Below are 72,089 nucleotides of genomic sequence, written 5' to 3'. Positions count from 1 at the left end.
ATTTCAACATGTTCTTTCCTAATATTCAGTTTTATGTTTTCATTTTTTAAGCTTTATTTTGTTCATCTGAATTGTTTGTAAAATTATGATCTACTTAGGAAAAGGGGGGAAACACCAAGTGCACACAACTGAATATTTATCAAATAAGAAGTTAAATAATACTTTAAAAATAGGTTCTGTAGGTTTTATAAGGACAAAACCTCCTGAAAATGCAAAAGAACTTACCCAGATGGCATCTTTCTTTGAAAGTGTGGAGATATTAAACCAATCTATCATCAGCCAAATGCCAACTGCTGAGTAAAGACTTTAAAAATATATACATGTAAATATTTTCTAGTGTTCAATATAACAAATTGTTTAAATATGTACAGCACATATAAATATATATTATTTATACATACATTCACAGCATATACTCATACAATACTACAAAAGTATTGGAAAACAGTGCGTATCGTAGAAGAGACTCAAAGTAGAAGGCATGGCATGTTTTCTGAATACTGTAAAGTAGCAGCAGAACAGGCATTTTCCTTGGTGTGCTGTATTATGGGGAAACAGGCTGTTTAAGTAAGCCATGAAGAGGGATGGCTGTTATGCTTGTTCCTTTGGTACAATGCTAACACTGAATAGCATGCCTGGCATAAGAGGTTTTGAAAAGAAAAATTGGGCGGTGGAAAATGACAGCCCCTGAGCAATCACCCTGCATTGCAGGGAACCCTCTCCTGTTGTGAAATATAAAATTGTGTCCCTTGTTCTTCATATAGCCTTGGAGTAACAAAAATGTTTATGGTTGGAAACATCTTCATTTAAATATGTTCCTTTGAGAAATAGTAACAAACACATTTTAGCAAAGCATGGTGCTTTTCAGTACCATTGAAATTGGCATCCACAATTTTGACATAAAAACTCTCCCAGATATTTGTGTATTACAGGATTTTTGGTTGTTATTATATTACAGTATAATTTGGAACCACTCCCTCTTTAACATCCAGAAATTGTAAACCTGTAACTTTACTTGTGCTAAAAATGCTTGTTTTAATAGCACACTATTCACCTTTTTGTTCTTTTACTGATATCATGTAAACCTTTACAGAAATTATTACAGCATGATAAACTCTGATTTTGTGTGAACTTTTAAGTCCTTAAAAAGTCTTAGAAATTAAGTACAGGAATGTTGTCCAGTTCAGTTCTTGTTCAGTTGAGATGCTGGTATCTTATTGAACAAGCAAACTGCTGTTATCAAGTATCCAAGGCATTTACCTTCCATCAAAGGACCTGGGTAATTTTTATACATGTCCATGTCTCGTACAGAAGATGTTTTAATTTGAACAAATTTAGGAATTTTTCTATAATGCATATTATATACATTTTGTTATATATATTTTTACAACATTACATTATGTAATATACATAACATAATGAACAATCCAGTTTAGGACCTTAATCTGCATGTATGGGACAGCCTTGTCCAGAACAGAGGAAGATTACACTAAACTCGAGATTCTCTCTTCTATTCATTCATCCATCTGTCTAGCCACATGTTGCTGGTAAGGGCTGTGGCAATGTGGAGCCTGTCCAGGAAGGATAGGGCACAAGGCAGCATGGCCTGGGATTAAAACAGGAAACCAGACCACCTGGAAACATCACACTTACATGACGACAATGTGCAAGCTCCACTCACACTCAAACCCAGAACCCAGGAACTGCAAAGGCACCTGTACAAATCTCCATACTGTTATAACATTTCCTTCTGACCTTGAAGAGTTTAGTTCTTAGTAATCATTAATATTTATGTTATTGTCTCCTCATACTTTTGCAGAAATACATACATTGTACTGATGTCCTTTGTTAAAAGAAAAATGGAACCAAGATGACACTCATTTGGCCTATTCAGCAAACTCAAAACAGATATGTTGGCTTGTTGTTTGTTTCAGACAAGTGCTAAAGCTTATGGCTACAGTTGTATGACCTTGTTTTTCAAAGGCGTATACAGTATTTTATTATTTCCACCCCAACTGCTGTAATTTCAGATCATGTTATCTCCAATGACTCTTTCTGTCCATACACTCCTTTCAGCCCTTATAACAGATATTACAGTTATTAATGCCAGATGTATGGTGTCTGATTTGCTTGACTTTGCCTGGTACTACCAACAGCCTTCTCAGTAGGGGTCAGTGTTACGAGCTCAGCCAAATCCAACTCAGCCAATTTTCCTTTTCTAGACCATGTGAAGCCCAAGGCCATTGCAGATCTTTTCATGGATCCTTTGCCAAGATCTTTGCTTACATTTATCTTTCTTGGCCATTTGTCATCTAAATGCAGCAATAAATATTTTGCATTGCAGTTTAAGAGACGAAAACTCTGAGCTTATCCCAATGTAAAAAATAAATGCAAACAGTTTTGCCTTTCCTTTTCGTAGAAAATATTTTAATATATATATATTAAAATATAACAAATATATTTAACCACATTCAAAATATGTTCATGAAAAAATATAATTGTATTTTAAAGTAGTTTAAGAAATAATATAATAATAAAGTAACACGTACAGTATGGCCACCACAACCATAATTTCTGTTTATCTATTTTGAAAGACCAAATTAATAATCCTCAAAAATGACTAGATTTGTGAAACCAATTAGTGTGTTACCCCGAGGGACAATCTGAAAAGCAAAGAGTTAAAGTAGACCTACATGAGTGTTGGAATGATAATCTATTTTGTGTAAATATATTTTGAATTATTTTAAATGTATTATTTGCAATAGAATGTCATCCCTTTACTATGTACTCCAACCATTAAACAGCAGCTCACGGTTCAAATGAATATATGATGATAATAATAAAAAAGAAGATTAAATTACAATGGCAGCTGTTTGTCTAATATAATTCCAACTCCTCTATCGGTATTTTGACTATTCCTTACTCCCGCATAGGGAATCCCAGTCTCACTCATTAAATATCATGATGCAGGCTCAGACGTGCACCAACTGGTTCAGAAATCACAACATCCGTTCCATGGCATTTAAACGTGTTGTTTGCACACCTCACCTTTGTAGGTTTGAATACTTTCTTTTTAATGCTGCTTTCTTGTTTTTGTTTTACCGTAATTTTAAGAAGAAGCGAAATTCACAAGTTGAACAATTGACATTGCCGTTATGTTGTTTCTTTGTTTTCCTTTCCACTTGTTTAACATGACTGGGTAATGTATTGAATATATTAGAAAAAAGGAAGTGTAAATGGTAGCACACAGTACATGTACATTTCCATTGCTTATTTTCTGTAAAAACAGAATTTTTCACACACTTCTCACTGCATTTTATATGCAGGTAAATTCTGGTTTCCTTATAGTATTGTCATTACTAAACGGTTGTCCACTATTCCAAGCATTCATATCTATGCTGCTAGATGTCTTTAATGAGATTACATACTGACATATTGAATGTTGTCTACAATAATACCCTGTCCTCATTAACAGGTGCTGTAAACTTCCTAGCGTCCAAATTCCTAAACAGGAAGAAGTTGTCTCCTACTGTACACAGCAGTTTAATAAGAGCACTCCACTTAAGCCTTGAGCTGTTGTTAAAATGGTTTTAACTAATACCTATATAAAATAGACAATGGCTAGGTGGACTAAGCAAATCCAAGTAAAAACAATTCTTTATCCAAAGTATAAATGGCATCTGTCTAGACAGGACTGGAACTGGGAGAGTGTGCAGTGTGCACACTGTATGAAGGCATGAAACTCAATAAATGTACTTGTGACAAAAACTGTGGCCTGTCACTCAACATCTGAGGGTTCTCAAGGTGTTATCTTCATGAAGGAAGATAGTGGAGTGTTGTGTTAGACAGGGGTGTCATTCTCTGCAGTTAGCGCAGAACATGTGTGTGAAGTGCCTACTAACTTACATGGCTCAATTAACAACCTCAAAGTTTCTCCCTACACGACAAATGTACTGTAGGGCAAAGCCTTGTTGTGTACAAACTAGGAACTTAATTATACCAAAGGTTGATTTAACCCACAACCTAGAATTGCAGTCCAGGATCTGCAACTGAGTTGACATTTGCAACTGGTCTCCACAAATAAATCTAATTGCTTTAATAAGAATGTTCTGAAATAGAGGTTTTGTAGGTCTCCCACCTCTAAGTCCATTCCACAGTAGGACTGCACTAAAAGGCAAGTTTTCTTCAAACAGTAAATGAGTGAAAAGTATTGTGCTATATACAGTGCCAAGTATTTTCAAATCTTTCATTTTTAAGCAATGGAGGCAGGACTACTTTGTACATGACTAAAATAAATGTGTTCTTGAAGGAGTCAACATTAGTTGTCATTATTTTGATGAAGATATTAGATGGTGAAGCCAATTTTCTCCTTCCTTTTTGTTTCATGACTACCACTTCAGGAAAACCTAGAACACTCTCCCTTCATAGAGGATTACTAATCCTGTGAAGGCACTGTGTAAGAAAATCTTAGAAAAATGTTTCAAAAGAAAAGTTAGAACAAGAAAATGCGCACAAACGGCTGTGTCATGAAATGTTACGATACTTTTTTTTGGGGGGGGATCTCTTACACATTAATTAACAATTAAGGTCCTACTACAGCCATACTTTATGGAAAATATTTATGAGATGTGTTGAACTCTTGCCAGATTGCTGTTCTATTACATTCTGTGTGTTGGATCAGTTTCTGAGTCACCACAGCATAATAAAATGAAAGAAAAACAATTAGAGAACCTAAAAAATATATTTTGTTACTGCTTGCCGTTACGCTAAAACGTATTATTCAAAAAGTTGGTGAATACAGAATTCCAAAGCAAAGATGCCCAGGTGGCATCTTCTTTTGAGTAAGCTTTCCAAGGCCAAGCCTTCAGACCCAATGTGTGTCCTGTAGGGAAAGGGTAGCCCAGAGGTTTTTCCTAGAAACTCTGCCCTATAGGCTGTGGTCACAGAGTCAGTACAGGAGAAGGTAACACTGGAGCCAAGGTGGAGTGAGAAAGGAAGGGAGGAGACGAGAGAAAAACCATGAAAAATGAAAAGCATGAAAATGTCTCCCTTGGTTTATGGTAACATAGTGGACTCTCCAAAAGAAACAGATCTTTAACTTCAACTTCAGAGCCTTTTTCTTCCAACTGGCAAGGTCCCTTCATATAAACAGGCCAATTCATTTGGCTACTGCAAACACCTAAAAAAATCAATAAAGTCACTCTATCACAATCATCAAGAGTAACTGTATAAGGATTTCACTGTTCAGCATGTAAGTCTCACATTTCCTTACGTGTGCGAGAAACATTGGGAGATCAAAGCAAGCTTGAAGCAGGCAACTTAATATTTATGAGAAAAAAACTATTTTTCATGGCACAACTCATTGATGGAAAAGTCAGGTACTGTATTTTGAATCTGGGAAGGGAGAGCACAGACTGATGGAAGACTGCTTTTAAAGGTAGGAATCAAAGACTTGAAAGTTATTTTGTAGACCTACATTTCCCTGAGTGTGTGGGAGGGAGATTTGAAAATCCCTGGCAATTTTACTAGGATTAAAAAAATACTGAACATGGAAGAGATCCAAGTTTTATCAAAGCCAGCAATCACACATTACAAAACTATCTGATGGTAGATTTCAGTTGGACATAGTGAAACTCTTGGAAACAAAAAGCTTCCATCATGTATTGGGTTAATAATTGATTGGCAGGAAGGATGACTTTTCAATTAACTCTTTAATGTATTTACATCACTTCGGTGTTTTGCCTTTGTACATTGCTCATTTGTACAATAAAGGATGCAGATTTGTCAGACACCTGAATGAGAAAACAACAGGGAAAAAATAATTAAATGAATTCAAATGAATGAAAATATAAGCTTTCAGAAATGTGATTTATTTCTCTTTTTTATGGAAAGCATTAAATTCAGGAGGAGACTGTTCTTCTGAAACATCTCTGCAACAATAATCAGGATTATATATTGTAGGTCTACACATGTGCACATTTGCTGTATTTTAGGGTAGCGTGAGTGTTATCGGTGTTATGTTCACAGTTGGTTTTAGGATAGTGTGTGGAGCAGAATTTTGGCTTTCACTAAAGTTCCAAAAATCATAACATTTAGGCTGTAGTTTTCACATGCTTGCCTATCCTTTGATGACATGTGGTTCAGTTAGAAGTGGAATATGCCCAATGCTTCCCATGTCATAATTACAGCAGGAGTTATTTCAGGCATCCAAGTCAAATCGTGTTTTTGTGAGCAGTAAATGGCTTTTCCAAACAAGGAGAAGCAAATGTAATGGTGGGAATGGAAACAAAAAGAGTGAAATTAATTGTATGATGATTTGATGCTTAAATAGCCGTAAAACAAAAAGAAAGTTGATAAGGCTTTGATCTATACAATAAATTTGTCAGTGGAAGTCACAATGTAGAGTGCAACCTGAGAGGACTGCCTTACTAATTGGTTAAACAGAGACCTCCCAGTAACACACTTAATTCATTAAAGAAGCCTTCTGAGTGGTGTGCCTCAAGTTAAAACCTCCATTTGTAATATGTGAAGCCAATATATCAAAATGTCAAAATCATAGAACAAGGTCAGAGTTAAAACATCTGGACAAATGGTGAAATACAATTACATGTACTTATATGTTTCTCTGCACATACTCTATGACTATACATGCATACATACTACACAGTATATACCGTTTGAATCAATTGCTTAAATAGCTGTTAAACAGTAAGGTATTTGATAAGGCTTTCTTTGGTTTGGAAATGGGTAAATACAGTATGATAGTGTTTATTCTAAGAATGTGGGCCCTGATGTAATTTATTTGTAATGAATATTTGTAATTTGTTGTTGTAATGTCTTGACAAGCAATTTGAATGTATGATGTATACTGTATATAAATATAGTGAAAGGTTCTTACAAAGAGTTTCTTCAAAAGGTACTGTATACAGTACACTAGTAAGTTAATCTTTTCTTTCCCTACACAGTGTTTTCATTGGACAAACATAGAGTATTAGTGCTCCCCGGTTCAGCATAGCTCTTTGGAATCAACTATTTATTTTAATATATATATTGCCAATTATTTGAAATTCAGTTTACAGCTACACATCCTGTTTTAGGTGGGGAAATAGAAGACCACAGAAATGCTTCTCTTACAGGTCCATCTGCAAGCTTCATAGTGCCCTTCAGGATAATTAGCACTGACTGGAGAAGTCATCTCTCACAGATTTCACTGCAACAAGCAACACATACTGTAGCTGTTTCAACAATCCCAAATAAGACCTTAGCTGACTAATGGCCACCATACTTTGCCGGCACTGCTACTTTAGTGCTGCTACATGATGACAAGACCTGCACTCAAACTAGCGACGTCTGTACCACTGAGCTCAACTTTGTGCTCTGGAGCCCCAGTTCTGTGAACTATTTTGAGCCAACTACCACTGGTTAGATGAAATCAGCCTATTTAGTTTGTCACTTAACTACAAGATAAGAGAGTCATATTCTTTAAATTTTTAACCTCATCTTATTACACATAATTGGGTAATCTGGCTCATGTATCTCAGTGAACTTCACTATGCTGCCACACACCCTTGGTTCCCTCGCTCCTAATCTGCAACTACATTTCTCCAAATATCTGTAACCAAATGACATAGGCTCTGAGGCTGTTGAAATGCTTCTATATCTAACAGAATCCATTGAAATCTAAAGTAATACTATTAGAAGATAGTCTTAATTATTTGCATTTAGTTTTCACTAGTGCAATAAGTGTTTTAAATTAAAGCAGGCAAAAAAAAAACTTTCATGAATTGCATTTCTCATATCAATGCATTCATTTCCTACTAATACATGACTATTAGTTGCTATGCATAGCAACACTATCACATTCTAGCCTGATCTCATCAGATACCAAAAGCTAAAATAGGATGGAAATGGTCAGTACTGGCCATTTTGAGGTCTAAACCTCTAGGAAAATTAATTTAAGTGTTTAAGGTTTAATTAATGTAAGTGGAAATTAATGTAAGTGGTGTAGGTGGACCAGTATGTGGCGCTGTTCCCTGTGAGCCAGACAGATCTGAACCAGCACTGAGATCTCACGGCACTGTTTGTAAGAGCAGGAGTGTTACCCTGGAGTCCTGGCTCAATCAAACAGCGTAACAAAAGTTAACATTTAGTTCAAAGGATAAACCAGTTTCTCTCTCACAATGACTCCCGTGTATCACTTGTGAGTGGGTGCTGCACTTCAGTGGTGGTTAACATGGTCTCCCATTATATCACATTGGAAGGGACAATGCAATATAAATTCACGTAATTATAATTATCAGGTTCATGGTGATGTATTGTTTAGGCATTCTTCCCAGCTGGAACAACTACAGAGGTAAGCTACTGTATCTGAGTTTCCTAGACCAAAATCAACTTAAAGGTTTGTATATTTGCAAATAATGCAGAAGAATTTTACAAAACAAGAAAATCACCAAATGTTTCCATTTACCATTTGTTAAAATTTAGATTACAAGTGCATTTTGCATTAGAGATGTAATTTATTATTTTGGGCTTGGGAGTCTATAAACCTGAGCTTGCTTTTGTTTTCTTTTGTTGTATTAAATTAATCCAGTCCAAAATCCAGACCCAACTCATGCAGTTAAGGGCTCCAGATGTTATAAATACACTCACCTTTCATATCTCCTGAATCACGATGCTCCTTCTTTCATGCAGACAAATGTAATCTGTCATTCCTTTGTTAAAGGTTTTGAATTTATAGACTCTCCCAAACTGCTATTTCTTAGTATGGTTCAAACACACACTTTGTGTAATTACATTACACAATTTTTCAATGCAATGTTATCCAAACTTTTTTCTTTAACTTTGTTGAAGCAACAGGTTATGCACTTGTTTACACTTCCTCCCACCAAAACAGAAGAGTGGACCGATGATTTTTCAATTTTGTACAAAAGATCATCTTAGTAGAATAATACAGCTTGGCTTGTGTCCATCACACAAAGGTTACCACTCATAAACTTCTGCCAATCACATTCATCAATAAACATCACAAAATAAAAAAAACAACCTGCAAAAGAACTACAGAACTGTCTTCAGCTTAAAAAATACATTTAATTTTGCACTAAGCACAACATGTAAAAAATAAAAGATAAAACAGCACATGAGACCTTTGAAATATGGAACATACTGGTAACTTATTGAGACATTTTGTATTAAAAACATATATAATATATATATATACTGTATTTGTATATACAGTATATAAAAAAAAACTCAGCACACAAAATATTTTCTCCTTGGAAAATGTTTTCTCCCATCTGAGGGAATAAGTTCTTAAAATCTAGTTTCAAGTGTCTTGAACATTCAGTAGTCTTCAGCTGAGAATTTAGAATGTTTCCATTTTTTTATTTTATTTCCTTAGTTCACGAAAGGGACACAAACACATTTCATTGGTGTAATATGCCTGACATTAATTACAGTCCAGATGGCCTTTCTCCTGTCCTGATCATAACAGGTCCTAGGACAGTTCACAAATCAAAAAATTCTTGTATTATGTTAAGAATTCAAATTGTTACTATAATGTTGTAGAACTACAATAGAGCCGTAAAGTTTATCCCCACATAGTTACAGTAATTTATATCCACATTTGGAAACCTCAAACACAGCGGCAAATTGTATAACAATTTAATGGCAACTATGTAAAAAATAAAGACAGAGAGCTATTAGAATAATTTGGAACAGAAGGACCCAAAAGCTTACAGTGATTGAACTGAATACCTCACAGCCAATTGTCAGTAACTTATTGTCCTACAAAACAGAAATGTCACTGATAGACCCAGCATAGCCAGTTGCTCTGGAGCATACCTATCGCCTGTTCTACAACTCTACCAGCCTTCAAAATTGCCACTCAAAAGGCTCATTTGTCATTCTCATAGTATCATTCGTACAGTATGTTAGGAAGCACAGGGATGAGTGGGTACCTGTACTGTTCATTTTTCTTTTCTTAAAGAAAAACTCCCTACAATTAGGTTCTCAAATTCTGATCTAGGCATGTGATATTTACCATATCTTCTTAACCAGGGTTTGTAAAGAAATTAAGAGGTTAACAGAAGAAAGGTTACAACACTGCAATTAGCAGTACAACCTTGTTAAAACATGTGTGCTGAAGGCTGCAACACCCTCTGAAGTAGGTAATTGCACATTGGTACTGAAATGTTACAATACCTAGAAAAGTATGAGACTAAGTGCAAGCCACACACAAAAATAAAAAAATACTAGTTTCAGTGTGGGCCTACGCCTTACATATTTCAGGTATTGCAGTAGGAGGTGATTTGACAGCTCTTACAGTGAATAAATCAAATGATACAGTATATGTGTTATCTGAATCAGAGTCCACACGAAATGTGTACTGTTTCACTCCATTTTCAAAAAAAGAACCCAAACTGACATCAAGTAATTGAGTCTTCTTACGTATAATAAAATAGTTTAATAAGTACATTATAGAGTCTTTTTAAGGATAATAAATAATAAAATCATTTGAAACTGTATCTGGTTTACATGAAATGTACTGTAATACAACATGCAGTATAATAAAGTAATTTATCCTTGTCTATGTTAAAGGTTTCCTTTTTAATCAGTGTAATTTACTTCTTGAGGTACACACAAATTATATTATTATTTTAATGTTTGCTGGAAGTTGTATAATACTGTATATTTAAAAAAGGTTTATTTATTATGAGTCGGTTTTGTTTTATTTGAAGATAATTTATTTTAATGCATATGCACAGAGATTTAAGAATTTCTAACATTCATTGCCCACTTATTTTAACAGAATATTACATCTGAAACATTGTAATTTAAAACTGACCCTGGTCATGGGGTCAGATGTAATGTCTCACACCTTGCATTTGTGCCTCTCTTATCCCAGTAGTATCGGCTTCTAAAACAGCGGGATTAGTATACGACAGATGGAAGTTGTTTTTTGTCAAAATATCGCAGTCCTTGCTCAAATATCTTTTGCACAACGTAGGAAATTGTTGAAAAGAAATGTTATAGTTGTTCCCGATCTCCTATAAATGGCTTGGAAAGGACTATATGCTTACATGTCCTCGGGGACTATGCTCAATTAAGTGTCCACTCCAGTCAAATAAAAATAAAATTAAAATATCAGATCTTTAACTCCAATAATCTGATTCTCGTAGAAAGAGGAATTCCACTGTCAAAGATTTGACACAAAAAATAATGCACTCAAACTCAAATATACTTCGTCTTCGGATTTGCTTTTATAACTTAAAAAGTAAATCAGCAGGTTAAGGAGAAAAAATATAAAGTGAAATTCAAGATGTGAGCTCACTCGGAAAATCATACATCTCGTGAGGTTGTCCCTCTTTCCGGATAAGAAAAAAAACAGCAGACTTCGGGAGAGTTGAGCAAATGCCTGGTGGTCTTTGGAGAAGCCACTATAAAATAAATGTTTTTTTTTTAAGAAAACTACTTTAATGGCTTTATTATTTATTGATTATACTGATATTGTACAGGTATTTATCGCTTATGTTTTGTTCTCTGCATCTAACGCAGCCACACGAAATATTCCTCTCTGAGACAAGAGACACTGCGCTTAAAATGGGTTCGTCTTGTTCTACAGGTGTCCCGAAAGTTAAGACAGACAGCTTTTATCACAATGTCATAATGTTTATGGTAAACATTGAAATTATTTCGGTGTTTAAACTATTCGTGCACGAATGGTGACACTGATATATTCAAATTTGTAATAAAATGGGGACGGCACAATACAAGCTTTGAAATAAACAAGTAGCAAGGTTTAACGTGTGTATTAAGAAAATATTATCTGGGTGTTGTATTTCCCTGACTAACCTCGTAAAAACATGATCATGTGCTTCGTGTAAGGCAGTGTAGGGGAGTGACAAAAATAGCAGACATACTGTACAGTATCAACAGCAATTAGGTGGATGCTGCGCATTTGTGGTGGTGGAGGGGAGTCCCCATTACCTGTAAAGCGCTTTGAGTGAAGTGTCCAGAATAGCGCTATATACAGTACAGTAAGTGTAAGCAATTATAATTACAAATTGGGATCAATTGGAAATAAATTCGGTCACTTTGGTTAATTTTCGAAGCTTTTCCAGTGAAAGCAGAATGGGTTAAACATACAGAAAAACGAAAAGAAAAATATGTACGTCTATACGAATACACAACCTTTGGATCACACTAAAACAGATTATGAACAGGATATTTATAATTATGACATCTTAAAGTTTAAAAATGCACTGGTGGCCATTAGTGCATAAACTAGGTTGGAAAAAATGTTTTGAGTTAAAATTCACAACACAAAATATTTTGTTTATGTCTGTGTTAAAAAATTGTTAAACAATAGGTAATTATTACAGATTTTTTAGCCCCTTCCAACGTTTTTTTTTTTTTTGGGGGGGGAGGTAAAAACTTGTAATGTTCGAAATTGTTTTAAATTGTGTGTGTAAAATACAAGAAGTTATTATATTTAATCCCTAAAAAGAAAATCCTTAATAACAGATATCACATTGGAATTAACCCTCCCCCTACCCCCAGTGTAATAGGAGCAGAGAGGATCTTTATAACTCATTCCTTAAAGGAGAGAACCATTAGTGGACCTTACAGTTTTATAGGTAACCTGTAAAATATGATGCATCTCACAGACACTGATTGATTTTACAGTCAGTTGTAAGAAGGGAAAACAAAGTTTAACAAAGTTTAACAGCCGCAAGATGTTTTGACATTAACAAATCAATGAGCGCTATTGTGTCGTTTTCTTAATTGGTAGTCTTCGTATTAATTATGAAAACTTCATATGTAAAATCATTTTCCGTCTAACTGAAATAAAAAGGAATATCAACTTTAATTCATAACTAAAATAATTTTCTTATTCATGCTTAAAACTCATGCTTAAAAGTCAATTACATATACCGGCTGCAAAATAATTACGATTAAGCTATCAGATACCTTCATTACTTAACGTGCAGAAGGCTAATACATATTCCGGTATCCTGTGCAAGCAAAAGTGTTGCTGCTTTCATGTTTTTACAAATCTTTCAGGAACGCGCGTACAACGTTCTTGAAATCTAGGCTTTAAATTCTCCTACTGTACTACTACTCCTTTAATAATAATTCTGCAATTAATTCAGGAAAATATTATAAATGAACGATTGCCGGGTTAGACTCCGGCTCCCCCGCGATCTTGTACTGAAAAAAGCGTTTAGAAAATGAATAGATGGAATAAATTCTAAAATAGGGGGAAATGTGGAAATTAAATTATTTATAGTTGCCTCTTAAACGCAGCATACACGAGCAAAAAATGTCTAAACGTTGTAAACCTTTTTTATTGTTGTACGACTTTATGGAGCAAAGCAACCGAGTAAATAATTTGAGGGTTTTGTTTCCTTTACACACGCCTGCTGTATAAATAGACTGTCTTGGGCGAGTAAAGGTATGAAGCAGAGTGTTAACGGGGATTATCAACAAGAAAAGTTTATTTAGTTTGTGGCATTTCTGTAATCAATTAAAGGTCCTCGTTATCAAAACAGCACATTTAGTACCAAATTTTATTGCCTGTCCAGTGGATTAAGGGAGAGGCATTAGTGTTCCATAAATGGAGTGACTTCTGATTCCTACATCTGAGTCTGGATTCATAAAATATACTCATCCATTACGTTGCTGATATCTGGAGCCAGAAAATATACACAGACTATAAATTTCTCAGCCCTGCACTCTGCTTGCTTTAAGACGTACGATTTCAAACTGCTAACATTCTTTAGAGAAAAGGCTAAAAGAGATTACATTAGAATGCTTATGAAAGGGTCTGGGGAGCCAAGAGATGTCCAAGTTGTCATTTATCAACTCCTTATGACTTCGATATTCAACAAATGGGTTATGTAAAGTAGCAAGACCTGACAAGGTGGCATCGTTATCCTGTCTAAATGATGCATAATATTAGTATTACGCTTAGATCATCGCGTGCTTTTAAAAATCATCAGCACTAACTATACGCAGACGCATCGCCTTTGCAAACTACTTTTTTTTTAATGAAGCGCTATTTCCAGTTCAAGAATGTAGCACAATATGCATTGGAAATTATTCTCACTGAATTATAACGCGAGTGAAATACTAAGGATGTATAATTATTCCTACTACGAATATTTGTGTACTTTAAACAAATATATTCTTATTATGAATGTTTAAGGTTTAAAATAATTTATACCCGTATAAAATGTATTTTTTAATGTAGTTTTATTGATATGAAATACTTCTGATCGGTATGTGACGTCGCCCTTACCCCATTGTGTATCCTTACATCCTAACAATAAAGATGTTTGCAAATTTATTATTTTTTTGTTTCTGTATATAGCATTTGCGCGCGCGTGTCAGTGGAAGTGGAGTGCATGTAGAACAGACGTTGTAATAACGTCTCCAAAGTCTTTTTGAAGTTTAAAAGTTCCAAACATTTGTTTCTGGAATTTAATTTGGGAATTTCGGTGGAGTAGGCTACAAAACGGCTCATCAAAATTCAATGAGAGGCAATCCGATGTCCAACAAATACAGGAAAACATGACTGAGCGTGCGATGTAAATAACGAACGTAAGAGGAGAAAAGGCACAAGAAAACTAATCGAGCACTTTCCTTCAGTTTACCACACATTACCAAAAAAGAGACAATTCCAACGTTTTACAAATATATGACTTAAGTATCTTTTAGTTTGAGATAGGTAATCAAGTAAGAGTTGTAAATAACAGCTATGATCAACGTGTCTTACTGTATGTACTGTAACTCATCACAGTACATGATTGCGAATAAATACATCGTCCTGTACACATATGCGAGCAAGCGAGAATTCATCACGGATCCCACCGCAGTAAAACCGAATGTGTTCAGTTTTTCTTTTTCTACTTTCGTTTATTAACTTATGAGTCTACACTGGACAACACTTTTAAATTCTAGCTGCTTCAGAAAGTTCAGAAGTCTCTTCGGCTTTGCTTCGGGGAAATAACTCACTGATAAAGCAATGCACACATTTTGAAAACAAAAAATACCTTCGTCTATCGCTACAAAATCCTCAGTGTCCTAAGACCTCAATTTAGCTCATACTCTTTGACACCAATTAGTTAAGGCTAAGCCCCCTAATGATGTCGCTTGACTTTTCTTCTACAAACCAGGTGGTTCAAATCATTTGCACTTCTGCAAGCTCGTTCTTTTATTTGGACCTCACAGAACATACAAAGGTTAGTAACTAATGGACTTCTTTAGGGACAGGAGGTTTGGCTAAACTTCGTGGACACTTGGAGAACAGCAAAACAACTGCAATGATTAGAAGCGCAGCCATTCCCAAATATTTAAAGTTTGTTGCTTTCTCATTAAAACGTGTGATAAAGTCTCATTGTCAATTCAACTTCAATATGAAAATTGGTGATTGATTATAACTGTTATCTACAGACAGTATTATGGAATTGGCCATACAGTGATGCAGGTCACAGTTTACAATAATAACGTTGCAATGCATCGTGTATGTACTGTATATTATAATACAATTAATAATAGCACACGCAGTAAGTTTAATTAGAGGCATTAAAAAACAACAACAAATTGTTCCGGTACACATTTGTTGCGTTTCTTAAAGACATTTACTATAAATATACTAATACATTGTACACTTTATTTACACACTTTTTAAAATATAGTGCGTAGAAGAGAACCATAAACTGTTCTGTATGTAATTCAGATAATTATCATGCCATACTAGCAAAGAAATATAAAAATGGAGATACTTCAACTTAAAAGGCACAGTCCCGAAAGATATTGAAATGCACCCCTACTTAAGCCCTCAAACACGTGTTTTTAAAATACTGTAAGTTTGAAGTACATTTTATCCTTCAGTTCAATAAATATTGACATTATCAATAGCGTAATTGACGTTACACCTGTATATCCTCAATGCACGTGGGCGTTGGAGGGCTTGCATGATATACAAAACAGCACTTAATGTCAAGGAAATCTCTTGGGTATCCCCCAGACATAATTATAGGCAATGGTATTTAGATAACAAGTGTTTGGGCTTCTTATCAGTTGGAGAAATGCCAGACTTCGACTATTGATCAATTGACGAAACCAGTTAACTGCTATCGGATTTTAATTGGATTAGACACCAGTTCTTCACTCCCAAACCACACACCAAGTAAATTTTTAGATTTATGCTTTCAGAAAATATTAATACGCACAGCACTTGTATACTGAAAAAAAGCCAACCTTCCAGAAATATTTTCTATTGATTTTTGTTTTAAAAATTATAATCATGTTTCTGGTTAGAGACGGCCGAAACTTACGTCGTCATTATGATGGTGTCCGTTAAGAAATTTCCATTGATTTACTGAATATACATCATTGAATACATATATATTGATTTTTTATTAGCATTATTCATAATATTATTGTGATTACATTTATCTCGTTTTGAAATTTTGGACACCATGATATCCATGTAAGAAATCTTGGTTTGAAATATTTTGTCTACCCTTTTTTTTTACTTCCAAAAGCTAAAATACTACATTGTGTTTTTAAATAGGCAGTTCTTAGGTCTTCAAGACTACTTGAAAAGATCATGGAAGAATAGTGACAGGTTTTAAATCAATATATTAGTGCATTTTGAGTTTCATGCACAATTTGTAGCTCGAAAAGCATTCCGGCCAATTAAAATACCAGCTTTGATTAGCAGTAGGTTACAGTATGTGTGAACCAGACTTCTTAATCTACAGGCAAACTATACAAAGCTAAATCTTTGCACGACACAGTTCCCCACCCCCTTTGAATTTTCATAAAACACTGTACGAACAGTAAAAATATAACATTGCTCACATTGGCCTGTTTCGCTCACCAATTGTGTTCGAATGTTTGTTTTTAATTCATGCATTACGTGTGCATTTTTGGATGATCTATCTTTTAAAAAGTGTGTAAATTGACACAGAACTATGCCAATATAAGTAGTTAAATTTACTCGTGTTATATTAGAAAGCGTATTTAACGATGTGCTATTTATAATGATATTTAAGGTGTGAATTACTAAAAAAAAACATTTGTTGCGAAATACGCTCTACATTCCAAAGTGAACTGCGTACTTAAACCCATCAGATATTAAGACCCTAGAGAAAATTGTCACCTACTAATCTAGTCTATACTGTGCGGCCCTAAGGTACGATTATCCCTTTGATTGAACAATTACTGAAAAAAAAACTAACAGTGGAACATAACGTTGTTACCAGTTAAAGAGAGGACAGATTGATGGTTAGCTGGGGCATATTTGTATCTCTTTTAGCTTCACGACCATTTACGCAATTTAGCGGAGACACAAATATTCGTATTCCAGGATCCGATATTTAGTTGTTAAAAAAAGCAAACGAAATAAAACGATGTCTTAAGTCAAAATTTTCCCCGCCTTCCCGAATGACAATACGCAGGACATCCACAGGTTGAAAAGTGTCCAGTGGTTAGTATTCTGATATTCTGATTATTTGCCGCTTAATCTTATTATTTCTTATCAAAGCTTTATACAAAGGCTTCAAAGTTCCTAAGATCTACCTGTATACTCCTCCCCTATCACCACTATTACTACATACAGTATAATAATAATTCAGTGGCAGCCGCACCAGTATCAATAGTATCAGTTATTGTGGAAGAAAGGATGTTGAGGAGTTTTATAATGATGGTGAGCTTGTTTTCTCTTACTGTACTCATAAGCGCACGCCATCTTTTTTGGTAAAACAGTTATAATTCACACATAATTAATTTACATTTCTATAAGGGATGTCAATACAACATCTGAAAACAATAAGAAACCTTTTATTTACAATATTCTCAGTGCAAGGAAATATTAACAAATTATAGTACAATCCCAGATTCAAAGAAAACGTTTGAAGATTTTCCAACATATGTTAACAAATTTTCACATTTTTTTTGCAACATCACCTGCCTTGAAGACATACCTTTCACAGAAGTGGCAGAAACTTAGGGCTCAGAATGTCAGTAAAATTGTTTAAATGTAAAACATGCCACAAATTCTAATTGCTGGTGGTTTAAAGGAAAAATCTAAAGGGGTGGGTTCTTCATTCCTGTTGCATATTAGTCAAAATGACGAGTCTTTTTTTCTTTCTGCACTTAACTCTAGAAGTTAATGTAATTATATTAATTTGTGTTATATTATAGGGTGTCTTTAAAAATGTGCTTTTTACAACAGTATTTGCGATGAGAGTAACGCAGTCGTTTCTGTGATTGCTTTGCTTGAGGATGCCTCTTCAGTATGTAAAGAGACAGCGCCAGGGTTGATAACTCTTGTTTTATTGTGCTCTGTAATGTCATTGTCACTCTTATCCTGACCGTCCTCGAACTCGGAGTCACTTCCTCCGCTCTCGCATTCGGACTCGTTCTGCTTCTGCTCTGCGTCTTGTGCGACGGAAGCCGGTGACTTATCGGGCTGCTCCTTCTCCTTGTCTTTCTGCGCTTGGGCTTCTTTCGAGTGTCTCCATTTCATTCTTCTGTTTTGAAACCAGACTTTAACCTGCGGGGGTGAAAAAAATGAAACCTGTGAAATTTATTGGTTCGTTGACATAAGCATTTGCATCCAAATGATGTTCTTGTTAATCGTGTACAGTGCTAGATGCTAAGGAATGATTTAAGATCTACGTTTCTCCTTCAATGAGCTAATCAATAAGTGTCAAAACTATTTTGTTAGTTCTCAGTAATACGTTTCAATAATTCCACAGCCACACATGCATCAATTATTATTAGCATTATCATCTTCATCATCAACAACAATAACAAAAACAACAATAACAGTCTAACAGATCCAAACCTTTTTAAGGCAATTATAAGAGAACGCATGAATGTTGTTTTAACACAGTAGTAAAAACGTACCCTTTTCTTTTTCGGTCAAACGGTTTGTTGCTAGTATTGGAGTTTTGTTTTCGATACTCTGACCAGAAAAACCAAGTATTGCTTAACTAACCATAAAACTGAAATAGCAGTTCTAAGAATAATGAATCACTGTAGATATGTATGCAATTATTCGTTATAAAAGACTTTCACTTCCTCACCGTTCTTGATTTCGCAATTTTATAAGCCAGATGTTCTCTCATATTTTCTTTTTGTTTAAATTATTAGGTGTAATCATCTTGATAACTGTTTCATTTTATGAGCAGACACAGTAGTTTTTCTTTTAAATGCAAATTAACTCAGTTCTTAACTACCAGTGCGATTTGTTTACAGATTTTACTAATATATGATTGTCTAATAACTGAAACAATGTGAGCATGATACTTTGTCAAATGATTGTAGTCTGTTTTTTAAAGCAGTTGTGAAACGGAAATCTCCGAAGGAATCTAATATTCTTATATTGCCTGCCGGTTTCTCATATGTTGGTTTGCTGAAAGAAGAGTTTTAACGCCCCACAATTGCTCGCTAAAATTTTAATTTAATAAATACAGAAGAAAGATTGGTCTCAAACAAAACAACGTCTAATAGCCCGCGGAACACCTGCTGATAATAGTTACTGGTGTGTCATAGTTGCTCTTCGGTTTATTAATGACGCATAAAACGTTTCTTGAAAGTTTCCTGCCACATTTGTTTTTGTAAAGTGTAAGAAAGTCTTCTGGGAACAAGCAGGCAATTAGATCCCCCAGAGTCTCCGATAAGATTTATATGCTTTCAAAACTCATACAGCGGTAACTCTGATTAAACTTACCTGAGCATCTGTTAGGCCCAGCATGGCTGCCAGTTGTTTTCTGTCTGGTTTGGTGACATACTTTTGGATTTCGAATCTTTTTTCTAGTCCTTTCCTCTGAAGGTTGGAAAATACAGCTCTTGACCAGGAGCGTTTTCTTTTGTAGGTCTGCGGCATTGTGTCTTTCGTAAGAACCGCATATGGACCTGTTAATGAAAATGATAAAACACGAAGATCTGTCAAGACAGCACAAAACAAAATACGCATGGATTATATAAAATAATACATTTTCTTCGTTCACGTATGATATTTCTACACCGAAGTGCTCGAAAGAGGTTATAACGAAATATTTGACATTTTAAAATTAGAATTTGTATAATAATAACAATGGCGAATATAAAATAAAGTCCCTGTAACTTTCCTGTAGTATGACAGCACTACTCTACCTGGAAAGGTGTCTTGAAACTGATGCTGAACTGATTGCCGGGATCCGCAGCCAACTGAGCTCATGATGGACGTAGGGTCACTTATCCCCGGTTCTAGAGACGCGAAGTAGTGGTTTGCTGAAGGCAAGGAGACGTGGAGACCCGACTGACGATTGGAGCTAATGATGGATGTTAGATCTGCGACAAAGAATTAAAATATAGCAAATGAGAAATTACGATAACGAAAACTGAGTTTGAAGAAAAATTATGAAATTATTTACCGATTCCCTGCATTCAAATCGGATACTGTAATACTGTAATTCCATGTAAATATAAGGATATTTAATTAAAGACGGCGGAATAATTGCTGATTGTTTAGGTCAATAGTTAAACGAGTAAGCTACAACAATCCCTCATAAAATGATTTATGAATGTATAGAAACATATAACTGCATTCGATAACTTCCTTAAGAGCAATTTAAATAGGATCATCTCACCTCATTAGAAGACTATAAACAAAGCCCCGTCTGATGTACGTTTGAAGATCTATTTAAGGGTCTACGAAAATGAAACACGGCGGATAACTCTCTTGACACCTAACATGATATACTATACTTCTTGATCTGTGAATGCAGACTGTGAACGTATTAGGTTATCTGTAAAAATAACAGAAATCAGATGTCATTACCTCTCAAAGTCGTGCATTCCTTTGCTTTGGGATCAAATTCTGTCGACAAAATACGGTCTATCCCAAACTTGAGATCTTTGCTTGCGGGGGCAGGAGCCTGCTGGGGAGAACAGTTCAGCTGCAGCCTCGAACCATGAGAGGCTCCGTGTATTCCATGATGTCGGTGAAAAGAGGAGGCTGGACTCACTCTGGGACTAAAAACAGACGACTCTGGGGCTAAAGGAGACGGGCGCAACGGGGATCCTGAAGAATGGACATGAGAATGAGGTCCTAAATGAGCCACAATCGCGGAAGATCCAGGTATGTTTTCTCCGTCTCCAACATGTAATATATCAGCGATGCAAAATGAAGGTTTCTTCACAGAATCCAAGGGAAAGCCACTGGAGCAATAAGCCGACCACAGACTGAAATTAGATGGATAAAACGGGTTTAGTCCTGTAGTATACATTCTATTGTCCGTTTTAGTCTCAATTCTAGGAAAAGTAAGAGACTAGGTTTAATAACACATGTAAAAGACTGCTGAAAATGGCTGTTTTCTTTCTTAAAGGGACAGGGAACCCTCTCACAACTCAGAAACTTTGGAAGCTAGTCCAAGTAGTTCCTAATAGACGATATGAATGTGACTCTGATTGGCCAATCCCCAAGCCAATAGAAATTGGGTTTGAGCAGCACGTCACGCCCACAAGGTGCTAAGGTACATGCCGTGAACAAGTGTTTACAATGATCTAAGAGTCGATGACCCCAAGCAGCTTTTTGCAAAATCTTCTCAAAAGATTAAATAAACAAAATGGCAGTTCAGTGATACAACAATAAACTGAAGTCTGAGTGTACTGGCTTGAAACATTTTGTTTCTTTTTTTTATCAAATCTGGAACGCTGAAAAACATCGGTTAAACTGCATTTACTATATCCATTTATAGAGGTTTGGCGTTTTTATTTATTTCATTCATATTACTAACACATAGAGTATTATTATACCAGTGTATCCTGCTAACCCAACATCTACAATGATACAATGTGTCATATGGAAATATTAGAAATAAAATCTACCAATGCACTCATTTTATTATTGTAAACAGATGAAAATGTGATGTAGTGACAAAGGTTGCATATTTCGCATTACTATTTTGTAAAAACATATTTCGATAGATACTTTTTTATAAAAAGGGGATTAATCAATAACAAAAGGAGGGTAATCAAATTGAAAGCGCTCTTTACATTTTCACAGTAGATAACATTTTAAACGGTGAAAAATTCGCGGATCAACGCACACTACAAAAAGAAAAAAGTACCACGAACTTTGCAAGGTCAATATTTTTAATCTGCAAACGTAATTTTTTTTTTATGAAGCAAAGTCCAACAACTTTAAATAAAAAAAAACAGAATTGGGTAAAAAAAGGTTGTCTAAATATGTTTTTTGAGAAATAAATTGAGACGACAATGTTGATATTGTCATTATTATGAATAACAGCAATATTATACCTCCCATTTAAGCTACAATGGCAATTTCCTTAAAAACACAATACAATGATACATAGTAAGTTAGACAATGACGTATCGTGTATGTTGTTAAAGCTTTCTGAAAAGCATTTTCGATTTTTTTCTTTCATTAAGCCAGGCTAATAAAGGAGTTGCATCGGCATTTCAGTATAATCTTTCAAGCAGCATGATGCACTTCTTGTTGACCCATTGAGTGCAGGAAACCAAAGTTTCTATTAAGTTCAAGTCATCCTGTTTTTGATGGGCTCAGACTCAAACTAAATGAGCGGATATGCCTGCTAGATTTGTCCAAAAATAGAATATGTTTTAGTATTTTAGGATACAGCAGAAATCCTTATTTCTTCCGGAGAAAAAAACTTTATAATGAGTGTTAGGACTTCCCTTTTCAATATTTGTGCAACTTTATCTCGACCTGCAAGTTGCATTGTGACGCAAATCCGTCCTATGCACAGAAAAATCTGCAAAAATAAATCTGAGGAAACCAATTCCCTTCTAGAAATGAAAACATAAATAACAGCAGAGGGGGAACTTTCCCCTCATACTTCAGTTTCAAACACCAAATGAAAAACAAATTAAGACAATGAAATAGGAACGGATTATTCAGTCATTAAGCTTTGTTAAGAAAATAGCCTCCAAACACATAGAACTAGAAATAAGGGAAGTTTCGCAGCCTATAGACATCATTAATAATAATAATAATAATAATAATAATAATAATAATAATAATAATAATAATCCATTTACGAAAATACCGCACATGCACGGTGCTGACATATTAAAATGAGCACTATAGAGTTATCCATTAAGAAAAAACAAACAGCACGTATGCACCGCTGTTGTCAATATTAACTTTCTACAGGGGCGAGTCAGGAGTTTTGGCCTCGTACTGTAACTGAACTGTAACTGTACTGAAATGCTGTGTGGGTACTGTACATCCCAGATGGGTATCCTTTGAATAAAAGCATCATTCAAATAAATTAATGGTAACGGGATATTAGTTTTATATACATGAGTAAATGATCACATACTAGTGTCTTTTCTGCTTTGATCTCAGTTATAATATAATTACATTATTATCGTCCAAATAAAATCAAGCTTCCCTTGTGAGTGTTTCTCCGAATGTTGCGTTTTTATTCAAGTTCACTGTCTTTATTACCAGGCCTTATTAAGAGGGAAAAATGACAGACCTTTTAATCAGAGCTTATGTTTTAGGTATTAAATAGTATCATTCTGTTGGCCTCAGAAAAGAAAAGTTTGCATTTTAACAGTGTTTCATATGAAAAAAAAAAACTAACAATTAAATAACACTGTCTTGGCATTTGACGTTTTTCTATAACATTACTAGCCTTGAAAACATCAGCATTTTAGCAAATTAATTTCATACTAATTCTGGTAAGATTCACATTTAAGGCTTTAACAATTGTCCCTATGTTATCTCTTCCCTTTATTGCCTTCATTAGGGTTAATTCGTATCCGGAAGGTTCTATGACCCGGGTTGCCTCTTATAATCACAGTGCATTCAAGTGACACTTTTCCGGGTTAAATATAGAAATGCGATGTGTCAAATGCCTTCGATCAAGCAGACAAAACAATCTAGGGAAAAGGATGTCGAAAAAAAAGAAACGCAGCAGGCAAGCAAGCTTCGGTTATTTCAGGTGTTTAAGAGATCAGAGAGGGAAAAATAAAAAAAAACAACAATCAAAAGCCTTTCATAAATGATAGACGATAAAATAATTCATTGAATGTATTTGTGGCTGGACACGTGTGCAATGCTGCCTGTAGTTTATCGAGTAACACTGATCGTGAAAATGCGCTGTCCTATGGAACACTGACAGCGTAAAAAAAAAGCCTAAAATAAATATTTAACAAATAACATTAACTAATGTTATAACGTGTTGTAAAATATTATTAGATTGCTATACAATGTTTAAATAGACACGTGTACAGTAGGCTTCTAGGAAATTTAGATGCGGAATGCATTTCTGATGATGATGAAAAGGAGTAATGGGTGTCCGTTATGTTATCTTTTCTGAAAAAAATAAATCCCATATTTAAATATATTGTAAACGTAAGAGTAATAAGAAATGGTGAAATTATTATTATAACTCACAATTAAACATTTCTCACAATTACTGGACTTGCAGATTTAAAGAAAACCTACTGTACGTACTTGTGCGTTGGGATCTATCAATCTCTATCCACAACAGGATTTCCTTAAAAATCCATCTTAAGGAGACACATTGGTTTAGCTGAACGATGTCATAACAGAAATAACTTTTTAGGGAAACGTGTTAGAACAATCAGTTTCTCTTTAAGTCAAACATTTTTTATTCCCTTTTCATGATGATTATACTAATAATAATAAATGTTACTGCAACTTCCTTCAAATGGGCTAGAAGAAGTCTCCCCCACACACACCGAAAAAAATTGGATCACGAGTTTGTTTTAAAAGTGGAGTTTTGTGTAAACACGAGACGAGCACAATTGAATATCACAGTTTAAGGTTCTGAGTGCCCCCTACCGTTTATTGTGAAAAATACCACATTTACACTGGAAGACTTGGGCGAACTGTTGAAACATTCTTTGTGTTATATTTTTAAATGGTCAAAACACTACTAGTATGTCTTGTTTTCTGTCACATATATTATTAAATATTATATTGGAATCTTTTTTTTAATACAGGAGCAGTAAAATTGCACTGAGAAATTCTGAGAGACATTGAAACATTGCACTGAGTTTTGTCTCCAATAAAAATATTGCAAGGCTTCAATACTTTATCATTTGTCATTCCATTTGTGTCACTCTTTTTTGAACATAGCAAACACCTTAGTATCTTATATTAAGAGGAATGTTAAAACAATAATATTAGGGTTTCCTTCCGGGACATACAATGCACGCTTATGTGTGGCATTGAAAAACCTTTTGTAAAAAAATACATGGACATGACAAATTACAATAAACTGACATGGGTGTCACTTCCCTGGTAACAATGCATGCATGCTCACATTCCTTAATTCTTGTACAGGTTTGGCCACTTTTGGATTTGTTCATATTAATTCTAATAAACTGGAAACATACTAGCTCCCCTGTATCTGAATGACAGACATTGTAGGTAAAGTGAGTTTTTACAAATTATTTTAAATCGCAAATTCATCAGATTACAAATGTCTGCTTTTTTCATTATATTTTAGTACAAAGCCTGTTAACATTTAATTAAAGGTATAACATTTAATGTAATACCTAACATCTTAGGTATTACATAAATATTTATATTTGTAGAGGAAATGCTCATGAATGACAGTAGCTGCTTCTTAACGAACTGGTGAGTTTTTAACTGTTGATTGATTAAATAGAATTTATGATTATAAGGTCAACACATGTGTTGATAATGTTTTAACTAAATTGGACTTGAGAGTTGATCAAGTTATGCAAGTCTAAATGGTCAAATAAATCCAAACAATTGTTGCTCCTTGAAGTCCTGTGTTTCTGAACATTAGCTGGTGCTTAATCAATGAACCTCAGTCCAGTATGAGAAAGTGCATTATACTGTAGCTGGTTTAAAATTATTGCATCATACCATTTCTGTTGTTGATTTTTGGTTCTTCAGGGAATCCTTGCAACATTGCTTAATGAATGCTGTAGCCGATATCTCCACTGATCAAAGCTTGGATTCTATTAAATAATTGTTGTTAGTAAACTAGACATTATTGCTCCCTGTTGCAAACTGCAAAACTGGGCCAAGATGACTATTTCTGGCAATGTTTGCTTTAGGAAGGAACTTTCACAAATTTAATGGGAATTTGCTATTGTTAGTTGCCTTCTGTATGGCAGCTCGCCATTTTCTTCTGAAATAAAAAAAAAACATTCAGCTAGTTATCTGATGACTTTTAACAATAGACCTGCCACTGGCAATGTGTAATGTGACTTATGAAAAGCTTTTGAAACAAAAAGTCTTTGCCAGAATACATTACCTCACTCAGTCTCTACACTGCTGTTAGTAGTGTTGTTTTTTTTTTCTTTTTTGGGGCTCATTCATGATTCTCAATTAACTGTGACACAATTACAATTGTTTTACATTTTTTTGAAAATACAAAAGAGAAAGATGACAAGTGAGACACGAGATCGCCAAGATGTAAACTGTGTCGTATTTCTCTAAGTTGACTGACTGAAAGATAATTTATCCAGAGGTTAGACCACCTAGCTGAAGTTTTTCCCATGTTGCTGAGCCAGTTGAAGCACGTCCACGTAGTGCAGTGTGCAGTGCCCCCCAAAAGCACTCAAACTACAAAACTAAATTTTCATTGCTTAACTGTCAACCAATGTGAATTTGCAATCACAAAATTCATTTTATGGATCAGTACAATATAATATACATTTTACTTCTTGTGATAACCATACATAGATTTGATTATAATATAACAAAAGTACATGATATGTTTTACCCAGGGAGGTACTGTATGGTGGTGCAGTCGTTAGCTTGGGTTCGATTCCAGACTCTATGCATCCTCTCCCCATGTTTGTGTGGGTTTCCTCTAGGTGCTCCGGTTTCCTCCCCAAGTCCAAAGACATAATGGTAGGTTACAGTAAGTGACTTCTGGAAAAATTAGTCCTGGTGTGATTGTGTGCATGTCTGTCTGCCCTGTGATGGAGTGGTATCCCATCCCAGAGTGTACCCTACCTTGCACCTGTTGCTTCCCAAGATAGTCTCCGGCTCTGCCAATCCTGAATTGGAAGAACAGGTTAGAAAATCGGTGGATGGATGTTCTACCCAGTGATTCCAAGTGATTGTAAATATGGGGACATATTCACTTCAAGTAAATTTCAGAGCATAAATCTCAGTATTTCCCAAATATTCCTTTGAGTCAGTTACTCCAAGTGAATAATGCTGAATTTGTTGTCCCAGTCATTTTTGGAGAGCACTGTACTGTATGTCCTATATAGATTGTATCCTCAGGCACCTACTGTGTTGTTATTATTCTGTGGTCTGTGTTATTAACCAGACAAGAAGAAACCACAGCCTGTTATTGGGCAGAAAAAAGTAAATAACTTCACAATGTGTAGTGATGCAGCCCTCTTACAACCTCCAGCAGAAACTCTGTTTCCTCATGTACAATGTGCATATGCTCAGGCCATGGGCCTCTTTGTTGAGAAGGAATCATCCATTAAACTGTTACAGATGAAGACATGATGGAAAATGTGGGTCTTGTCTTCTTCATGAGGGCTAGTGTGGGGTTTGTAGCCCTCACTATGCATTGATCTTGACCGAATGAAAGGGAAAAATAATTACGGATGCCAAGAAAATGTTTTGTAACAACAATAGATCCTATTCTGCCCGGCACATTTTTTTTCTCAAAAGGGAGCAGTTGTGAATTAGAGGAAACTTATAGGAACATTTACAGAATAAATGAGACTAGAAGACTCTGAAATGCTTAGCTTATAAAACTTTATGGAACATTAAAATCAATCGTGATGAAGAGAAACCTGCTTGACAGTTTGTAAGTTAAATGGGAATTCCCTGTAAGAACTCTGTAGTCATCCCAGATACTGTACCATCAATCTATTGCACACACTGTGTATTTGAGGTTAAAAACTTTGTCAGGAATCAATTCATTATAAATAATATTTACCCTTCCTGTTACTTTTATTACAGATGTGTCTGTTGGAAAATACTCATTTGCATTGCCAAGCAACAAGGGAAACAATACAAGCTTTGCTGTGCAGGGGCATAAGATGTAGTTTGACTGTTTAGATTGTTTTAAGTGAATGATTATGCACATTACAGAGAACGTTCTGTCTTACGATAAGTACATTTGTTTCAATTCCATTGTTTGACTATCAAGTTACAACTATTTCAAAAATGAAACAAACCCTTTTTTATCTATGTCCCATGGATAGAGAGGTTTAGAGATAGAGAGATATAGATCTAGGAAAGAAAGGATTAACTGTATCACAGTGATTTGAACCATAGTAGAACCATCTGTTCCTAGTATTTTGAAAAGGTTGGAACTAGTTCCTACTCACACTGACACTGTAATCCTAAGAAATGCCCTTTCTAAGATAAAAAAAACTTTCACTAGTTCTATATGTTTAGAATGGCGGTTGGTAGAATATCCATCCATCCATTTTCTAACCACTTCATGCAATACAGAGTTGTGGGGGAGCTGGTGACTTTCTCAGCAAGTGCTTAGTTACAAATATTTATTTATGCTTCCCTACCAAACAATTAAAAATATCCTTTGAATGGCAATTGCAGCTGCATATTGTTAGGTAAAACTTGCATTAGATCTTCAGAGATGTCCATGAAGATTCAGCAGACTTTGGCCCATATTAATGAATCTGCATGAAAACTTCACTGTTGTTATGCTTCAGAATATCCAAAATGATCTTAGATTAGAATCCAGGGACTGTGGCCACCAGGGTAAGTGTTCCTGGTCCATTTTAATCATCTACTGTATAAACTTCTCTTTCATATCTGTGGCTCTGGGCAGAAAGGTGTTGTTTTTAAGTCATTACCATGTTAGTGGACAGGGAACATTTGCACATGGTCAGTGAAGATGGTGAAGTGCGGCACAGCTTTAGCTTTTGCATTCATAATGATCAGGAGATCATACCCCTATAACAGCAGAACATACCCCAGATCATGACATCCCCATCAGCAGCCTAAACAGTAATGATACAGATTCACCTTCACTGTGGAACATAAAACGGGATTTGTTTTCTTCCAACACCTGTTAAGTATAACCGTTTGAGTAACATCTACTATTGACTAATAGATAATAGACCATAAAATAAAACGTGAAGCCATTTGGTGTTAGTTGACTTTCCTAGACCTACATTTTTTCATGTGAGTAGGTCCATAGCTTCAGCACAGGGTTATTTCAACGCTGCATTTAATCACTGTTGGGTTTACATTGGAGTATAATTCCATCCATCTGTCCATCCATTTTCTAAGTGGCTTTATCCAGTACAGGGTCACAGCAGACACTGGAGCCTAACCCAGCAAGCCATAAATCTTGTTAGTGATTCACCAGACTACAAAACCACTCTCGTTTTCTTTTATATTCAAGGAACTTTTCCCAAACTCAAATTGAAATTTCAGATCTGTTAAATAATTACAGTCTGTGCATAACTCCATTAACCCAGAAGATATCATATCCCAAAATAGTCTGATGGCTCAATTTACATATCGAATTGCGTTTGCAGATTTGATGTTTTATTGTCCTGAATAATAGAGTTTTCTATTTGATTTGCTCTTGTGATCCATTTGAAATGGTGAGGACATGGAAAACCTTGGATTCCTGTCCCATTTCTTCCCCTGGTTCAGAAGTACCTGAAAGAGTCTGAAGGACTTAGGAGCAATGGAAAAGCAACCACAATTGAAGGGATGTTTGAGTTGAAAGAGAAGTGGATCTGTTTAAACTGTTGACATCTTTTCTTAATTGATTCTATATTTATTTTGTCCCATTCTACTCTTAAACTATGTCTCAATCCTTCAAAGTCTGCTTTCTGGTAATTGAAAACTTGTGATTACTACCTGACCTGTACAGTTTCAAATAGACTTAAAAGCAAACCATATAATGATAGTTCCCTAATGTTTCTCTCTAACCTTTGTTCACCACACTCCGTCTTGATTGTTTGAAAAGACAAACTGGCTACATAGTCATTATGTCTAACATTTCTGTTTTTGCTGCTGACATTCCTATATGTTTATCCCACTTTGTGTGAGAATAAGTATTCAGACCAGTGAACTCATGGTTTTGTGGAAACAATGACAGCAAACAGAACCACAAGTCTTTTTGGGAAAGTATCAACTTTTCACACTGGCATTATGCATTTTTTGCCCATTCTTCATGGCAGATTTGCTCAACCTCTCTAAAGTTGGAGGTCGCTTATGGATAACAATTTCCAATACTTTCCAGAGATCTGCAATAGGATTAAAGTCAGGACCTTGACCAATTCACTCAAGGACATTCACTTTCTCATTTTTAGGCCACTCCAGTGTATCCTTGGCAATGTGCTTTATATAGAATAGTGTGATGTGAATAGAATAATTAGAATAGAATTGTAATTCTAGAATTGTGAATAGAATAATTAGTGAATAGAATAATGTGCAATGTTTTTTCTTTTCTTCTTTTATTTTGTTCGCATTCTATTTAAATGTACAGGAGTGCTGTGAGTCCATAAAAAAATTCCCTCAGGGGACAATAAAATCTTATCTTATATCATAGTGAATTTTCAGTTTTATATCTTAAGCAGACAAAAACAGGTATTCCTCTAAGAATAGCTAATACTTTGCTCCATCCATGTTTCCTTCAATAATAACAAACCAGTCCCTGCTGAAGAGAAGCATTCCCACAGAATGATGCTGCCACCACCATGCTTGACTGAAGGGATGGTGTTGACGCGATGCTGGATTTGAGCCAGATGTAACATTTTGCAATTGCGCCAAAAATTCCAATTTGATCTCATCTGACCGCAAAACCTTCCGTCACATGTTTGAAGTGTCATTTAGAAGCTTTGTTACAAACTACATGTAGGATTTCTGATGGATTTGCCACTCTACCTTACAGGTTTGCTTTGTGGAATGACAAAGATATTGCTTACTGATGCACATTTTCTCCAATCTCAGCTATTGACATGTGCAACTCTTTCAAAGTTGTCAAGTGGTATCCCTCCTTTGAGATCCATGGGGTTTGATATTTTTATACCTTTTTGCTAATCTGTGCTTTTCACAGTGAGTTTATCCCTGACTTTCCTTGAAAGCTCCTTAGTCGTCTTGGTTGAGTCTTTGCTTTAAATTCACTACCTAATCAAGTTTAAAATACATATGAGTATTAATTAGCCATTCACGTTTTATCGTGTTTTTTTTTTTGCTTTGTGTGAAATAGGTTCAGTATATAAAAATATTAATTGTTACATCAAAGTATCATGAATGCAAGCTTAAGGCAAAAAAAAGGAAAGGTAATAGTTTTGCAAGGCACTATATGTTGTTTGCAACAGCCCTAACATTAAAGTATCAGCACTTAATTACCTGGTCCTTTTTATTTCCCCTTTGTTTCTTCCTTGTGTAACGTCCTTACTCATTTTCTTTGGTTTCTGACCCTTTCCATTCTAGGGACAGGAACAGTGCTGTGTTTTTACCCAGTTTATAGTCAAGCAAAAGCCCAAAACAGACACATACTTGCAGAAGCAAGAACATCACTGATATAGGCCAGGCCACTCTTTTCTGCTGTATCCTGTGATGCTTAACATCCTCCATTTGGGCAAAGAGCTTTCTGTTTATATTGGTTCAGAAGGAAGTGAGGTTCATTTGCTTTGCAGAGATTTTCTCATCAATTTGCATAGAAAAGAACAGGGCAAATGTTTTTTTTTCTTTTCAAGGTGAATGTGTATGTGAACAAACCTGAACATGAACCAATGCCAGTTTTATCTTGTTTTGTGCTGACGTCAATCTTACTGACGTCAACATTTTTCTGCTTTTTCCTTTTTTGCCTAAACCCTTTGATTTTTTCAGTAACTGTTTAGATATATATTTTCTTTTTTTTACTTTATGTTTACTGTTTTTGCTAATTCTATGCTAAATCACATAATTCTTCTGAAATCTAAGGTTATAGAAAGTGTCTGAATGCATAATGTGAGGTCTGAACTAATCCTCTACTGAACTAAACCTGAGGATCAGATGATCCACAGTTCTGAGGTTTGTTACTATGGGAATTAATCTAGTGTGCAGCTGAGTATGATCCCCTGACAGTACTGTACTAGTGAGTCACCAATTTTGCATACTTCAAGTATACTAACATTGAAAGTTTTCTACAATTGTCTTATAGAATTTTAATCATTTATTGTTGCTGTAGTGGATAAATACTGCTTTTTCTGTAAGGGCTATAAAAAGAAACACATTAGTTAGGTGCTATAATACAGTATAAGCAAGAAAAAGCTTTTCTTTTCCAATAAAAGGTTTCATATTTAGTACATGAAACAATTAAACTAGGTTTAGAACATTATTACTAATAGTAATAGTAGAAATAGTAATGTAACAGCATTATTGTTTTAAAAGTCTGTTATCTCCTGACCATGCCAAGCCATTTACATGGAAAATTCTGCTGCATGCATAGCTGTGGCTATTAGTTATAGGTGAAGTTGTAACCTTGGTTATATACCAATATATTTATAAGCTGAACCTTTGCAAAAAAAAAATCCATGTCTCAGAGAATTAAGATGCTGTTTTTGAGAAAGGAACACTGGCATGCTGTGTGATTAATATGAAAACCATGCTGAGAAAACCATTAAGGAACTGTGGCTACACGAGCAATCTTCTCATAACAGAGTGAAGTGGAAAATGTACTCAGAGCACCTCTTCCTAATGGGAGAGACAAAAACCTCCACTCATCTTTCCTCAGTATGAGAGTAACTGCTTAGGTCTCAGCCTAGATTTGCCTTTCTACTAATAGTTATATCTAGAACATAAATTTGATCTCTTCAAGAATAACCCATCCATCCATTTTCTAATTGCTTCGTCCAATTCAGGGCTGCAGGGGAGCAGGAATCAATCCTGGCAAGAAACAGGTGCAAGGCAGGATACACCCTGGAAGGGACTCCAATCCATTGGAGGGCACAGACTCATGTCAAAGCCAGTTTTCCCAGAAGCCACTTAGCATGCCAGTATGACTTTGGGTTGTGGGAAGAAATCAGAGCAGGAGCTGAGGAAACCCACATGAACATGTGGAGAACATACGGATTTCATCCAGACATCATACTGTATACTGTATAACCACTGTGCCTCCATCTTCAAAAACAAGGAACCTATTAAATCTATACCTGATGTCTTATCTATCTTTTTCAGCACAAAACAATTTGCTTGTCACTAAGGCGCAGTTCTAGATGCTATAGTGTTCTTATATGAAGCAAACTGCAAGATTTGTGTAAACATCTGAGCCACACAAGGGGTGCAAGGAAATTAGTTTGCCGACAGAACCACCCTTGTCTTGTCAAGCAGAATAATTGTTCAAACGTAAGTCAAGAAAAATAAAGGGGGAGCAAATGCGATTCTCATTTCTACACTGTGACACACTAGTGAAGAAAAAAAGCAACATTGAAAGAAGCCTTGATATGTAACTTTATTATAGGGTTGAGTGAGATAAAAATGCCATATATAGATAATCCAATAATGAAAAGTGTACTAACAGTATTTTCCTTCAATTCAGAATTCTGAACTATTTTTTATTTTTTACCCCCAGATTTGGTCTTACCAATTATTTTTCTACTTTATGGCTTTGATCTCCACAATTAAGACAAAAAACACATAGCTTTCAAATGAACAGAGGCCATTTAGCTTAACTTTGTCATCTGGTGTTTTAGTAGCTACAGTAAGTGAATCTTAAATTTAGCCTCAAGTCATTAGTTGAAGGTACAGTACCTCAAATTTGGACTTCAGCCACCTCTCTGGGAAGAAAGTTCCAGTTAACAATATCTCTTTGTGCATAGAAGCATTTCCTGATCTTTCTCCTACTGTAGATTCCCTTTTAGTTTCCAACAGTGACACTGTCCAAGTTTCATTGCTAAATTTGAAACAGTTTCCAGGATTAACCTTATCTGTACCCCTTAGACAAGTACTTCTATCAATTCAAAGTATCTCTCAACCACCTTTGTTCTAAAATGAAGATACTTTCATGTGCTTTATCTTGCTGTTCTTCTTTAAACTCATTATACCTATTTTTTTGTGGTTTGGGGATCACAAAGTGAACATACAGTAGTATTCAAAATGATTACACATGAATATTACTATTGTATCATAAAGCTTGGGCATAACTTCCCTATAAAATTTGTATATTTTGCTGTACACTCAAGGATTTCTTATGCATTTTTATTGCTTCCCAACATTGTCTTAATAAGGACTTCAAAGACCCCTTTCAGGTGTAGCTTCCTGCATTTCAGTAACATGGCTGTCCGTTTACCCCATACGAACCTTTACTTACATGCTTGCTTGAATTTAAAATCCACTTAAAAAAAATATTGCTCTGAATCTTATATTTTTTGACACTCCTGTCAAAAATATAATAGTTAATACATAGATCAATTAAAAATGCAGTATTTTGTTTAAAATTAAAACTTCAGTCCTCAAATCCCTGAGAACATAAACATTTTATGGAACTATTAACAGCAGATTGCTTATCAAATTAACAAAAACAGGGTAACCTTTTAAAGGTTTCTGTACAGTATGTAAATGTGATACACATTTGAAATTAAAAAAGGACGTGTCACACTGCACACTAAGACACATAGGAAAAAAACCCCAACACTTCAGTAATTGCAAGCTTCTTCAGTTTTTGTTCCTAACAGAGTGAAAGAGTTAATATGCTTCTGTATTTATGAACGGTAACATTATTTCAGCTACAGAATCTCTAGGGGAAAAGTGTTTGTTTTCTTTCTGGATATTTAGAGCTCTCAGTGTTGACCTTGTTCACAGTACTGCTGAAGGAACAACCAAGTGGAGCCCTCACAGAGGCTGAGGAGAACACGGTTTTGGCAGAGGAGAGGGAAAAAAAAACCCTCTAAATATTAAATAATGATTTTTACCAGGAGCTACTGGTCATGGGAAACAAAATTCTATAAACAGAGAGATACAGGCATTAGCAAAATTTATATTTATCATCAAGTATAAAATTGCATTAAACACATTTGTAAACCAAATAGTATATATGCTGAAGACAGAAAAAGATCTCATTACTTTTCTGCATATTTTTTTAGAAAAAGAAAAAGTGTTTTTTTTCTAAGGTAAGTATACACAATCTGGTTTGAATAATGTTTTTATGAAAAGAACAGAATTTGGGTATTGATTAAATGTTTCTGCCATTATTTTGATTAAGCAATCGTGTCTGAAGTATTAAATCTCCTCATTAGTGAGAAAGTTGATTGGACAGAGGTGATGAGGTCATTTGACCTGTTGAATGTTAACCTTGGTGAAAAGCAAGAAAAGGAAAACAGAGAAAATCCAATTTACCCCTGTATCAGGAGAAGAAAACCTTCATGCTATTGATATATTGCAGGGTGGATTAAGTAACCTCAGGTGTACTCACCAAAAGTGCAGCTGAGTGCTCATGAGGTAAAAATCAAGGTTTTGTGTAGACTACCCTGGTATAGTAATGACATGCAGAATGATACGCTAAATGTTGTGCGCAATGCACCAATCAGTGGGGAAAGTGTTGTCACTACAGAACTCCAATTGTAGTGGTTAATGGCAAACTCACTGCATGGTGATAAACTGGCAAGGGTCTTGGACCCTGATTTCTGCCCTTCCTGTAAACTCATTCAGATGTGACAATATTCCAGCAAGACAAGGCACATTCTCATTCTGCTCGTGAAACATCATTTTGCTGTCAAGATAGGAATGTGACAGTTATGATATGGACCTATTATTCACCACACTTGACCCCCAATGGTCTTTTGTGGGATGAGCTGGAGTGACCTGTGGCATCTAGGGCTCAGAGACCAGAGAATGGATCTATGCTTCCCAAAGAGCTATGGGAGAAATGAGACACAATCCCATAAGACAGGATTTGCCACCTTGATGCCAAATGCCAGTGCACTTGCTACACAAAATATATAAAATTTGTTATACTGCACATACTGTTATACAGTGTTTTTTAGAAGAGGTGCATCAAATGCCACACAAAATGTCAGGAGACAGGAAAATAATGTATACATTTTTTTCATTTTCAGTAATGGTCTTATTTTGTTTAATTTCAGTCTATACTTGAGTTTTTTTCTATTTCGTTTCAAAGTTCTTATTATAGCCTGACATGGCTTGGACATATTTTGTTATAGAAGGGTGGAGAATATAGGTTTCATACCAAAGGAAACAGGAAATAAACACAGTTTATCTTTTTCAAATACACTGGCCAATTGGTCTTCTCTTTAATTAACAAGAGGAGCATTATTTCTAAACTGTGTAACAACCTCAGAGTCAAAAAATAAGAATAGACTGATCTTTTATATCGATTCAGACACTTTTGATTTATCATGATCAAAGTAAAACATATTTTCACTTGATTACAGTAAAAAAGAAAAACAGAATAACTGATACTAAACTCCAGTTGGAGTTTCCTAGGACACAAACTGCTTTTAGGACACAATTACAGTAAATTGCTTGAATGCGAAGCAATAATAATAGTTTTGAGTTTGTGGTCACAGTACTTTTGGAGGATCTTGCATGTCCCCAAGTGCTGAGAGCTTATGGAAAGTTTGCATGAAAAACAATAGATACTGTACATGGTGTGTCCCGTTAATCTGAATCCAAGACTGAAGCTTTAGATCATTTTAACTGATTACTTTCAGAAATTTCTTTCTGAAAATATGTACTGCATATGTACAACATCTTTCCCAGTACTCAACTCCCACTTACAGTATGAAGATAGGAAGGTAATTGTTGTGGATACATATGGTTCAGTGGAAATACTGTAGACTGAGTTGCAATCTGAAAATTTGAATTTATCGGAAACATTCCTTAAACCAAGCAGATGTGCTCAACATCAGAGTCACCCAATTAAGTCTCAGTACTAGTAAGTGAGGTACATCTCACTGTTTTTCCATTGTATTTCTTGCTTTGGTAGTAACGCAAGACAGTAATTAACAGAGTAGGGGTTAATTAACTTGCTTTATAATAAAATAAAACATGCCTGGCTAAGTGAAGACAAGACTATCAATTAGGACAAGACTGTCTGACACATTTTATGAGGGATAAGATGGGAAACTGCTGCAAAGGCAAAGATGGGGTGGAGGCAGGGAAACAAAAGAAAATGGGCAAGAGAGTAAACTACAAATGTGATGTATAAAGTTAGGCAGAGGTGGGCGAGATCATGGTGTGACCTCCTGCAGAAATTTCAAGTGTAACTCCATAATGCCTATTGCCACAGTCCAGTAACATGCACTAGTTCTGTGCTGGCACTCAAATGGTCGCATACTGTAATATAAAAAACACTGTTGCATGTTGTGACAAAAAACAGATGTCCAGCACGGCTTTATAACCGTTCTTTACTCCCTACATACACACATGGACTAAGTCTTTAAAAATAAAAAAATGCATATTGCAATAATAAAAATAAAATTAAAATTTGTAGTCCATAAAAATAAACGTTTTGGCAGGATTTGGAAGACAGATGGAATCGAAAAGAAAACAGCGCTTTGCTCCAAAACATGACACCCTGTCCTCTATTGTAAACAAAAGAAGCTATTAAACTCAGAAAGCTACATCTCATAATCCATCTTTCTTCTAATAAAGACTAAAAAAAATCCCAACGTGCTTCATGGAATTGCCTTTCAAAGGCAAGCCATCATCTTAAGCAGCTTAAAATATTAACAAATGCAAAATTATATTTTGGCTATGATCCATTCTCCAGCATAAAATGTTTAAATGGCTCCATGAAGCTTTTTAAACATAATGGAATTCCAAAAGGCAAAAGTATACGAACAACTATTTTTTGTTTATAACAGAAATAGCCCCAGATCAGATTAAAGCTGTTTTGCACTGCTCTTATGACACTTCTATACTAATTACTCTCTGGGTTGATGTACACAGGGTCAGACTACATTTACTCAAGTACTTTAGTCATAATGCACAATAAGAAGAAGCCATCAAAACTAATGGAAATGCAAAGGTCATCATAACAAACGATTACTGCTTCTTCTCCATTTTCTGGCGTGTATCCCACGGAGTGAATCTCGGCAGTACCCTGTGTTAGAAGCGCACAGCAGTAACCATTTTCTTTTAGACCCCAATGAGGCTCAGAGATGCTGCTACACAGTGATCAGTTATGATGGCTCTGTGTACTGAAAACCTTCGTTGTTGATATAATCCAGAGCCTTTTGCCTAAGGGAGCGTCACAGCTGCTACACTGTCCCGGGGCCAGGCTGGGAACCACAATTAACTCGTACAATAACATGCCACTAGAGAAATAAACTTCACCAATTAGCAGGTGGGCCAACCAAACACTAGAACACTCAGAAGAGTGAGCACAGAGGCAGGTGTCTAGAAATATGATGCATCGACTGAGATTTTGAACACTTTTTAGACAATATTGCATGACACCATTTCCTCTTTGTTGCTCTATCATGAAAGTTTGAAGCAAGTACCATTTTAAACCATTGTCAAAGAAATGCACACCCATGCCTCACTTAATAATGAATGAACACAGTCTGGGAAACCGACATGCATTTAGAAATTCAAAGAAATATCAGAATTCCACACCTCATTCCATTACATGTACTGTGTGCAACAGGAGGAAACATTTTATTATATTCAATCAGTCCTGTGATACAGTATGTACTTACATTTCTTAGAATTTCCAATTTATTTTTTTTTCTTGGTAAGAAAATCTGTTTATTAACCTCTTGCTTATAATTTGCAGGTTTCTCAGTCTTCAGACTATTTTGACATACGTTATGTATATTTCACAACAAAGTAGCAAATCAGTATACAGTATATTCATCTTCATAATCTTGAAATATTGACACAGCAGACTTCATTTTGCCATATATTTTATTATTTATAATAATTATTTTATCTTATTAAAGGGTCTATATATTTAAGACATGACAAATATAGCTTAGGTATTTGTATAAATGGCCTGAAATAGAACTGGTAATTACATTTTTTAAAATGACATTAACAAGAAAATAACTTTATAGACTGAGAGTGACCAACTAGTTTTCTAGATTTTGTTACAATATTAATATCAGCAAAATATATTAAACATCGGTACAATACAATATTTAATGTTATCTGTTAGAAAAAGTGACATATGGGTATGTGGGATTTAAATATAATATGATTTAAACAGAGAACCTTTATAAAGGAAATCATCTCACATAACATAACATCTTTGTAAGAAGTGCTACAGGCATATATTTTACTAGGATAATTCTTTAAGTGCACAGAAGCATTTTTACACTGAGCATTTCAACCTTATTCTAGACCTGAATCAATAAACATTCCCAGAAAATAACAAGTATAGGCATTCTGAATACCTTTCTTTAATATGTTGCCAAATCAGTAAAGTATGAATGTGCATACACAGCAAACAGAACTAACTGATGAGAAATAGAACTGTCTATGTTTATCATATACAATTAGTGGGTAAAAATGAATAGTTTGAACACCAGGGAAAATGTTCCACAACTGGCTCAACATAATGAAAATCAATGTATGCTATGTAATGAAACAGTGAAATGGATACAGGCACTTGGTAATAGTGTCTATTAAATGACACTGAAAAAAAAAACATTGCTGAATTCATATTGTTGCTTGGTGCAATTTAATATAATCAGTGATAGCAGAAAATACATACTGGAAAATATTTTTAAACCCCTGCCTTTTAAACCAAGGATTTAAAAAGTTTCAAATTACAAGTTTACTGAACATTTGGATTATTCCCCCTTTACTAATAGTTATCAGGATCCATTAGACTGACCAAAATGTGTGAATTTGTGTTGTTTGACAAGGATACATATACTGTGAATTATAAATGTTTTATTTAGTAAAAAGTAAATAAAAAGAACTGTATTGTAATACTGCTTTGATATAATAAACAGTATCAAATGAGGAAAAGTTTAACACTAAAGCATTAATTCTGTTCTGTTTAGAGGCAGCTGTAAAAACTGATCCTATTTCAAAGTATCTGTGGGATTATGAGCTTGGTGGCAAACCTTGTTACTACTGAAACAGATAGTTCAGCTCATTCAACGGGTTCTAAACCTAGACCAAATTTTAAAGCAGCAAAAATGTAGGGTATCCTCTAAATCACTGGTCTTTTCTCCTTTGTTGACATCACATCTTTATGTGAAAACTTGGTAATATAAATATAGAGATCAGAAGCAAGTAAACAGTGAAGAAAATCAAGAGGGAAAGCAGCAGCAGACATTCACAAACTGATTTGTTGCTTCTGAAAAAGCAATTAAATGAAGCTAATGACCAGCATCACTCATTCAGTAAGTTATCTTGTACACAGGGTCTCCAACTTGAAGGATTCCAGTTTTGTCAACGCTGTAACACTGTCCAAACAGTGGGGATGTTTTATAAATGCTCTTCTCGGATGGATCACACTGACGATAGCTACGTAAAGATACACATTAATCAAAATGACAAAAAAAAAACAATACGGTTAATAAAATGCAGATGACATTCAGAAATCTATGGCACTGTCTTGAACAAATTGTAAAATAATACGTAATACAGCCTATCTGCAAATAGAAGAGCCTTTATATAACAATATCAACATTTACCAACTTTTTCTATTTTTTTATTTTTATTTCTTATGACATGTACAGTGATGATATGCCTTGCAAAAGTTTTCAGACCTTTCTTATGGTTTTACATGTGAAATTATAGAATGATGCCAACAGTACATATTTTTTAAACTTTATCTTTTATGAATAGTAAATAACTAATGTACAAACTGAAGACTTCTAATGGCAAAATAGGTTCTTGACTTTTACTGTAAGACAACTAAAATACTGTATACTGAATGCACAAGTATCTAAACCTGTGAATTCAATTGGTAGAAGGAACTTTGGCAGTAATAACAGTTGCAGATCTCTTTGGGTAAGACTAACTTTTCACTTTGACTTGGTATGCTTTTTGCCCCTTCTTCTTAGCAGATTTGCTGAATCTCTCTGAAGTTGCTTGGGAATCACATACGGACAGCAGTTTTCAAGTCTTTTTGCTGATTGTCTCTCAGATGCAAGTAAGGGCTTTGATTGGGTCACTCAAGCACAATTTCTTATTCTTAAGCCACTCCAGTGTAGCTTTAGGCTTGTGCCTCTGGTCATTGTCCTGTTTAATTTTTCCACAATTTTGGATCTGACGCAGGTTTTCTTCTAAGACTTCCCAGTACTCTGCTTCATCTACTGATTGTTCCCATCAATCCTGATAAGCTTCCCAGTCCCTGATAACAAGGACCTTATTGTTTGTCCCAGTTTTAGTTCTGAAGCAGGTCTAGAATTGGCCAAAACACTGTACCATCAATGTTCCCATCAATCTGACAAGCAGAACTATAACATATTGCTGCCACCACTGTGCTTGATAGTAGGGATGTTGTTGATGCACTATATTGGGTTTGAGTCAGTTGTAATGCTTTGCAAAAATGTTCCAATTTTGTCTTCTCTGACTACAAAACCTTTTGCATTATCACTTTATTCTTTGTCCCAGTTTTAGTTCTGAAGCAGGTTGCTCTCTAGAATTGGCCAAAACACTGTACCATCTATGTTCCCATCAATCCTGACAAGCAGAACTATAACATGATGCTGCCACCTCCATGCTTGATAGGTAGTGATAGCGAGGGTAAAGACTGAGGGTAATGATATAAATCACATGTGAGCAGTATTACTTACTGTTTGTGCTTCTTTGCAAACCCTATATAGAATTTGAGGTGTTTTTTTCAGTTCCAAACAAGCCCCTTTTGTAGAGTATCTGGGATATTGTAGACCCATGGGCATTTTATCCAGTCTCAGTCACTGAACTAACCATTTCAAAGTTGTAATTGGCCTGACAGCGTCATCTCCAACCAGTTATCTCCTTGCTCCGCTACTCAAAGCCTGACCTCGGATGTGTCTGGGTGCCTTTACTTTCTCAATGATCATCGATGTTCTCAAAGAGATATCAATGGTCTATTTAATGTTTTTTAGCCTTCTCCTGATATGTGTGTTTACACAACTTTATTCCTAAGTTGATCTGAAAGGTCCTTGGTTTTCATGGTTTGAATACCTATGCAATTATGACTTCTATTTTTCTTTTATATTATTTATTTACTTTTTTTTGCTTTTAAACATGTGAACGGTAATCCCTCATTCTTCATCAAAGCTTAATTCATTCATCAAAAACTGCTCAGAAGATTGAATAACAGAAATGTAATTCCCATTATGTTCTGTGTTAAAACGACTGGTTCCAGAACTCAAAAATGTTCCCTCAAACACACAAACTTCACCTTAAGACAGCACAGAACAGTACCTAAGTAATAAAAAATAATACACACAGTTAATTATTCAAGTAACACTCTTAAATTCATTATTCAATGCAAATCAATAACACCCCTCATCATTTACAGTTCAATACAGTAGTTACGCTACTAAAGTCGGTAGCAAATGCTTTTGCAAGGCACTGTATACACTGCTTTACAGAAGTCTTTCAAATTTTAACTTATTTTAAAATTTAATTTGTAAATATGATAAATTAACTACTGTGATCAGGTTTTAGAAGATTTTGACTGATGTGATTAAAGTTGCTTAAATGACAAGCTTTATTTCTTCTTACCCGAACGAAGCTGTACTAAATCAAGTTGTTATAATAAAACAATACAGTAGTGAAACATAAGCATAAACTTACATTGTATTTAACAAAATATATAGATGACGAAAACCAATACTGAGACACCTTACCAAAAATCAACAGTAAAGGGTATAATTTCGTGTTTTTCTTTTAAGGCTTATTTTGTTACAAATGTAAAGACATCTTTAGTGAATATTAATAAAGAATAGCTTTATTAGCCCAGATACCTAGAAAATGTACTTATTATGACTGATGCATAAAGACTTCGTCAAACATTTTGATATCAAATGCTATTTCCATATTTTACAATTTGTTCTCAACTAAATTAATGTTCTTAATGCCAGAAATGTCAATATATAGCAATGCTACAGATGCAGCCATTCAAAATGGGTGAGGTATTTCGCGGCATACCCCGGTGGGCGTGTCACAGTATCACGCGGTATCACGCATTTCACGTGTGTCACGTGACTAACTATCCGGCGTCGCCTTGTAAAACCGCCAGGGGGAGCTTAACCTCTCATGTACAGCATTTGAGCCTTTAATTTTGAACTGTGTATTACAGCATGTTAATCATCAGTCATTAAAATGTTGGTATATATTATGAAAGCAAGATTGCTCAGTTGGACAGAAGTACACAACCTACCTTTATCAGAAATATTTATGCATCAAAGCCTTTACTGAAGATATTACTAATAGTATTAATAATGGATGACTTTGGACAAGCTGTATACTCAAAGTATAATTTCTTTAGCACATTTGTACAAGCACTTGGAATCTGTCCAAGCCATACTTTGTCAGGCATTTTGTTTTACTTCAACGGGGCATAAAAACTTCCTTGCTTTTAACAGGGCGTTTCATAATTTCTAGCTACGAAAATGATTTAAAATGCGACACCTATCATTCAACTAGAGCTTAAAATATCACAAGGAAAAATACACACCGGTATTCCATTTCTCCCTAAACATTGTAAGCTTCGAAGTCTTTAACTAACGTGATACCGGAGTCAACAAGCATACTTTTAGAATTTGATTAAAAGGGAATATAATATGGAATCGCGTATCTAAAGAATTTAATAATGGTATGATTATATCCGTGTACTGCGGCAGGACTGTGTAAGGCTGTTTCGCCTACCTGAACATGCGAGCTGTCTTGTAGCCTACTGGTCTAGGTGCGTGACTTCCAACTGGTAGGTTGTGTGTTCGAATCCAGCTGGTGCTGGACTTTTATTTTAACAAACATTTCTTCGAAAAAATAGGTAAGCGATATTATGGACAATCAATTGACTTTTATATTTCAAAATATCGCAACATGATCGATATTTGCGATATTTTGAATATATCTTCCCTTCTGACAGTGGTTCCTGCTTCTATTGTGTGTGTGTGTGCAACAGTAAATTGTTATAGAGAAATGGAGGCGGGACAGTATGCGTAACAATATAAACATTTATATTGATTTAAATCGTGTTCTGATTTAAATCGCAAACGCGTGTTTAATTATGTGTTTTTTAATCATGATCAGGCTAATGCATTTCTACATTTTCTGTATGAACCAGCTTAGAGGTTCATACAGAAAGACAGCTTGTGTTTAAATTGAGTGTAAGGTAATTTATGCTTCTAAAGTCATGGTCAGTATTGTTGTACTGTGCTGTACTGTGTCACATTATTTTATAGCGTTTTTATTGCGTTATTAAATCCGGTGGCGCTGTGTTAGTTTCCTGACTCACATTATTTAAACTGCGACACTGATCATTCATCTCTAAATAAACTTTATTTTATATAGCATTTTAAGCGAATAGGTAATTAGATTGCTCATAAACCTAATCACTTTTTCTTCATAAACACAGCGTGATTGCTCTTTGAAAATGCTTTTCCTTTATTTTTAAAGTAGGCTCAGATTTCAACTATAGATCGTATTATTATAAACTTTCTTGGAAAAATGTATTTTATGTAAACCATGTTTGCTATTAATTCATTTAGGGCTAAAATACGTTCATTGTCTTCTAATCGAGTCGAGTTGACATTGGAAGCCTGCCACACCCGGACCGTTAACGCATTAGCACGTCAAAGCCCATTGAGCCAGTATTGGCTTTAGTATCCCCCCCTTCTCCCCTCAATTCAATTCAATTCAAGGTGTTTTATTTACATGACAGATGGGTACAAGCAGTGTTGGGTACTGTATGTATATTGTAACGCTTACGGCAGACAGGCACTGTGTAGGAGCCGACGCACCAGAGCAGCGCCTGCAATTTTTATATTTATAACTTAGTTTTTAAAATTAGTCAAGCAATACGAAGCATCTCCTTTTACTTAGTGCCTGAGCATACTGCAACGCGTGTGAAGCCCATAAACGATATTAATTTTGGAACTTAAACATACAGTATATGGCTGGTCTCGGTACTTTAAAGAAAACATACACACCAGTATTCCATTTCTCCCTAAACATTTTAAGCATCGAAGTCTTTAACTAACGCGATACCGGAGTCAACAAGCATACTTTTAGAATTTGATTAAAAGGGAATATAATATGGAATCGCGTATCTACAGAATTTAAAGACCAGACAATCGCAAACTCGTTTTCAATAAAATTATTTTATTCATTCAGCAGTTTGTGAGAGGGACATCCAGCAGGGAGAGACACACACACCGGTTTTCATTGACAACATTGTTTTTTTTTCAATTCCTCTTGTCTAACAGGAATGTTTTGTTTGTGGACAGACTGTTAGACAAGAGGAAAAGACTGCCTCCTCCTACGAAGCATTTCGTTGATCCGATCACGAATTCTTTTCCAGTCGTACGCAGCAAGGGTTGAGAATCTCCGATTCACCATCGTACTAATGGTTTCCCGGAGATTGGGTTAAAAAAAAACAAAAAACATACTAACAACTGTGCCATCCTACTCCTTAGTTAATACATTTTATTATTCATAAACAGTTAACATTGTTAGCAAAATATTTTGAATTATATTTAACCCTATTTTTTCTTTAGTTTTGTATTTAACTTATTATATGATAGTCAGACTTAATGTATATTTGAACAATGAAAATATATTTTTACAAGATTTTACATTAAGCACTTAAAATTAATATGGTTAATAATAGTAAACTGTAACATGCTGTAACAAGATCGGTTACAAGAAGAAAATGCTTTCAGAGAAAATGTTTCAACCAAACTTATTCCCACACACCCCGCCCCCACTACCATTAGAATATACACAAACATTTTAGCGTTTCATTCTGAGCAGAAGACTCTCACACCTGAAGAGTGCTGGCTGTGACGAATTAAACCGGTTTTACAGGTTTCAATCACAGACCATGTGACATGGGACTCAGTAAACTACAGTAACACCGTATTTGATAACGCTTTAAAAACGCTATAAAATAATGTGACTTGGCACAGAACAAGTTTACAACACAGTACAAAGGTAAATGCTGACCATGACTTTAGAAGCATAAATTGCCTTACACTCAATTTAAACACAAGCTGTCTTTAGCCCTCTAAGCTGGTTCATACAGAAATGTAGAGATCTAGGCTCAGAACACACAGCTTCATTAGCGAATACATATGCAGGACAACTGGAGAAGACGTTTTACAGAGGATGGATTTTTAGAAACATCCCATCAGACATCCCATCATATTCACAACGTGAAATCTAGAAAATAATATTACGTAACCAAAATCCGCAATATGGAAACAGAACCTGTGTAATTGTTGATAGATGATGTACTCGTAACATTTTTTCAAGACGAACTACAACATTTAAAAAATGACTTGTATGTACTTGATATCTCTAATCAATCCACGGGTCCCAGCACAAAACGAAAGTAAAACGCATACCGTTTCTCGCTTCTTATTGCTCAAAAGTAATTTGACCGTATGAAATGCATAATATAAACCTAGAAACATATACGTGAGCAGTACTTAAGCACTGTAGTATCGGTGTTAAGACATACCTCTCAAATACTGTAAATCAAGTTAAAAATATCTCAAGACCGATTCTGGTCGTAATGAAACCATGCAAGGGAGTTTTTATGTCCGTTGCAGTTCTTTTGCAACATGAATATAATTATATCGTTATTAATTTCTTGAGATACGCGATTCCATATTATATTCCCTTTTAATCAAATTCTAAAAGTATGCTTGTTGACTCCGGTATCACGTTAGTTAAAGACTTCGAAGCTTACAATGTTTAGGGAGAAATGGAATACCGGTGTGTATTTTTTTCTTTAAAGTACCGAGACCAGCCATATACTGTATGTTTATGTTAAGATTTCCCTTCAGTGGTAAAATTAGATATGAATATTCAATACTTAAACGGGCACAGTTAAGACATTAAATATACATGTACATATTGTATACAGTACAGTTTGCATACGGTAATATGTTTATGTTACGCGATTAAAAAATAAATAAATAAAACTGGAAGGTCCAGCACCACCATTATGTTTATATGGTTGTTTTTGTTGGTTGGTTGTTATTATGGTTATTAATAATTCGATCTATAGTTGTAATCTGAGCCTAAATAAAAAGAAAAAGCAAGTGATTAGGTTTATGAGCAATCTAATTACTTATTCGTTTAAAACGCTATATAAAATAAAGTTTATTATTAATTTGCTGGACAGAGCGGTGAACATTATTATGCATAAGACAAAGATAACGATCCTGATCAGTTTAGAAATCTGTGTACGCTGTAAGGTTTTTACTTCTTAAACTTTTAAAATACACGTTTTGAATGGAAAGAATCCTCTTCCTGGTATAGCACGCCAGCACGTCTTTTTTCTCCAATCAGAGGGGTGTCAGATGGTGTCAGCCAATCACCATTCTGCGTTGGGTAGCAACGGGTGACTGTTCTCAGGCGGAAGATGTAAACAGCTTAATGTTCGTGTTAAATATTTTTTTTTAATTAAAATTCATTCTATACAGCAATCGCATATTTGGGTACCGTTTCATAAAACTTTCATGCTTAAAATGTTTAGGGAGAAATGGAAGACTGGTGTGTATTTTTTCTTTAAACTACCAAGACCAGCCATACACAGTACAGTTTACATACATACAGTAATGTTTTAAATTAATATCGTTTATGACCTTCAGATGCGTTATGCTCCTCTTCTTTTTATGCTCAGCTACTAAAATTTCCCTTTAGTGGTAAAATCCATATAAATATTCAAAACTAAGCGGATTAAAATGTGCACAGTAAAGACATTAAATGATTCAATCTTTGCACTACCAACCAATGCACCACGAGTGCCCCTGTCGGTCATTTTGGCCAGCCAATCACTTGCCCTGCGGTATGCTCCGGTGCCCCGCGGTGGCTTGTGGGTAGGTTACCGTACCGCGGGTTTTTACCGCGCATTTTGAATGGCTGCATCTGTACAATAATCATATATCAAAATCATATTCTCTCCTAGCTTTTTTCAATTGATACTGCTGGTTACTCATCAATACTGCTTCCAAGTTTCTGTTGGAATAATGGGACAGCAACTCATCTGTGAAATAACTCTAACAGATAACTCAATGAACAAATTCACTAAATTTTGATTATCACATTTAAAATATATATATATATTAAAGATGCAGCAATTAATTCTACTTGTTTTATGTTAATTATAAGATATATCAAGGAAATGTCAATAAATTAATGAAGGAAAATTATTATAGACAGACAATTCTAATTTTATCAGTTAACATATATTTCTGACGGTTCTTATTTACGTTTGCTGTTAACTTTACATGGCACCATGCTTATTTTAGCTTTGCCCCTACCTTTTTGCTAGATCTGAACACTGTTGCTAGACAATTTAAAGTGGGGGTCCATTTTTACTAGGGAAGAAAGCTCTAGTGATTCACTGTAAGAGCTTTAAGAAATATGAGGAAATCTAAAGAACAACATATCCCTCAAGTTGATGCCTAGATGGGCCACACTTACTGCTGTTTTCCAGTGTTCAGGCATTTTAAGTCTATTTGAAGAGAGTCTATATCTTGATTCTCTAATAAACCATTCTGAATTTGACCTATTTGTGAAGCATACAGTACTTAAAGACATGATTATTCATAACCTAACAAATATAGTACTTAAATGTTTCTCAACATTTAGAAGAAATAAAACACCATTCTGTTAAGTACTGTGATGTATTAAATGATAATTGAAATTAAACAAAACAAAATCAATATTCCAACTGTACAAAGGTACACAACAAAAGAATTACTCGATTAAGAACTTCCAATAATCAGGAATGAAAATCGTTATATTCGATTCTGGCTTAACATTCGACCCACATGTACAGCATACTGTCAAAACATCTTTTTTTTACCTTAGAAATATCGCAAGACTACGCCCTTTGCTATCATTAACTTTGGCTGAAAAGCTGATCAACATATTTGTATTCTCTCGAATTGACTACTGCAATGCTCTACTCCCTGGGGTATCTAAATCTACTCTGAACAAGCTGCAGTATGTCCAAAATTCAGCAGCCAGAATCCTGACCAGGTCTAGTGCAAGTGTTCACATTACTCCTATCCTGGAGTCCTTGCACTGGCTTCCGGTCAAATTCGGCGTAGACTTTAAAATCCTCATGCTCACCTATAAGGCTTTACATGGCTTGGCACCTCAGTACCTGTCTGAACTTTTATCGCCCTACTCCCCACCTCGCAACCTCCGCTCTTCAAATTCTGCCCTCCTTACTGTCCCCCAAGCCCGTCTACATTTTATGGGCGACAGGGCCTTCTCCTGCTATGCCCACAAGCTCTGGAACTCTTTGCCCAAGGATATTAGAGAGTCACCTTCTCTAAACTTCTTCAAATCCAGACTCAAAACCTTCTTCTTCAGAAAAGCCTTTACTTAACTGGTTCCATTCTTCACCCCTCTGCTCTTCTTAATACCACCTTCCACGGTCTCCTCTATTGTTATTGTTGTATTGTTGTAATTATAATTGTGTCATATCTTGTGAAATCTTCTTATTTAATGTTGTAGTCTTCTTATTTATTGTTATTGTCATCCTGTAAAGCGCTTTGAGAAGCCACCTTTAAAGGCGCTATATAAAATAAAGTTTATTATTATTATTAATCAAAAGATGTTCTCAATAAATATTAATTGTAAATACCTTTTGAGGGTTTCCAGAGGTTCCTTTCGATCAAAGACGCCTGTTTCAGGATCTACAGTTACGAACATGCACCTGAGAAAATCAGTAATGGTCATATTTCACACCACTAGGCACATGTATAACTAGACTGTTTTTCAGCTCAAAGTCTTTTAATATAACTAGGAAATGAACTAATGTGATTTGATTTTTAAAAAAGTGTTAAAAACTAGTTTCTAAGTAACGTTCCGCTTTTCTGAATATCTTCAAATTCTGCTTCATGAAAAATATAAATTGGTTAGCCAAGCCACTGAATCATAAGTTTTGTAAACCTTTCAGTAACAGAATATAAAAATGCAATGTTCCAGCTATTCTAGTGACCCATTTAAAAACACATCAATAAATCATGAAGGAATCTGCCCTTTACTGCTATAACAACATCAATTTTAGAACGTTTTGAGCAAATCTGATACAACAAGCTTTGCTTTTGTAACTCATTGTTACAACTTCTGGCATCTGGTATTTTTTTACTTATATAATTTGGTAGTTTTAACAAACTTTGCTCCCAGTTTTATTTCTTTTTTATAAACCGATTTGCAGCTTTCTTTTCCATTATTTAAATGGAAAAGATAAATACTAGTTCAGTAATTAATATGCATGTACTATAAATATATCTACTATAGTCGCTATATTAATTACAGGTAAAAAAAAAATTACCTCCCACAGGCCATCACTCGATAAAGACTCACACTGCCAATCTGTATTTCTTTCCAAGAGTCCTTTAAAATCACACAGACAAGGACAAACAGGATAAAACAGGATAAATAGCCCCAAGTGGCTGCTCTCTGCAATTTCTGCACATTCAGGAGAAAGTAACATTATAAAAAGGATCTCAATTCCCCTAGTATTTCATTTACATCTTCACAGGAACAGTCATAGTGGGAACACAGTATAAATACAAAGGCAAGCAGAACTAAAACTCATTTATTTACAATGAGTCCATGGGCCACATTCCACCCAGCAATGAAGAAATAGTAGGATAAAAGATAGGATAGCCTTTTATTGTTATAAAATACGATTTTTAATTTTTAATAAAAGAGTTATATGGTTTCTGTGGTGTCCAAACTATGTCTAGCTATGTGGAGACCTAATTTTAATTAACAATGAAAAATATTTTGCTTTGATACATTCATAAGCAAGTACATCAAAAGTAATCACTTTCAGAACCAAAATTCTTTAGTATCCCAATCAATAGCTGTAAACGCACTGGTTGGTAGAAATCAGGTTTCCCCCTTTCAGCTGAGGAAATGTGAAAGAATGAAAAAAAAGAAAAAAGTTTACTTTTTGAAAAGAGGAGTTTTCTTACTGCAAAAGCAAACTGCCAACGGTGAATGTTCAACATTCAAGTTTGATATAACTTTGCCCCCTAGTGATAACGGCAAAAATAGCAGTCAAGAATAAGGATGAACTTCACTTCCAAAAGTGTATTATTTTCAGGGCCCACCATACTTCACTTACTATTCCAGCATTGCTATATTCATCATATAATTTGTTCTTTCTTTCAGATGAATAGTTTTGTTCTTTCTTTCAGACAAAGAAGAAAGTAAGTTCCATCAACTCCTTTAAAGCTCCAATTGTAAAAGAAGCTGGTTAAATAATACACTCCTCAATTTTAGCTGTACTGTAATTTTTAAAATAGAAACTTTGATACATTTTGAAACTGCTATCAAACAAAACAGTCTGAAGAAGTTTGTAAGCAGTTGTTTGCATAATGTACAGGGGGACAGAGTGCAAAGCTGTATCAGTGTGTGGGCTGCAAAGCAACAAAGAGATGTTAATTCCACACTGAATGTTTCAGGCTGTGGAGCATTCTTCATGTTCTTAACACACCTAACAGAGAAATTGTGTACTTTCTTTTTATTTCAGCATTTTTAGCATGACCTTTTTCTCTGTGAAGTACAAGCCTGCAAATAATTTGCTACTGCCCAAGATATTTTTTAAACAAAGTACTCCTACCCTAATGGGTTACTCTTTTTTTAAACCCCCCCAAAAAACAATTGTTTATTTCAGCTAGGACAACCTTCAACTATCTTAATTGTGAATGCAGTTTAAAGACCATGCTATGATACAGTGGTAGACATATCAACCATTATGGACCATAAAGACATTTAAGAAAATACTGAACTTAGAAAATAATTACCTCTGCGTAGGGTTCACATCCAGAGACGACAATACTAGGCCTGAAGTTTGCAATTCCAACCTTCCGCTCAAGCCTGGTGTTCAGGTCCTCTACAGAGCTCTCTGACAGCAACATGATAGGGCTGAAGTCTGGATACACAACCTGAGTCCACAATACCTTTGTTTAGTTTGCAAGTGAAGGATTGTTTTTATACAGTTTATCTTTTATATAAAACCATGATAATCTCAATTTATTGCAATTATAACACTAATGCCTGTACTTTCTGTGTAACCCAGCGGTAACTTGAAGCACCAATGTGTAAAAAGGTGTTTGTGTTTAAAATACCACTTTTGTTAGCAATATGTCCTTGTAACTCTTACATAATTCGTCGACCACAGGTAGCTACAAATTCAGTTTGTGATAACAGAAAGGCGAGAAAGGAAATTCATCCAGCTGCTGGAAGAATGGGCTGCGTGGGAATGAGAACTGTAATTTCTGTTATCTGTCTATAAAGAGAGTTCTGATCAGGGAAACTGACAGAGAAGGAAAAAATACAGAAAAACTTTTTCTTCCTCTCATGCTGCTGTATGGTGCCTTAACTTCAGCTGAAATAAAGGCCTGATGATTTCTTCAAATCTGTAGCCTGGACTCTAATTCTTGTCCTGGTTTGCCTTCAGTGAGGTAGAACAAGCTCCCTGACTTCAGGGATCTTTTATATTACCTTATCATGGGGTCTGAAGAGGTTCTCTGTTTCACAGGGTCTCCTCGGCTTCATCCCAGGCTCAAACTGCACCAGGCGAAATGTCTTCCCGCTGGCCAGGTAGCGGGAAATCCAGGCAGACACCACCTCTCCACAATCTCTGCCTTGAATATCAGAGCCCCACACTCTGAAAGATACAATAACAGCACCTCACCAAATCTGAAAAATGTTCAAAGAGTTCTTTCACGTGTCTCTGTCCAAGACATGTTCCCCCACTGTAAAGTAATACTAAGCAGTTCAGTGTTATAGCTAGTCAGCGTCTGTGAGTGCAGTGGATGCACAGAAATATGAAAAGGCATGATCTATGCATGTACACACTTTAGAAACATATCCAAGAACTTACAAATACTTCAGCCTCAACACATTCACATGACTGTTCAGATTTCTTACGCCACTTAATTCTTTTCCTAAGTGTGGGGGATCTTATGAGCAAAGTTTTCATATCTAAAAGACGCTAAAGAACTATGTGTTTTAAACCTGACGTAATCAACAAAGCTCGCTTCTCTTTTCTGGTGTATTTTAACAACACTGAGTAAAATGACACACAACTGCCTAACGCGAGAAAAACAGCTCCTGTAGACATCACCAGAAACTTTTTAAAAAAAGACCTTCCAACTATGGGTGGAGCTTCTGATGTTTTGCACCTATGGGATTTTATTCTTTTCTGCATTGAGAAAAATATAAAAAAAGAATGAATACAGTGTTAGGAAATCTGAATCAAAGAAGTAGCATTAACCACATTTATAAACCCTTTATTAATCATTGATTAATTATTATGTACTCAAATCTTTTCAACTGAATCGTTCAGAGGTGCAGCTACAGCAGCATGATAGTCTACAGCTATGGAGATGCAAAACTCACTCGCAGTTAAGCAGAAAAATAAATGGATTGTATGTACACAAGCATGTAGATTTACATTAGAAGCAAAAGCATTAGCAATACATGAAAAACATGGTGGGAAAGATTAAGATGGAGGTCATACTTAGGGTCAAGTTAGGACAGCTGGTAGTAAAAAAAACTGGACATCTGCTACAGGTAACCATAAACTGAAAATAAAATCTGATGCATGATGCAGCTGACACACATTTACATTCTCCTGATTTGAAAAATTTGGTTCACGAACGTGAGATTGTTCATGATTTAAATCTGGCTTCATTCCCAGGACAACATGAGTCATGAGAGAATTACACAGCTGAGACACTACACATTTGGATGTTAAACACACTGCTTAGAGCCAAACTAAAAATAATTATTTCTAAAAAATAACTTAATACTGTCAAACAGGGACAATTTATAGTGTAAAAGGAATTTTTCATTGTTTACTTGAGCTACATTTTATTTTTATTGCTTTTTATTGAGATCCCAGCTGTAATTCAACATTGGGTGTGTGAAGGACCCAGATGTTCAACACAGATTTGATGATGTGCTTAGTGCTCCTCACAATGCAATATTCTAATGAATTACTGTTCATTACAAGCTAATGAACCTAGGACACATTTTCACCTTTTGGAGTAAAATAAATATGACCTGTCACAAAGATAGTATTTAAAGGAGGGCCTTATGGGGGCGGAGCGGTGGCGCTGTGGCTAAGGCTCTGCGCCTGTGGCTGGAAGGTTGCTGGTTCAAATCCCACAGCTGGCAGAGGAATCCTACTCCGTTGGGCTCTTGAGCAAGGCCCTTAACCCCAACTGCTCCAGGGGTGCTGTACAATGGCAGACCCTGCGCTCTGACCCCAGGCTCTCTCCCTGTCTGTGTCTCATGGAGAGCAAGCTGGGGTATGTGAAAAGATAATTCCTAATGCAAGAAATTGTAAAGGGTTAATAAAGTAAGTGATGTTATGTTTATGTTATATAATAAGTTTTAAATATCTCAACTTACAAGTAGCACATACAGTACAATGTGTAGTAAAGGTATTATGTGTAGAATGTGATAGCTGTAGACAAGTAGCACATACAGTACAATGTGTAGAACCCCCTTCCAATGATGTTTCATTTTGTTGAAGTATCAATGATGTATAGATAATTCCTTTAGTGAACATTAAGCAAAACAATAATGCAGAAATTCAACACTTTTGGGTGAAAGAAGTAGAGGCCCTGCACCCAAATGAAAAACAAAAATCAATTGTTATCAAGTTTCATTGTGCTAGGTTATTTAATGTATTTATAGTTGTGTAATATATATATATAAAATCAAATATTTATTACAAATTGCAATTTGAAAGCAACAGCTCCTCGATTTAAACCACAATAACATTAAAGAATTCAATAAAGGTTCAATAGCTCAGGGCTCTGGGAGGAATAAAGTTGACTGCCCTGCTGACAGGACATCTCTCAGATTAAGAAGCCAGAGCACGATGGTGTAGGAAGCAGTGAGTCACAATGATGTGTTGAGCTTCTTTCTTCACCAAGGAGAAAAATCCTTTCCTTGTTCTTTTCTACCAAAGAAGATGTTCCATTGTTCCCAGGTTTTCTTTCCAATCAATATCTTGCATGGCAAAGAAATTGTTTACTGTTTCAAGCGTGTCTGAAGCATTTCCGATTGTTGGAAAAGGTTTATTAAAAAAATTATTCCTTTACAGTACCAGTGTGCACATACCACATACAATTCAGTATATTCAAGGATATGTAAGCAATCTGAGAATCAATAACATCATTTGACAAAGAAACTTCCCAAATCTTCTTTTGCTGTTCTTTGCCACATACAGTACCAGCTTAACCATTTCCATGACACAAGGCTTGACTAAAGTCTTTCCTAATTGTGTGCAGTTATTTTTTGCAATCAAAAATGCAACTTTGGAAGATGCTTGAAGACATGATTTTTGTACTGGAGGAAATCCACATTCCAGCAAAGTTCCTGGTGTTACCATACGTCTTTCCTGCAGAAACACCTCAGAACTGATACATTCCGAAGGTGAAAAGAAGAAATTTCAGCATTGATAGTTTCATGTTGAAACTGCAAAACAAATTTGCCACATAAGAAGCACTTAGGCCTCTGTATGCCATGATGATCTATGAAGAATTTGAAGCCAAAAGATATGTAGATTTGATTAAATTCCTCTTCTTCGACATCACAATTTATTTTAAACTTATTGGTGCGATAAAACATTTAAAGGTTTATTAAACACTTTATGGTTAAGTTCTATTTACCACCCTCTCAAAAGTGCAAACCAGTAGCCATGAAGTTCCCACAATCTAATACGTGTAACAGAACCAACCAAAGATCATTTCACATTGAAATGTTATTTATCCACAGTCTATACAGGAGGAAATTGGTTGTAACAGGTTGCAGATTCCTATTATACAACACTTAAATATCACACATACTGTATCCTCCTTATATCATCTCTGCTGGAAACCATTAGAAATGCAAGACTCATCTTATTACTTGGCCAAAAAGCTGGAATTAGTAAATCCTTTTTGTTGTGGCTTTTTCAAGACTAAATCATATATCAAAACAAAGCTCAAACTGAAAGCCAAATGAGTTCATTGCTAATGAAAAAATACATTGGGATGCTAGACAACCGTTTGACACGAACACTTCTTTATAGCAGTCTCACTTGTTGTGGCAGCTCTCTCTTTGTTACAGAATCTATATTTCCAAGCTTTCGTAGTTAAAAAAGGAAATACATATCAAACGTAGACACCCACAAACCTGCAGTTAAATACCGTATTCTTTTTATCCTGCTTCAGGGGAATTTTCAGCTCCTCCATGTCTGGGGCATTCAGACACAAATGTCCGCTGTCACAGGTAGCCGATATCAACACTAGCCGAGGTTCCTGCCGGCCTGTCACCTGGTGACCATCTTCTGTAATCACCAACCAATTCCTGCATTGAAGAAGTTGGGAGGAAAAAAAAGGTTGATTCTAAAATTCTTCACATCCATCCATTTTCTAATCACTTTATCTCATTCAGAGTTGTGGGGCAGGAACCTACAGTATCTTGGCAAGCAATGGGTTCAAGGCAGGGTGCACCCATCACAGTACACAAACCACAGACAAAGACATGCACTCACATTAATACTGGGACCAATCATCCCAGAAGCCAATTAACCTACTAGTATGTCTTTGGACTGTGGGAGCAAACTGGAGCAGATGGAGAAAACCCACATGAACATGGGGAAAACAAACTTTCCTTTTCATGTGGGGAACAAACTCCACACAGACAGCACCCCAGGAGTTGAACCCAGGGCCCCAGCTTGGCAAAGCAGCAATGCTAACCATTTCAGGACTGTGCTGCCCCAAATTGTGAACATTTCCAAAGAAAAGCTCTTCATAAAAAATTACAGAGACAAAATTTCTCAAATTTCTTCCAAGTGGCTTCTTTACAGGTTTTTGCAACTCAGTCATTTTAAGAGTATTCACACTCTATTCCAAGGTATGCATGCGCTCTTTAATATTAGTGTTACAATAATTCCATAATTAAATAACTGCTTGAAATTATAAAAAAAATAATGTGCAATCTCAATATTGGCTTGCAGCATTGAAAATGCTAAAAATGTTTGATATAGAGCAAAACAGAAGCAGTTGTCTTACAATGTGAAGGTATACAGCTTGAAAAAAAGTATACTTTACAAAATTATTCAGAAATTTCACAACCACAATGTACAATTTTGCTAAATCCAAGGCTGAATTTTTTAAAAGTTGCTGCCGAGAAAGCTCCAGAGGATCACATGTAACAGACTGTAAAAACAAGAATGTTCTACATAATACACATTATGCAATTCAAAGGGACTCATAGTGTGGGTATGCTATCACTGCTTTACAATATTTTGGTTTCTAGAAAAAAAAACAACTATTGCCCTGTTATAATATAGAAACATTAGAAATCATTATCACATGCTGTACACCTACAGATGCATCCTTTCAGAAAGCAGGGTAAAACCCCATACTGTGCAAAATTATCTGCAGATTAGCATGTTAGACCCCAGTATGTGATTGGCTGGCCAAAATGACAGGCGGCACTCATGGTGCATTGGTTGTTATTGAAATGATTGCTTCATTTAATCTCTTTAGTGTGCATGCTTAAATCTGCTTAATATTAAATATCAATATGGAATTTTACAACTAAAGGGGAAATTTTGGTAGCGGAGCACAAAAACTACAGGAGCAAATGTCTCTGAACATCATTAATGCTATTAATTTAGGAATATAAACATTATGTAAGCTGTATATGGCTGGTATTGGTAGTTTAAATTAAAAATACACAGCAGTGTTCCACTTTCTTCATAAACATTTTAAGCATTAAAGACTTTCATTTGGTTACTTACTGTGGTTATTTTGGAAAGGTTTTTATGTGCTCCTTATAACTATATTAAGTTTATGTACTTTATAAGAAGTTATAATATTTTAACCTTTTCTATGAATACTTGTGCTCCTTATCGCAGTAAAAAAAAGCATTCTTTTTAGAATTTGATTAATGGGGAATATAATATGGAATTGCGTATCTAAAGAAATTAATAATGATATTTAAGGATTTATTTATTTTCATATAGCTCAAGTTATTACCGTAGTCCACTTTCTTTGTAAACAACTGCATCAATTTGACTCATTCACCCATGATTACTTGGAAACATTTTGCCTGCCCTTTTCAGTTATAGCTTAACTTAATATCAAGCGACGCAGTAGTGTACTGGCTTTGGCGTGTGACTTGCATGCTGGAGGTCGGCGGTCTGAACCCCACTCCTGACCTGAGCTTTCTTTTAACAAATAAACATTTCTTTCAAAAACTAAAATAGTAAATATTATGGAAACTATACTGAATATTTTGGTATTTCTGAAACTCCCTCTGTATTTTTTTGTTTTCACACAGCTAAGAATAAACTACATATGCAAATCTTTTGACAGGCGGGAAGATGTTCTGTGCTCCTACCACAGTATGCATCGTTACATTTTTAAGCATCAGTTGAAGCATTCCGAAGTCTGTCAAAATCGTAAAAAATGTTACCAACTGTTACCTATCCTGGATTAAGCGGTTAGAAAATAGGTAGATTTACACTTGTAAAAAACATTCCAATTTTAATGCGATACAGAAGATATTATTAATAATAAATAACCTTGGACGGTCTTTAAACTGAAGATTTATAGAGGAGACATGTTGTGTCTTTTCTTTCCAGTTTGGAATTAACTTTTACCCACTAGTATATTCCATTGCAGCCATTTTATGCAACGCAGCTCCGTACTTCTCACAAAGGCTAGGAGTGTTAACACCCCGCTATGTAATGTTATGTAGAATAGACAGGTCTGGGGGATGGGAGGGAATTTTCAGTAGTCTCTGTTGTCATTGTTGCTTTTTAACATAAGGCAACCAACAATTAAATGTCCTGTTTTTTCTTAACACTCGTTTTTCCATATTGTAGTTTTAAAACTTGAACAAAGACATCCCACAAACAGTGTGATGTTGTATAGTTTTAAAGCCACTATAGTATAGCTTGTGGGAAATACAGTTATTTGTACTGCATCAAAGCTTAACTCGTTCAGAGCGCCCGACATTACAAACTCTGGAGTCAAAAGGAACATGTCAAAATATTTCCAAAATAATCACAAACGAGTTGAGGGATTCGATAATAATAGAGAAATCATAACAATAACAATAACAGAATAACAGATGTTTCGTGCTAATCATGAAATCCAACTAAAATAAGGACACTTAAATCAACAAGAAAAGACTTTATATATATATAAATCAGTTAAAAATACTTTTTATGCACGAAAAACAGGTGGTTTTTCTTCCGTGCGATCAGCTTAGAGTCTTTGCGAAAGCTGTAAATTATTTTAACTTCTTAATTAAACATTTTAAACACTTTAATTTTGTAAATGCTACACGCATTCCGTACAGAAATAAAATCATGTTTTCATCAGGTGTTGAGCAAATTAGCAGGTTGCTGACAACATAGCACACAGTCCACTAACCGTAAAGACCATTCTACATCTTCTATTTTTTAAAAGCATTTAGGAACGTTTTCATCTATACAAATACCACAGACTATTCTCAATTGTTTTTTCTGAATGTCACACTTAGTTCAATATTTTATTTACATCTAAATAAGAAAGTCAGGTGTTAGCATAAACTATTAGTAATCAATAATACTAAAAGTCGCAATGTAATTATTTGTTGCACTTCTTCCTTATCTTGTAAAAACATTAATTTACAAGCATTTGTTCAAACATACGTTGAATCTGACTATGACAAAATAAGTAAAATACAAACTCATAAAGTAAAAAAAAAGAGGGTAAAATATAATTTGAAATTAAGACAGGATACACTTTTTTCTGTGTCTCTTCCTACTCTCTCTCACCTGCCTTGATTTGGACACAAAATTATTAAAAATGAGAGGGAATGTTTCGTGCGAGTCAGTGCATTATCATCTCGCACCAGAGGGAAGGAAAAAAGCCAGTAGGGCTTGTCATTCATTTCAGTCTCCTTCACTCTGCCCAGCGATATAACTTTTATATAAACAAGATCTAGTACCTGGTAATTTTTTTTTAACTTATTTTGAATTAATCAAATCCCTGGTGTGAGATCATAAAGCCAGAATTACGTACTATCCATACGTAACACCTGACCATCTACTGTAAAGCGTTCAGTGCTTTGCTTGTGTATATTCCAATCGCAGCAGAGGCAGGGTGTGTGGGGAAACGTTTATGCTGTAATTGAATTGGGGCTCTGTATTCTTCACACCTGAAACCGTTTTCTTTGAAAGCGTTTTCTTCCCTCTTTAGCTGATCTTTTGCAGCCTACGCATGCTTACACAGCTCCCTACGTGAATTCTCGTTTTCGACTTAGAAAGTTTTAACTTAACAACCATTTTTATTTTCAACAAATTGTAAATATGACGTTTACATAGGCAAATTTATTAATTTTTCACTTAAGCGTATGGAGAAGTGTAAACTGTCAATGAGAGCTCCCTCCCCACTTCCCCCCACGGACAGACTGATAAAACAATTGGGAAGTGTTAAGTATCCAGCCACTGTAAAGGGTTCAACTGCAACAGCCACAAATAAATAAAAAATAAACTTTTTTCTCTCCTGATGGTAACTGTAACAAATTGTCATGTTTCACATCCTTGCGAAACAATCATGACATTCTCATCCAATCAAAGGTTTGATGTTTTTTTATTTTGAAACCATGATCTTGACATGCAGGTGTGAAGTAGAGTTAAAAGCTTCAGATTTAAAAGGTTATTAATAATATCTTCCGTGTCACATTTACATTGGAATGTTCTTACAAGTGTAAAAGATGCGATACACAACGTGTCTCCTCTATAACTCTTCAGTTTACAGAGAAATTCCGCCAGAGTCTCACAACATTGTCCAATAATACTGTTCTTGTGTCTAATTTCCAGGGAGTAACCCTGTTACAGAAGTGTATCGGTCCTTAACTATGGTTAAACAGTATGTACGGTGGAGTTTCAGCGTTTGCTTTTCTGTAATCTGTACAGAACCGTGACGTCTCATCAATGTTTGGTACCCATAAACGGGGGCTTCACAGACTTCCTACTTTGAACTCAACTGCGCTCCAGTAAATAATGTACAGTTTATCACCTTCTGCAATGCTTCATTTAGCAGGATTTGCATGATAAGCACATTGTTTAATGGGGATGACATTACCCTCGTCTACTGTATATCACTGTCTGACACAGGTTTGAGTCGGAGTGTCTGTCAATAAAACAGAGCACCTTCCAAGACCTATAACTACTGCATGATTTCTTTATCCATTTCAGCTAAATGAGGGAAATCAAATTGGTCAGAATTTCAGAGTGCCAACTGTAAAATAACCCTTCTTCCCTCCTTTGTTTAACTTAAAGAATTTCGTGAAGAAATCCTTAATCACAAAACCATCACTTAATTTATCCAGATACACAAATTCACCCAGAGCCAACAACAAGATATAATAGTGGACTATTTTTATGTATTTACTCGATAAGAAACAAACCGAAAGTGATACTCTGATCGCGCTTTGAACCATTGGGTGCAGTGCTTTGTCCATTACCAATACAAGGACAATCAATGTTTTTTAAAAAGAAACGGATGTCAAAATGTTTCCGAAATGTCCACCGGTGATATTTTAGCTGCTTAGTTACACGATTCCATATTCATATAACTATCAAGTGATGTTAAATCACTGCAACATTTATCTTTTTACAATAACAGTCCTTACTACATATTCTTAGAAAAGGATAAAACGTTATAACTTTTATGAAGTACAGAATTTAAGCTTAATAATGTTAGACCAAGCACATTAAAACCAGAACCCACTGTAAATTACCAAGTTAAAGACTTTGATGCATAAAATATTTATGCATAATTAAATTATTTATGATGAAGGTGGAAGGTTGTGTACTTTTGTCCAACTGAGCAATCTTGCTTTTATAAAATATAATTACTTTTTAATATTTAACATGCTGTAATACACAGTTTAAAATTATTAAAAGTCTAAACAGTATACAACTTAAATGGATGTCGTTCAGCAGTGACCGGGATTCGAAACTGGGCGTTTTCTGGCAACAGCTCAAATGCTGTACATGAGATGTTAAGATTTATTATCTCCACCTGGCGGTTCTACAAGGTACTATTATTCTATTTAAAAAAAAAAAACATGCAATATGTTGCGTTATGAAGCCGTATGTTGCGCAAAGTCCACTGCGTTTTAACGCAGCGTACCTTGCTCATTTTGAATGGCTGGATCTGTACATGTGTACCATGTCTTCACACACAGTAATCTGTAATCTGGAAACGTACACATTGCTGTTGAAGTTGTACCATTTATTCCGTAATCCCAGATAGCTGTTCTCACTGTCTCCACAAGCACAGGTTCCACCCATCTCTTTGGGATGGTCACACACCAAACCATGGTCACCTTGTTGCAGACAATCAATGTTGATAATTTGTTAATTTTGCTGGCACAAGGTTCTGAAAACCTGAATTCCTGACACCCTAACCCATTCAGAAACATCTGAGAAGCACCAGAATGAATCACTACAGAAACAAACACCAGACCGGATCAGTCATCCATACAATTTTTACGTCTCTCTTAATTGGACCGGCAAGCAGGTTAGAGTCTGGAGGAAAAAAGCTAACACTTCCAACATTTCCCGCTAAATCATTTTCAGAACAAGGCAGGTAATAGATATAAATAACAGGAAATAATCAAAATAATGTGAATGATCATCCTTCAGTATATCCAATACAACACTCTCTCTGCTGTTAAGAAACCAGGATGAAATCTTCCATAGCAAGATCTCATGTAGATGGGTATGCACCTAATTATCCACTCAGCAAATAACTTTATCCAAGATGATTGATATAAAATAAGGCAAACACCATCATTGACTTGTCTAAGGAGGCCATAACGAGAGAGATAGGTCAGGCTATGGGATACCTTGAATTGAAACCCAGTGTTGTATGGTGGCATGATGGCTGCCTCATAGCACTTGATTCCTGGACTCAATTGCAGACTGGGGTGCCCACTGTAAAGTTCACATGGCTACGTTGGATTTTCACCACAGTGCAAAGACATGCCATCAAGGCCACCTTGCGTGTTGTACACTCTCTGTGACTAATGGACTAATGTTCCATCCAATATGTATCCTGCATTTTGCCTGACCATACAATGCATTTTTCCTTGGTTAGGCACAGCCCTGTATGGATGGACAAATTTTACTATGGATTCCAGGTCTAAAAATAAAATTATAGATGCTGAAATGATATACAATCTCTGTCTGGTTTGCAGCCAACAGTGCTGTAGGACCATCATAAAAGAGAAGAGGACAGGAATTGGACTCTAACAAGCTGACACTGTGGTTAGCATGCCTTCACTACAAACGCTTACTGTACAATGCAATGAACTACAAACAGACCTCACCTCCTTTGCAATGCACCCTATACACATGCTGAATGATTGACCTGGTCTTTAGGGAAGAGCCTCCGACTGTATCACCTGCAACACTTGCTGGAAATATAAATTTGTCCGACTTGGTTCCACACCCAATTTTGCATAATTTATTAAATCAGTGATCTCACTTCCTGTGGCAGCTGTTGAACACATTATTGAATTTGGAATAACTTTAGAGATGCACACATCACACGTAATATGCGCATACTTATTAAACAAATCTGACAGAATGGATTCCAAATGTTCAGTTTCAAATTTCATGTGTACAGTGCAGATATTGATTTTTTATTCAAATACGTTTGTGGTTTAAATAACACTTCTTCAGCTTTGAAGATTACAGTGGTATGTTTTAAGAAACTAATTAAACGATTGCTAAAGACAGCAGTTACGTTTGCATCCAATATGTGAATTTTCATATAAAACCAAATAATAATACATCACAAAGGAAATAAAACAGTTTCGTGCAAGTTTATCGAAAACAAGAAATGTTAAACAACCGTTTTGTCACGTATTCTATCCCAAACACCCTAGTTCATTAGAAAACTCTTAATTGGCATATTTTAAATTACAGGTTTCACGCAGTAAACATATTACATACAGTAATTTTGGTTAATTTCACCAAGTCATTAAGTGTGAGCTTAGCAAGACTGTTCAATAATTCCAATATTATACTAAAGCGTCAATATCTCCTACTGGATCTCTACTTACCTATCTTTAAGTTCACCGTATTTCAGACCCATTTCCAGGCACTCAGCTCTAACCGCACTAACCCCTTTGCAGGACTTAATGGGATAGATCAAAAGATGAGACACAACGCCAACGCGAGTAAGTGTTTTCTGCCTTTTCTTTAAAACATATTTTAGAGCAAGTCCGAGACCTATTGCACCCAGTCCCACACCTGCAGTGTAAAGCAAAGCTTTTTTGTTTGAAGTTGAATTGACAATCAGGTCTGCGATTCGATCCATTTTGTATTATACTTTAAACTTTAGCCTCCGTGTTATAAATCGGACTTTACTCATCAACAGAAACTACCAAACATTGCACTCAGGCAGACAGCTGGTAGACTTTTAATTTGAAGGCACTACAGATCAAATGACATGTGTTGCAAGAAATTTCGTCGGTGTGGGAACGCGTGGACTCACCAAGTTCCTAACATTCAACAGAGAGCCTAGTTTTCATTCTATAGCTTAGGACCTTGCATTTTTAAGTGCACCCAATTAATTTCTGATATGAAAACTTATTTTTATAGTGGTTGAATCTACACCAACAAAATAATATTAATTATTTTACTGTTGATCATTTATGTCGTTTACTGTTTTTTGTTGTCAGCGTCACGTTGAAGCGGTATGAAAATATAAAATCCATATAATTCAAATCGATGAGACGCTGTGGGACGATTAATCTTTTTTGTCTACACTTTTTATTAAACGTATTTGGCAAACTAAAATACCTATGAATCCTGCATTGATATAAAATGCATTGTCTCGTGAAAATGATACATGACTAATACTGTCAACTCCCGTGGGACCTTGTGCTACTTGATTATTTGTATTGGTTTTTAGTTCTGATTTGGAACACATGAGCGTCTTCTGCTTTTTGTTCCGAGTTTTTATTAGTAGATACAGTAATTAATTTTAATATTTGCTTAAGGCTTATTTACAAATTTGCTACAAAAGATAAATGGGATTTATCATTGGTATCAAATCTGTACTAATTAGTGAGTTTCAAAACGTTTTATTTAGGTGTTAAAGCTGAAATGTGACTCATTCGATTTAAGCAAAAATATATTGAGATATTTATATATAGTATAATATATATATAAGTATCTTTTAGATTTTCATTCCCAGGTGTGTCTGTTCATTACTAAGCGGTCACCTATTAAGAGTTTTCTACACTATATTGGGGCAAATTCTTAATTAGGTAGTTGTGAAACATCGGGATCATCATCAGGATCATCAGGATAGTTCAGAAGCTGAGGTCAAAAACAAAAACCTGGTGATGAGAGTGGTGTTGTAGTCTGGAAGATTTTAAGAAACTTTGTGAAATAGTTCTTTCTTTGCCATGATGATATAGCCAGTTTCTTGCTTCGTCTCGGGGAAAGGACCCAGAATATCCACCATGACGAATTCCAGGGGGGTTCCTACTTGATACTGCTGTAGTAGTGTGCGCAAGCAATCCTGGGGCTACTTGAATTTTTTTTTTGTATTTGTGTCACAAATATGACATTACTGTGCCATTTCACAATGCCCCTGAAAAATGTGCCTTAAGTTATAAGGACCTCATAGTTCTGCACTGTATACTATTTTTTAAGCAACCTAGAATCTATAAATCTGAAACAACATTTTTTCACAAATGTGCAACTTGTGTGTGGTGTTGCCAATGTTGGTTGGCTTGGAGGAGATTTTTTTTTAATGGGATACTTTTCACCAAGTTAACGCTGAGTGGAAAAACAACAGTCACTGCAATACCTTTGGTACTGATTCAACTCAAGAAGGATCCTAGAGCCTTTTCCTTTCAAAGAGATGATCATCTGGCAGGTTTTTTCAGCATCTTTCTAATTACCCACATTTTGCTTTATAAGCCTCTCAGTGCAAGTGACTCCATTGAAAAGAACTGGAAAACTGGCAATTTTGCAGTGGACAGGTCCCTTTTATTTGACTATAGATCCTTACAGAAAAGATTGATGTAACCTGTGTTTTATAGAAGCTCAACACATACAGTAACATTATATTTTGCAGCTTCACTTTTTCCAGTGCTACCTTTTTTTTCTTCTGCTTTCTAGACTTCTGCTATGTGTGAGGTAAGTGAAACGGTTTCTGTCTCTATTGTTTGCAGCTCTGATACTAATGTGGCACTTGGTAAATACTAATGAGGTCTTTAACAATAAAAACAGTCTCATTAGGGAGAATAGGCCTTAGCTCTACAGCCTCTAGACTGACAGTTCTTTATATGAAGAGAAATTATCTTCACTAGAGGGTGGCTTAGGGACATTCTATAGAGAGGATAAGGAAAGGCATTCACAGTAGGTTGCGAGAGAGGAATAAAATGCAGCTGCTTTTTATTTTTGGTTTCTCTATAAGTATTTAGAGATACAAGATAAGCAGTCTAGGCTTGTTATAAGGCCAAAGCTTTTGGTTGGAGATCAGTCTCGTGGTGAGACTTATCTTTTGGTTAATTTAGTTCTAGAGACAGCAGCAAAGTAAGTAATTGCCCGTCAACTAAGGATGTTTCCCATCATTTAGGAAAGAGGTTAAAAAGTGACCCCAGGGAACCAGTACCCTATTGAGAAAAAATAGGTCACCGGTCACCGGTAGACAGAACAACATCAGCTAATGGTTCAGGCTCAAGGACATCTGTTAAGAATAAGGGGGAAATGAAGAGGTCAGTATTTTACATACTGTAATTGGGAGAGAGTCAGATTTATTACATCTGGTCCAGTCTCAAGCTCTGCCTTTGAGATTTCCCAAAGTTTGGATGGTTCATTTGTATAGGTACTCATGCTGTGCTACCTGTTAGGGAGCCCCTAGAACACAATACGAATGTGATAGAATATTCAATCAGAACTAATCTTCCTATCAACATTCATATTAACATCTGAAACTACTGTATGCTGTTTTCAACAACATTATAGCATAAATTCAAACATTTAAGATACTATCCCTTCTAAAATGACTAGCACAAATCATCAGTAGAGGTTTTCTTGTTATCTTGTTTTTTTATTATGACACTTAAAAACTATATAATATAAGAAAATTCTATGAATTGGTTTCACTCAATTGGCTTACTCTGTTACCCTTCCCACAGATAGCTTTACTGGTGTATTGGTGCATTTTGGCTACCATCTCATCAACCAGGTGGGTGTTACACATTTGTGGTGGTGAAGTGTGAAGACTTCCCATTACCTGTAAAGCGCTTTGAGTGGAGTGTCCAGAAATGCTTTATGCAGATGTAAGGATTAAATATTATAAGGAAAGGCAGCACTGTTGAAAGTGTTCCAACTGTTGTACAACGGAAATTGTTCCAACTATTGTAAGTGATTATTGAAGTGTCTTTCAGTTCTCAGGAGCTTCAAAGCAAGGAGATGTTCACTTGAGATGTAGGGGTAAGAGATTCAATGATCAAAGCAATCATAAAGTATACCTTGATTTACCTCAGTTAAGTTCGGGGTAAGTATACCTTGATTTACCTCAGTTAATTTCGGGGTAATTGATTACATGGCAATTAACCATCCAGGAAGACAGCATAAACCAGGTAGATAAAGACGAGAAAGAGACATGGGAAGACACACAAAACCAGAATGCGAGAGGTTCTTGTCTTGATCATCCAGATAGACCAGATTGGAGCTACGTATTTGAACCTTGCTAAGAGAGCTTGCTGTTCTACAGTTTTTAGGGAACTCAAAATACATGTGTAAAGAATCCCTCAGTAAAAAATGTCCTATCCTGGTTATTGGATACATTTTTGGAATAAGGACATACTGTAGGTTTGCATTCATTTTGTAGCTTATTAAGCCAAAAACATTTAGGCATAAAAAGGCAATAAACAAAAGAAAAAGCCAGATTTTGTATTACAATGAAAAGCAAAGAGTCAAACATTTCATTGAAATTATATTTTACAGCCTGTTACAAAACATCTTTATTTTTGCATGTATATTTAAAATGTTACAGAAAGTAAACAGGCTATTGAGTATTTTCTTCCATATTTACCACAATGTTTTGAGAAGGTAAATCAAACAATTTTCTCTCTTCTCTCTCTCAAACACATATGGCTACATTTGGCATTGAACACAATTCCAAAAGCAGAGCCATAGAAAACTGTTTAGGACTTGAGTTGCGAAAGCATTAGCTCCATCCACAACAGGGGCATCTAACCACATAAAGGTGTAATCTTGGTTTAATATTTAAGTGGGAGGTATCAAGTTTAAGTGGCGATAAGGTGCCACGATAAGGTGGTATTGAACCATTAAAAACAAAGTCATAAGCAAAATAACCCATACAATATAAAAGAAAATATGGGAATTTGTGAAGGAACATAATGCAAGCAAGTAAGCAATGAAACAAGCAAAATGGTGAACAAGCATATGATAAGAAAAATGCAGTTAATAAAGCAGTGTTTATATTTTGTACAGTTTTTACAGAATGTAAACCACATTCTAAAGTAACAAGTAAATACAATACACTGTTTTCACAACCGAACTGCTATTACTGCATTTAACTGGTACAGTAGCATTAAAGATATGCCCATACCTTAAATTTTGCAACTGACATTGGTGCCTATTCCAAAAGCTCTTCTTCCATGGATTGTTAACTTCCTATTTTGGTAGACTGATGTGGTGGCTAATATGTTAAACTGAGGGACACCTGAGAGTACCTCGTAAGTCTTGCAAAGCAACCCAGGACAAATGGAGGGCTCTGTGACCATTTGCTGAGAAGAGCAAACCTGTAGTTCCCAGGAGAACCTAGAAAAAAAGTGTCAAGCTGGAGAAGAACTTGGATGAAGATTGTGTTTGCTATCAGGAGTTAGCAGCAAGTGACAAGATAAATAATGGTTACAAATGAGAGGAGGCTTTTGGGCCCACCTACTGTAGCAACAAAACTGAGGACAGATACCAGTTGAGAGAGAAGACTAGTACAAGACTTTATTAATGGATACTAGGTACTGGAAGAGTTTTTAGTATAACTCCAAATAACTCCAAAATTAGGCTTTTGTTCCCTGTTAAGTTCAGTCTGTGTGTCTTCGCTGTAAAGGAATACAACCCTTCCAGGGTTTAAAAAGCCTCCATTGTATCAGAACACGTTTTTCATTCTACAGGATGAACAGACAATACTAGATTTGAGTGCAAACACGGACAGTTATAAATAGCAAACTAGCAACAGAACTGAGAGCAAACTCATTTAAAACTTGTGTTCTTTCCTTAATATAACTGTTACAGAAATGCTGAAACTGCCTGGTTTTCACAAATCCTGAAAAGTTTTTTCAGACTGTAGATCTGTTTGGAATTGCACTTGTATCTATGCATGTCAAAATATTAAACTATTAATTGAAAATATTTGTTTTAATTTTAAACAACCTACAAGGACATTAGAATCATGTGGAAACCAGTACACATTGGTCTATTGCAGTGTACTGTTTTTTATTGAAAGTAAAATCAAGTATGAGCTAAGCAGTGGTGGTAAACATTTTATGTAGATGGCCTACACTTTCTGGAAAGGGAACTTGTCACAGAGAAAGAAGAAATACAAGCAGCGTTCTTTGAACAGTTTGGTATAGCTTGAGAATGTAATTTTAGATTTTTTTGTTTTACTAATATGGCTACTGTACATGTATGTCAAATGCTCCATTGAACATAGCTTCAGAAAACAAATCTGTTGGCTGACTGCCAAGAAATGAAAGATTAATCTTTGGAAAACACTAAAAATCAGATCTTTTAAGTACAGTAGGTTCCTCCAACTCAAACAAATTTTTTTAATGCCTTTAATAGATTATGCTGTGTTGTGTACCATGACAATCAACTTCAATATATTTGTAATTGTTTTAGCGTGAAAGTTATTGAGAATTATGACTAATATTTAAAGCAGAAAAAAAAACAAGGTGGGATCACTTTTTTAGAGCACATAAAAAAAGATACGAAGCAATCACTTGTCTGAATAACACTAGTGTTGTGAAATAAATTGAACCTTAAAGGCTCGTTCATCAATATGTACGGATGAACTACTGGTTAGGATAGAGTTTCTTCTGTAATCCAGTTTGAAACTGTTATATAACATGACCTACACCAGCAGACCACACAGGTTTTCTCTTTTCCAGTATATTCTAAAAATAAACATAAAATGATGTGAAAAACAGAAATTCTAAATGTGTCACTACTGTACCACATTCAAAACATAATTAGATATGGTTTTCTGTTTTCCAGTATATTCTGACAAATAAAGTACCACCACCACATTCCAAAAAAAAAAAAGAATTTGAAAGAAATGAAAAGGTTAATGCCCCTCATTGACTGATAATATGCTTTCAGAACAGAGCCTCTCAGTTTCAGCGCTTCTCTCCTGAAAACGGGCGCACCAGGGGATTCTGGCCATGAGGGGCTTGTGGAGTCCATTATACAGAGCTGCCCCTGTGAGGAGGATAATAAATCCCAGGACCTGAAGCCCATGGAAGTGCTCCCAGCCCACAGCCAGACTCACAACCCAGATAACAATAGTCCGCAGGCTGTCAAGTACCATGCGAGTGGTAGCACTAATTTCCTTGGTGACGCTGATCCCTGCAAAGTTGAAGAAGGCAATACTAACAATGTTCCCAATGATGGCCAGGACAATTAGTGGCTGGTTGCCCATCTGGCAAAATGCATCCAGTGCATCTTCCAGGACCTGCCTGGGGTTGTCGCCGAAGTTGCCCACAGGGATGAAGTACATGGGGATCAGCAAGAGAGAAAGGACAACAAACCCAAAGAAACCTGAGAAGTAAGGAGAGGGACTTCAGTGTATCTGGTTGTCTAACTGGTTGTAACATGCTGAATAACACAGCATCATATCAATCCGTACCTTCCCCACAGACAGCTACTTTTCTCTTGTGAATTGATAGAACACAGAGTTTGCTTTATTTTTCTTTGATTCAGTCCTTCATCCTGTTTCTTTTATTCCTGTATATTTTCTTTATCTGGCAGCTCCCTGAACCTGAGAGAATCCTTCACAAGTCTAACTGTCCCTTTTCCCCTTAACATGGATGATGTCAGAGGGTTTTAGGACTTCATTATTTTTTATACATGTCTGTACCCTGAAATTTATATAAAATGCCTAGCACAAATCCTTTAAATTGTAATGTACTTTACTTAAACTCTAAAACTTTACTAACATTGCATTATGTGCACTTTTTGTACATCACAACAAAAAATTGCCTCAGATGGGTAATGTATATTTCTGTCAGTAATACATTTTTAGACCCTTCTTGAGTGTAAAAGTGCTTTAGGATCTTTTGTGATAAAACATTTCATAAAAACACAAGATTTGTATTGATCCGAATGACTTTTGAACTTATTCAAATAAATCAATGGTTTCCTACTATGTTCTATAAAAGCTTCTGATTATTTACTGATAAGTGCGTTGATTTTTATTGCTATATCTAGCTATCTGGCAGGGGTTTAATTCCTGGTAAGATTGAACAGTGTGAAGAACTCTGGAATATATACCTTTTAAGTGCAATTCTAAAACAACCATAAAAAGCTTTTGCATTCGACAAAAATCATTGGTGCTTCCATGCTTCCATTCAAGCATTATACACTTTCTTTCCTCTAACTCGACTAGCGAAAAGGAGCAGTACCTTCTGTGCCAACAGCCCGGAGTGGGTGGACATCGTGCTTGTAAACAAACTTCTCCTCCAGTACCATCTGCACAGAGACTATGACCTGTGCCATGATAATAAGGAGGTCACCTGCAGACCAGAATGAAAGATCAAAAACATGACAAAAGCTAGAACCTAGCAAGAAAAACAACTCTGGGAGACAGAATCTGTCCTTAGAGGACTTTACCAAAAT

At 35.5% G+C, this 72,089-nt stretch overlaps 3 protein-coding genes across 4 annotated transcripts in view; all 3 read right to left on the bottom strand.

Annotated features, from left to right (window-relative positions):
- Window positions 1-17,830: 17,830 nt before the first annotated feature.
- On the bottom strand, window positions 17,831-21,430 carry hlx1 (H2.0-like homeo box 1 (Drosophila)). Of its 2 annotated transcripts, XM_088625508.1 has the most exons (4): window positions 20,840-21,429; window positions 20,173-20,349; window positions 19,748-19,932; window positions 17,831-18,565 (listed from the first exon to the last, which is right to left on the bottom strand). In XM_088625508.1, exons 1-4 carry the CDS (start codon window positions 21,285-21,287, stop codon window positions 18,236-18,238), a joined length of 1,140 nt encoding a protein of 379 aa, XP_088481634.1. In that variant the 5' UTR covers window positions 21,288-21,429; the 3' UTR covers window positions 17,831-18,235. The 2 variants fall into 2 exon arrangements, with proteins under 2 accessions (XP_088481634.1, XP_088481635.1); XM_088625509.1 differs by lacking the exon at window positions 20,173-20,349 and having other exon boundaries at window positions 20,840-21,430.
- Window positions 21,431-38,858: 17,428 nt separating this feature from the next.
- On the bottom strand, window positions 38,859-64,634 carry marc1 (mitochondrial amidoxime reducing component 1). The gene is made up of 7 exons (XM_088625507.1): window positions 64,265-64,634; window positions 56,318-56,491; window positions 52,628-52,793; window positions 51,928-52,068; window positions 50,445-50,506; window positions 49,752-49,823; window positions 38,859-40,444 (listed from the first exon to the last, which is right to left on the bottom strand). The coding sequence occupies exons 1-7, from the start codon at window positions 64,519-64,521 to the stop codon at window positions 40,318-40,320; spliced, it is 999 nt and encodes a 332-aa protein (XP_088481633.1). The 5' UTR covers window positions 64,522-64,634; the 3' UTR covers window positions 38,859-40,317.
- Window positions 64,635-68,105: 3,471 nt separating this feature from the next.
- Window positions 68,106-72,089, bottom strand: part of slc35f6 (solute carrier family 35 member F6) — a 10,587-nt gene continuing 6,603 nt past the window's right edge. The window contains exons 5-6 of the mRNA XM_088625506.1: window positions 71,876-71,986; window positions 68,106-71,012 (exon numbers count right to left, since the gene is read on the bottom strand). Of these exons, the coding sequence (XP_088481632.1) occupies window positions 70,540-71,012; window positions 71,876-71,986 (584 nt within the window). The 3' untranslated portion in view covers window positions 68,106-70,539. The remainder of the gene's footprint in view (window positions 71,013-71,875; window positions 71,987-72,089) is intronic.

The sequence above is a fragment of the Lepisosteus platostomus genome, chromosome 3 (genome assembly GCF_059453375.1).
Source record: "Lepisosteus platostomus isolate fLepPlt1 chromosome 3, fLepPlt1.hap1, whole genome shotgun sequence".
Lineage (NCBI taxonomy): Eukaryota > Metazoa > Chordata > Actinopteri > Semionotiformes > Lepisosteidae > Lepisosteus > Lepisosteus platostomus.
This window is presented reverse-complemented; position numbering and strand designations above follow the sequence as displayed.

What these genes read in the sequence shown, in the direction of transcription:
- hlx1 (XM_088625508.1), bottom strand. Translation starts at nt 21,287, where the DNA reads ATGTATACTACAGGACTAAACCCGTTTTATCCATCTAATTTCAGTCTG. An exon ending in GTTTCAAGACACCTTTCCAG is followed by an intron (nt 19,933 to 20,172) that starts GTAGAGTAGTGC and finishes TTTCATTAACAG; the next exon opens with GTCCATATGCGGTTCTTACG. An exon ending in TGGGCCTAACAGATGCTCAG is followed by an intron (nt 18,566 to 19,747) that starts GTAAGTTTAATC and finishes TCACCCCCGCAG; the next exon opens with GTTAAAGTCTGGTTTCAAAA.
- marc1 (XM_088625507.1), bottom strand. Translation starts at nt 64,521, where the DNA reads ATGGATCGAATCGCAGACCTGATTGTCAATTCAACTTCAAACAAAAAA. An exon ending in TACGGTGAACTTAAAGATAG is followed by an intron (nt 56,492 to 64,264) that starts GTAAGTAGAGAT and finishes TCTTCAATGCAG; the next exon opens with GAATTGGTTGGTGATTACAG. An exon ending in CCTCTGGAAACCCTCAAAAG is followed by an intron (nt 40,445 to 49,751) that starts GTATTTACAATT and finishes ATCTTTACGTAG; the next exon opens with CTATCGTCAGTGTGATCCAT.